We start from the raw sequence: 72,089 nt of genomic DNA on the forward strand, positions 1-72,089 counted from the left end.
CGTAGATGTTTATTTACCACCACAAACCGATGATGGCACTAATACACACTCAACGAGCTGTATAGGGCCATAAGCAAACAAGAAAATGCTCACCTGTGTAATTGCGTTCCTATTGGCCTGTGATTTTAATGCAGGAAAACTGAAATCCATCCTCCCTCGTGTGTACCAGCATGTCACCTGTGCAACTAGAGGTAAGACAAACTCTAGCTTCCCTTTACCCCACACACAGAGACGCAATGTTCTCCCTTGTCTTCCATTTGGCAAATCTGACCATAACGCTATCCTCCTGATGAAGCAAAAACTCAAACAGGAAGTACCAGTGATACTGAAGTGGTCCGATGAAGCGGATGCTAAGCTACAGGACTGTTTCGTTAGCACAGACTGGAATATGTTCTGAGATTCATCCGATGGCAATGGATTACAGGCAACATAAATACGAACGCGGAACACTAATCCGGACGCTTATAAGAAATCCCGTTACGCCCTCCGGCTCTGACACTCGTCGAATGTGGCAAGACTTGCAAACTGTCACCCAGCCGCGAGCTGCGAAGTGACACGAGCCTAAAAGATGGGCTAAATGCCTTGTATGCTTGCTTCGAGGCAAGCAACACCGAACCACGCATGCAAGCACCAGTTGTTCCGGATGACTGTGTCACTGGCCTACACACACTGCCCCATAATGTCAAAGTGAAGTAGTTTTTAGATTTTTTTTTTTACAGATGTATTAAAAATGAAAAGCTGAAATGTCTTGAGTCAAAAGGTATTCAACCCCTTTGTTATGGCAAGCCTAAATAAGTTCAGAAGTAAAAATCTGCTTAACCTCTTAAGTTTAAGCATTTGGCTCTATACTTACTCACACATACTACACTGACACTTATTCATTTGTCGTGTTACCATTTTCTTTTTTTATTTTAGTAATTTTTCTTACTATTTAAGTCTGCATTGTTAGGAAAGGGATTCTAAGTAAGCATTTAAAGGTTATGTTGTATTCAGCTGTCACGACTTCCGCCGAAGTCGGCCCTTCTCCTTGTTCGGGTGGTGTTCGGCGGTCGACGTCACAGGCTTTCTAGTCACCATCGATCCATTTTTCAGTTTCGTTTTGTTTTGTCTGTATTATACACACCTGGTTTCAATTCCCCCATCATGTTCCCTATTTAACCCTCTGGCTTTCATTTCTGTTTTGTCCGTGATTGTTTGTGCGTTAGGTGTTGTAGTTGATACGTGTATGTATCTGTTTATTTTCCATTTGTGGAATTGTGCATTTATTTGAGTAAAACACTGTGGTTTTCGCTCAAAACTGTGTCCTGCGTTTGACTCCAAATATTCTCCGCACACAACCCTGACAGGATAGAAATGAAAGCCAGGGGGTTAAATAGGGAACATGATGGGGGAATTGAAACCAGGTGTGTATAATACAGACAAAACAAAACGAAACTGAAAAATGGATCGATGGTGACTAGAAAGCCGGTGACGTCGACCGCCGAACACCACCCGAACAAGGAGAAGGGCCGACTTCGGCGGAAGTCGTGACATCAGCGCATGTGATAAATACAATTTGATTTAATTTCAGATTTGATTTGACAAGGCACCTACAACCTGTCACTCAGCCAACACACACACACACACACACACACACACACACACACACACACACACACACAAGTTCTAGTTTCTGTAACACTGTTATTAGAGTGTCATAAATTCAGTGTCCTGTCTAGTCTAGCTGATGACCATCTCTCTGTCATATCTCACTGATTACAGGTTAGTGTAAATGACTCCTAAATTACATGTATTTAGATTCATCAGGAAAGGTTAGACAAATCACAAGTTTAGTCAGAGCTCACACCATACTAATTCAAATGCATACCCAGCTTCATAGTTTCAGAATAATGTTGAAAGAAAACCAAAATGCAAAAAATTATGGAACATATCAGTATATTCTATTCACTGGCTGTAGTTCATTGTATTGTATATGACCACCTTAATCATAGACTCAGGTTATTATTCTCTTTAAGTGATCATGCCCGAGAAGCCTGTGTTTGGAGGATATATTGGCATGGGTGTTATCAGTCTTATCACTTTTATACAACGGGTTACCAACATATTCAAATAATGATTGACATATTTTCATTAAAAACATCATTTTGATGAATTTATTCATACTATTTCATCCTTCCACAAGATATAGTCCCGAGACAAATCCAGGGTTGCTACCCAAGCCGGTTGGTCATTCGTTCTATTGGTTCGGTTGCCAGTCATTCAATCTTTTTCTTCTGTATCTATGGATGCGACCCAGTCGTTCGTTCTAAATGTTATATTGTCATACTGGCTGGTAACGTTCTTATCCCTTGCTAGCTAGCTAGCTGACTACGGCTAACTTACATTCACGTCAAAAAGCCAGAATAACAGCAAGTAGCTTCATTTGCATTTGTTGAAGCTGTTTTCTAGTGACATTTATTTGGATACATCCATAACAATGAGCTAATGAGGCATGATTTCACCTGGCATAGAAAATGTGCTCACTCGTCAGGACACTATTGTTCAGAGGAGCTAGCCAACAACACCGCTAATCACTTCAAACTAGAGCGGTAAAGACTGCATACTAGCTGCACTTCAGTTCGTTTTACCTTTTTTCAATTGGCATTTCTTTGTATATATGCATAATGATGATGCCCGCTGTATCATGATTTCGAATGGTTGAGAACGCTGCCTTCCTCTCTGTCTCATCCCGACATGTTCATTACTATGGGACAGCTGTCAGAGAGACAGACAGCAAGGTTTATACAAATCTCCGCTGTTGAAAACTAAATGTTAGTCTAAAAGAAATGTGAGATAAGGTCTAGATGCTTTTTATAGTGGAGATCAAGTTTATATATTGCTTGGCTGGGCTGATGAGACAGTGGATTGCGCAATCATATTGAACAGAGTAAATAGGCATTTAACGTTATAGATTTAGCCGGTGGTAACTTGTGGAACAGACACTACCTGGAATGTGCTTTTAACCAATCAGCATTCAGGATTAGACCCACCCGTTGTATAAATTATGATATATAATCAATATCTGATTCACATCTCATGTGTTGGTTGATGTTAGTCCAACGTTCAAAGACCCAGCTATCGCGCTTTGGTTGAAGCCATTTGCTTGAAGCCATTGCATTATGACTGGCTTTATCCACTACTCTCATTCTGAACACACAAGCCCATCTCCATCAATAGCATCAAATATTTATCAAGCATGGTACCTGCCATTTCATCAAAGCTATTTGCTTCCTTTGTCTTTTCATGCCCCTGAGGTACTGTAAGCAAGATGTAGGAAGAACATCTCAGCACTTCTTTTCGAGTGCATCATTCTAGAAAAGTCTTTATATATTTCACTTTATAACCTTCCTCTATAACCTTCCTCATTGACTTAGAAGAACTGATTCTGACTGTCTGTAGTTTGGAATAGAACTGAACTCTGCTGTCCTTATTATAAAATGGAACAACTGTCCAGTACATTATTATAATCCACTGTTTTGAAGTGAGACTATAGGATGATAGTCCAATCTCCCTGTCTCGTTCTTATGTCCCCAGCTTCCATATTTTATTTCAAACAGCGGTACAGACAGCTTATCATCCATGCTGGTCGTCTGAGTGCTGTGTGCCATCTCTTAGCAGGCTGAAAAAGACAGTGATGACAAAAGTCAGGAGGAGGGTCTGAATCATGACTTGGAGCCTCAAAGAGGCTGAGGTGAGATGATGGTGGCGCCGAATCAGACCACCATTAGGTAGGGAAGAGGTGTGAAGGAAGGTGGGAGGAGAGGGGACACAGTCAGATACTGATCATGAGTCAAGCACTTTGAGATGTCTGAGAGAGAGAGAGAGAGAGAGAGAGAGAGAGAGAGAGAGAGAGAGAGAGAGAGAGAGAGAGAGAGTGGGAGAAAACAAAAAACGAGAACATAAATCAAACGCGCTGAAAAAAGGAGAGCACTACATAAATCAAACACGCTTAAAAAAGGAGAGCACTACATAAATCAAACACGCTTAAAAAACGAGAGCACTACAAAAATCAAAAACGCTCAAAAAACGAGAGCACTACATAAATCAAACGCGCTTAAAAAACGAGAGCACTACATAAATCAAACGCGCTTAAAAAACGAGCGCACTACATAAATCAAACGCGCTTAAAAAACGAGAGCAGTACATAAATCAAAAACGCTTAAAAAACGAGAGCACTACATAAATCAAACGCGCTTAAAAAACGAGAGGACTACATAAATCAAACGCACTTAAAAAACGAGAGCACTACATAAATCAAACGCGCTTAAAAAACGAGAGCACTACATAAATCAAATACGCTTAAAAAAGGAGAGCACTACATAAATCAAACGCGCTTAAAAAACGAGAGCACCACATAAATCAAACGCGCTTAAAAAACGAGAGCACTACATAAATCAAACGCGCTTAAAAAAACGAGAGCACTACATAAATCAAACCCGCTTAAAAAACGAGAGCACTACATAAATCAAACGCGTTAAAAAAACGAGAGCACTACATAAATCAAACGCGCTCAAAAAACGAGAGCACTACATAAATTAAACGCGCTTAAAAAACGAGAGCACTACATAAATCAAACGCACTTAAAAAACGAGAGCACTACATAAATCAAACGCGCTTAAAAAAACGAGAACACTACATAAATCAAACCCGCTTAAAAAACGAGAGCACTACATAAATCAAACGCGCTTAAAAAACGAGAGCACTACATAAATCAAACGCGCTCAAAAAACGAGAGCACTACATAAATCAAACGCACTTAAAAAACGAGAGCGCTACATAAATCAAACGCGCTCAAAAAACGAGGGCACTACATAAATCAAACGCGCTTAAAAAACGAGAGCACTACATAAATCAAACACGCTCAAAAAACGAGAGCACTACATAAATCAAACGCGCTCAAAAAACGAGAGCACTACATAAATTAAACGCGCTTAAAAAACGAGAGCACTACATAAATCAAACGCACTTAAAAAACGAGAGCACTACATAAATCAAACGCGCTTAAAAAAACGAGAACACTACATAAATCAAACCCGCTTAAAAAACGAGAGCACTACATAAATCAAACGCGCTTAAAAAACGAGAGCACTACATAAATCAAACGCGCTCAAAAAACGAGAGCACTACATAAATCAAACGCACTTAAAAAACGAGAGCGCTACATAAATCAAACGCGCTCAAAAAACGAGGGCACTACATAAATCAAACGCGCTTAAAAAACGAGAGCACTACATAAATCAAACACGCTCAAAAAACGAGAGCACTACATAAATCAAACGCGCTCAAAAAACAAGAGCACTACATAAATCAAACTCGCTTAAAAAACAAGAGCACTACATAAATCAAACTCGCTTAAAAAACGAGAGCACTACATAAATCAAACGCGCTTAAAAAACGAGAGCACTACATAAATCAAACTCGCTTAAAAAACGAGAGCACTACATAAATCAAACGCGCTTAAAAAACGAGAGCACTACATAAATCAAACGCGCTTAAAAAACGAGAGCACTACATAAATCAAACTCGCTTAAAAAACGAGAGCACTACATAAATCAAACTCGCTTAAAAAACGAGAGCACTACATAAATCTAACTCGCTTAAAAAACGAGAGCACTACATAAATCAAACGCGCTTAAAAAAACGAGAGCACTACATAAATCAAACCCGCTTAAAAAACGAGAGCACTACATAAATCAAACGCGCTTAAAAAACGAGAGCACTACATAAATCAAACGCGCTCAAAAAACGAGAGCACTACATAAATCAAACGCACTTAAAAAACGAGAGCGCTACATAAATCAAACGCGCTCAAAAAACGAGGGCACTACATAAATCAAACGCGCTTAAAAAACGAGAGCACTACATAAATCAAACACGCTCAAAAAACGAGAGCACTACATAAATCAAACGCGCTCAAAAAACAAGAGCACTACATAAATCAAACTCGCTTAAAAAACGAGAGCACTACATAAATCAAACGCGCTTAAAAAACGAGAGCACTACATAAATCAAACGCACTTAAAAAAACGAGAGCACTACATAAATCAAACGCGCTTAAAAAACGAGAGCACTACATAAATCTAACTCGCTTAAAAAACGAGAGCACTACATAAATCAAACGCGCTTAAAAAACGAGAGCACTACATAAATCAAACTCGCTTAAAAAACGAGAGCACTACATAAATCAAACTCGCTTAAAAAACGAGAGCACTACATAAATCAAACGCGCTTAAAAAACGAGAGCACTACATAAATCAAACGCGCTAAAAAAAACGAGAGCACTACATAAATCAAACGCGCTTAAAAAACGAGAGCACTACATAAATCAAACGCGCTTAAAAAACGAGAGCACTACATAAATCAAACGCACTTAAAAAACGAGAGCACTACATAAATCAAACGCGCTAAAAAAAACGAGAGCACTACATAAATCAAACGCGCTTAAAAAACGAGAGCACTACATAAATCAAACTCGCTTAAAAAACGAGAGCACTACATAAATCAAACGCGCTTAAAAAACGAGAGCACTACAAAAATCAAACGCGCTCAAAAAATTGAACATTAAAGTAAAGGGCGTAAACTAACACCACATAACATGAAACAATTACACATGATGGGAAACAGAGGGTTAAATACAAGTAGATTCATTGGGGAAATGGAAACCAGGTGTGTATGGAAACAAGACAAGACAAATGGATATATGAAAAATGGAGTGGTGATGGCTAGAAAGCCGGATCGCCGAACGCCGCCCGAACAAGGAGAGGAGCCGACTTCGGCGGAAGTCGTGACACACGCCCTTACCATCAATCAATATTTAGGCTATAAATCATTTGCATTTCTTAACCATTTGATTGTATGAGAGACAGAATTTTTTCGATGCTGCGTTTTACATACAACAACCGCTTTAAAACAACAATATTCAGATTGAAGAACCATTGCAAGATTCCAGGCTGCATCACATCCGGCCGTGACTGGGAGTCCCATACGGCGGCACACAATTGGCCCAGCGTTGTCCGGGTTTCCCCGGGGTAGGCCGTCCTTGTAAAGAAGAATTTGTTCTTAACTGACTTGCCTAGTTTAAATAAAGGTTACATTTAACAAAAAAAAAAAGGGTTTTAGAGGAACCACTTTGGGTGTTTCAGAGTGCTTTTATTCTGTTTAAAAAACACTTTCTTCCTATCATAAAACGTACATTGGGTTTCATTCAAACACCCTCCAAACACAGGATCTCAATAGCTGCACTACTTTCCATGGTTTCATTACACATTCATGATGCTTTGAGACTTTCTATTTTTACAGTGTAGGATATCCACCCCTTTTCAATCCCGTTTTTTATACCATCGCTTTAAAGCCCTTTCGGAGCTGCCTTTACAAACACTGTTTTCAGCAGCCAACAATTTTCAGAATGACTCTATGAAGAGTATACTATCAACTCTCTGGGGTGTTCAGGCCCTGTATCTGTGAGTATAAGTGGTAAGCGGATTAGTCTTGCCACTGAGCATTAGCCACTGCATTGTGTGGTGGTTAAACCTTATTGAAATCCTAATGCTAAACGGAAGCTGTATCTAAGTATTGCTGTTCAGTTCTCTCATTGGGCTTAACGGTCGTTTTAATGGTTAAAGCGATAGCATTTATTATTGGAGGGAGTACTGCATCTATGTCTACTATGGTTTATGTACTCACACATATAGTAAAATGGCTTGGAAAATTAGCTCAATCATAGCATGGTTCTTTAAAGACGTGCTTAAAAAACGTCCTAATGCTTTTCTCCTCTCATAACGTATTCTCACTGACTGGTTGTTTTGGTTCAATTCTTTTTCATTCAGACACATTTCATTTTGACATGTTGTAACAGGGCTTTAAAGGGATCAGAGGCTTTGGCACCAGTCTGTGTCGTCCCCAGGCACCAGTCTGTGTCGTCCCCAGGCACCAGTCTGTGTCGTCCCCATGCACCAGTCTGTGTCGTCCCCAGGCACCAGTCTGTGTCGTCCCCAGGCACCAGTCTGTCGTCCCCAGGCACCAGTCTGTGTCGTCCCCAGGCACCAGTCTGTGTCGTCCCCATGCACCAGTCTGTGTCGTCCCCAGGCACCAGTCTGTGTCGTCCCCAGGCACCAGTCTGTGTCGTCCCCAGGCACCAGTCTGTGTCGTCCCCAGGCACCACTTTGTTGCTCTGAGGGACGGGGTTTTTTGGTAGGTGTTGGAAACTCATTTGAGAAATCAGAGGATTCATCCCCTGTCTCTTCTCTGCAATCCACAATGCTGCATGATATTTAATGAATCACTAACCATGTTTCCATCCAAACATGTCATGTGGATGAATTACCTGATGCATGAAAAAAGGCACGACCGGGCAGATGGAAACATTAAATGCCGCTACAATTTTATAAATGCTAACAGACAATTTGTTCGTTCGACATGATGGGATCTTTTTGTGTCTGTAAAATTAACTATGCGAGACATGTCGGTGGAAACGTCTTTATGCGCAAATATTGATTTAATAACCATCATATCGAAGTAGACTTGAAGTCACTACTCGGGAAAGCATGCAGTTCATTAGGCTACGGATGAAATAAATTGCGATGAATTTCACAGGGCGGTGAAAGTAAGTTTGATGCTCCTTTCAATAAATATCCAGGGTCTTATTCTGGTGACATGATGATCGATGCTATGCTGCCATTTGACAAATATAAATAATATCGCTCTTATCCGTAATAGTTATAATAACTATAATTATAATAAACTGCATGCTTTCCCGACGGGTCATAGTTGGAGGACCACACAACACTCTCCATAAAACACCAATATATAGATTGAAATACTTTTATTCTGTTTAAAAAACACTTTCTGTGTATCATAAAACGTACATTAGGTTTATATTCAAACACCCTCCAAACTTTGTAATATACATTTGAAAAAACATAATTATGAGTGAATAACAATGAATAATTATTGACATATACATATTTATTAATAATAATAACAATCAGGATGTTTTGACAAATGGGGTATATGCAGATGCACAAATCCCCTGGGCCCATTTCTGGAAGAGAAAATTATATTTTAGATCTCGTCAGCATCATTTTATTTTCATATATTTTGGAGCAGAATGTCCTTTTAAAAAGTCACCAGAACTGAGCTTCTCAGTCCTTCTACATAAACATTATCCCAGGGAGGACCCCAGACCCCATAAGAGGACTAGATTTGGTCAAACTCATAGTTTAACAAAATATACTCTTTCCCTAAAAGCACAATGGTCCTGATTTTCGTACATGACAGCGGAGGTTAACTTGGCCCCAGACAATCAATCTGAGATCCACTTAAGTTTCAGTCATGGGATTGTTTTTGTTGTTTTAACCCTTGAGCTTGTATCGCTCTCCATAAATGCATCTCAAATCTTGTCATTTAATCCGATGTGTTATGGTTTTAACATGATGCAGCTCTCACCACGGGATGCCAGAAACAAAAGGTTTTCCAGTCACGAGCTAAAACCTTTCCACCCACTGGTCACACACTGGTTGAATCAACATTGTTACCATGTCATTCCAATGTAATTACTTTGAACTAACGTGGAATTAACGTTGAATTGATGATGTTTCTGCCCAGTGGGAACGTTCATTTTGTCTACATGCATTTTCCTAATGATGGACTTGACGTGTTTTACATGAAAAACTATATGAATCCTAATACCATCATGCAATTATTGTAAGTCGCTTTGGATAAGAGCGTCTGATAAACGACGATTATGTAAATGTGGCATAAATGTAGGATTTAATATTCTAAACACACCAAAATGGATTCTTTTTCAACATCCCAGTCACCTTCATACATGCACCAGCAAACATTAGTGTACTGTGATGTTCATAATGATACAATATATGGAATTGTCTGGTAATCATAATGTTAGACATATAGGATCATCTGCTTTCTATTTGACATATTGATCTGTGTGTTTAGTAGACTGTTCTGTTTCCTCATTACTGTAATGCTGGCTATTATTCCATATTGTGACTGATGGTAATATGCTGGTAATACAGTATTAGGCCCCTGGACACACATACAGTAATCTCCTTTATGACTTGTTTACCTTGTCGGAATTATGACCTCTAACACAATATAGCCTTGTGATCATCTTTATCTGTTACAGGAGTACCAACACAGCTTCATTGGCTTTAGAGTCTCCCGTTTTCTGTAGAAAACATCACCAAACGAAAGCATGTTAGGTTTTCTGATTGAACAAATCAAGCGATGAAGATGATGATGAAGCTTGGTGGAAATAATAGTTTGACCTTTTTGAGGAACTTTTCAATTGACACTTTCACAGTGGATCCTTTTGAAAATGTTTAGGCGAAGACTCCCGTCTCTCCCATCTCTCTCTCAATTTATTTTATTCATTTCAATTTCAATTTAAGGGGCTTTATTGGCATGGGAAACATATGTTAACATTGCCAAAGCAAGTGAACTAGATAATTAAAAAATGTGAAATAAACAACAAAAAGTTAGCAGTAAACATTACACTTACAAAGGTTCCAAAGAATAAAGGCATTACAAATGTCATATTATGTGCAAATAATTAAAGTACAAAAGGGAAAACAAATAAACATAAATATGGGTTGTATTTACAATGGTGTTTGTTCTTCACTGTTTTCCCTTTTCTTGTGGCAACAGGTCACAAATCTTGCTGCTGTGATGGCACACTGTGGTGTTTCACCTAATAGATATGGGAGTTTATCAAAATTGGGTTTGTTTTCGAATTCTATGTGTATCTGTGTAATCTGAGGGAAATATGTGTCTCTAATATGGTCATACATTTGGCAGGAGGTTAGGAAGTGCCGCTCAGTTTCCACCTCATTTTGTGGGCAGTGTGCACATAGCCTGTCTTCTCTTGAGAGCCTTGTCTGTCTATGGCGGCCTGTCTCAATAGCAAGGCTATGCTCATTCTGTACATAGTCAAAGCTTTTGTTAAGTTTGTGTCAGTCACAGTGGTCAGGTATTCTGCCACTGTGTACTCTCTGTTTAGGGCCAAATAGCATTCTAGTTTGCTCAGATTTTTTTTAATTCTTTCCAATATGTCAAGTAATTATTTTAATTTTGTCTCATGATTTGTTTGGTTCTAATTGTGTTGCTATCTTGGGGGTCTGCGAGTTGTGTTTGGGTTTGTGAACAGAGCCCCAGGACCAGCTTGCTCAGGAGACTTCTCCAGGTTCATCTCTCTGTAGGTGATGGCTTCGTTATGGAAGGTTGGGTTTTGGTAAAAGCGGGTATCGGCCTAATTCTGCTCTGCATGCATTATTTGGTGTTTTACGTTGTACACAGAGGATATTTTTGCCGAATTCTGCATACAGAGTCTCAATTTGGTGTTTGTCCCATTTTGTGGTAAGCGGACCCCAGACCTCGCAACCATGAAGGGAAATGGGTTCTATAACTGATTCAAGTATTTTTATCCAGATCTTAATTTTGTCAAATTTTATGTTGCTTTTGATGGCATATAAGGCCTTGCCTTGTCTCTCAGCTCATTCACAGCTTTGTGGAAGTTACCTGTGGCGCTGATGTTTAGGCCGAGGTATGTATAGTTTTTTTGTGTGCTCTAGGGCAACGGTGTCTAGATGGAATTTGTATTTGTGGTCCTGTCAACTGGAACTTTTTTGCAACTCCTTTATTTTTGTCTTTCTGAGATTTACTGTCAGGGCCCAGGTCTGGCAGAATCTGTGCAGAAGATCTAGGTGTGAGAGAGAGAGAGAGAGAAAGAGAGAGAGAGAGAGTGATCTTCCTCCTCTCTACCCCCCCTGATTTTGTTTTCATATGGAGGACAGGTTGTGTTGGCTTCCTCTGCCCAGTCACTCTCTTTATTGAGAAGAACTTGGCTGAAGTGTTATTATTATTAAAATGAAATAGAAACTCTTCTCCTTCTTCAAACCTGAGCAGACATAAACAGGCTGGTTCCCGTGGCGATTAGATCCGTTGTCAGAGCAATGCGGGATGTCATACATAAAATTGTCAAGTTAAGAAATTAAAGTGCAGCAAAGCATGTACTCATATGATTTTTAATGAATGAATTCAAATGACGCCGCGGCTGCGTGAGATGTGCAATGGAATAGCTCAGTGGATTCTGTTGACGATGCCCGTGCCATGTTTTATACTGGCATAATTCACAAAACACATTGCTGTAGGGGATGTTGGAAAAGCTGTAGAAGTTAGCAACAATCCACAATGTTGCTGTCATATTCATGTGTTTTTCCTTTAATGGTAGAAGAGTTGGTTTGGCTATCTTCAGCTGAACTTCAATTCCATATCACCATAAGTACCCATTAGATACAGATCTAGGATCTGTTCTCTCCCCAAATCATAACCATTACCATAGAGGGATAAACGCAACACTGACCTTAAATCAGTGTGTAGAGAGTTTCTCATCCTCCTCCTATCAACGCATCCCTATCTGTCTCACTTCTCCCTCCTCGCCCAGCACAATACACACTAAACCAGCCTCGCCTTTTTACCCTGCTGCCTTTAGCCATTTACCCTACGACGGTCACTCAACCACAGGAACAGATAATGGATGGAAAAAATACGTGTTATTGTGTGTGTGTGCAGTGTACTGGACCGTGTGTGTATGCAGTGTACTGGACCGTGTGTGAGTGCAGTGTACTGGACCGTGTGTGTATGCAGTGTACTGGACCGTGTGTGAGTGCAGTGTACTGGACCGTGTGTGTATGCAGTGTACTGGACCGTGTGTGAATGCAGTGTACTGGACCGTGTGTGTGTATGCAGTGTACTGGACCGTGTGTGTATGCAGTGTACTGGACCGTGTGTGTGTGCAGTGTACTGGACCGTGTGTGTGTGCAGTGTACTGGACTGTGTGTGTATGCAGTGTACTGGACCGTGTGTGTATGCAGTGTACTGGACCGTGTGTGTGTGCAGTGTACTGGACCGTGTGTGTATGCAGTGTACTGGACCGTGTGTGTATGCAGTGTACTGGACCGTGTGTGTATGCAGTGTTCTGGACCGTGTGTGTATGCAGTGTTCTGGACCGTGTGTGTGTGCAGTGTACTGGACTGTGTGTGTATGCAGTGTACTGGACTGTGTGTGTATGCAGTGTACTGGACCGTGTGTGTGTATGCAGTGTACTGGACCGTGTGTGTGTGCAGTGTACTGGACCGTGTGTGTGTATGCAGTGTACTGGAACGTGTGTGTATGCAGTGTACTGGAACGTGTGTGTATGCAGTGTACTGGACCGTGTGTGTATGCAGTGTACTGGAACGTGTGTGTATGCAGTGTACTGGAACGTGTGTGTATGCAGTGTTCTGGACCGTGTGTGTGTATGCAGTGTACTGGACCGTGTGTGTGTATGCAGTGTACTGGACCGTGTGTGTGTGCAGTGTACTGGACCGTGTGTGTATGCAGTGTACTGGACCGTGTGTGTGTGCAGTGTACTGGACCGTGTGTGTGTATGCAGTGTACTGGACCGTGTGTGTATGCAGTGTACTGGACCGTGTGTGTGTGCAGTGTACTGGAACGTGTGTGTATGCAGTGTACTGGACCGTGTGTGTGTGTGCAGTGTACTGGACCGTGTGTGTATGCAGTGTACTGGACCGTGTGTGTGTATGCAGTGTACTGGAACGTGTGTGTATGCAGTGTACTGGAACGTGTGTGTATGCAGTGTACTGGACCGTGTGTGTATGCAGTGTACTGGACCGTGTGTGTGTATGCAGTGTACTGGACCGTGTGTGTATGCAGTGTACTGGAACGTGTGTGTATGCAGTGTACTGGACCGTGTGTGTATGCAGTGTACTGGACCGTGTGTGTGTATGCAGTGTACTGGAACGTGTGTGTGTGCAGTGTACTGGACCGTGTGTGTATGCAGTGTACTGGACCGTGTGTGTATGCAGTGTACTGGACCGTGTGTGTATGCAGTGTACTGGAACGTGTGTGTATGCAGTGTACTGGAACGTGTGTGTATGCAGTGTACTAGATAGAAGCGTGACATTGGATGCGGTGTGAGGAGGCAACCCTTCTGGCTATTGAGTATTCAATCCCCTCCCGCCGTACAATGTCGTAAACAACATAATTATCTTTCAGGTGTGTAATCCCATGTCTTTGCATTGCTACATCATTTCATCCTATTTGCCCTCCAGGTCGCTCATTACCAGAGTGGTTCTTTATGAACTGAAAAAGCCACACAATAACACATTCACCTCAGCCTTGGCCTCGTGCATAATGGTGAGCTGAGTAGGTGAGTTGTCTCAAGGGCTGCTGAGGTATCGCAGCCTTTTCAGGGGTACTGCCGACAGCCCTGAGGTATCGCAGCCTTTTCAGGGGTACTGCCGACAGCCCTGAGGTATCGCAGCCTTTTCAGGGGTACTGCCGACAGCCCTGAGGTGTCGCAGCCTTTTCAGGGGTACTGCCGACAGCCCTGAAGTGTCGCAGCCTTTTCAGGGGTACTGCCGACAGCCCTGAGGTGTCGCAGCCTTTTCAGGGGTACTGCCGACAGCCCTGAGGTAACGCAGCCTTTTCAGGGGTACTGCCGACAGCCCTGAGGTATCGCAGCCTTTTCAGGGGTACTGCCGACAGCCCTGAGGTAACGCAGCCTTTTCAGGGGTACTGCCGACAGCCCTGAGGTATCGCAGCCTTTTCAGGGGTACTGCCGACAGCCCTGAGGTGTCGCAGCCTTTTCAGGGGTACTGCCGACAGCCCTGAGGTATCGCAGCCTTTTCAGGGGTACTGCCGACAGCCCTGAGGTAACGCAGCCTTTTCAGGGGTACTGCCGACAGCCCTGAGGTATCGCAGCCTTTTCATGGGGTACTGCCGACAGCCCTGAGGTATCGCAGCCTTTTCAGGGGTACTGCCGACAGCCCTGAGGTATCGCAGCCTTTTCAGGGGTACTGCCGACAGCCCTGAGGTAACCGGCCAGATTAGCAGAGCTGAAAAGTGCTGCTTCACATTCGATAGCACTGCCTTGTTTTGCTGTTGGCTCTCGATCCAACGCCCTCTTCACCTTCGTTCTCTTTCGCTCTACCTCACACTCTTTCTATCCCCTTTCAAATAATAGATTTTCTCTCAAATATTTATGATGTCTAGGCAGACTTCTTTCTCATTGAATTTGGAGGGGGGACATCATTTTGAAGGCAAGTGGTAAAAGGGAAGGGATAGAGGGTGTACACACAGAAGAAAAATTAGTTTTGTCCAGGCACTATGTAAACCCATATTGAGTCAAAGAACCCTTTGAGCCCTTCAATGGATCTTTACAGTTCAGTAAAGGGTTCTTTCCTCTTTTAGTGTTAATAAAAATCTAGGGGCTGAGGCTCATTAGAATATAATGGGGCGTGGTTTGTTCACAGCTATTTTTGTGCAACCGTGAGTGAGAGTGTCATTTCAGTTTATCTAATATGTTGTGTTATTGAATGTTATATAGGACTATATCCAATGATGGTGTTTTGTGGAAGACTCATGTATGGCCTTGTGCCAATTGGGAACATAAAGTCAGTCAGTTGTTTTTCAGTTATTGCCTCAGGGACTCTCAGCTGTTCTAGAGGTAGCTGACTAGATTCAACGTCAATTAACACAACAATAACACCAATGGAATTTAAACACTATAATATGGCTGACCAGAACAATTAACCCTGTACGGTTTTTCAGAAGGATCTATAAAGAACCGTTCAGATTGACAAAGGACCTTTATAGGCCCAAAAAGGGTTGTAACCATAGCAGAACCCTTTGTTGGTGCTATATAGAACCTTTTTTAATAGTTATTTATATAACATTAGGAAAGGGTTCTTTATAGCATGGTTCTTTATAGAACCTTCCAAAAAAGGTTTTATGTAGCCCCAAAAAGGGTTCCGCTATGGTTACAAGCCAAATAACTTTCTGGTGCTATTTAGAACCATTGTTTTTTAGTGTGTAGGAGAAAGCAGAGGAGAGAGAAAGCAGAAGATAAGAACTGTGGAAGCTCTCGTGGAGCCGTGCCTGGAATACCAATGGTTCACTTTGAAACTACTCCTGCATATAAATAACTAAACACATCCACTGATAAAGATCGGTATTCACAGCATTTCCCCTTAAAGCCTCTGATCCAATGGATTCTGAGCTGATTCCGACTGCCGCGGTCTTTGAAGGTGTACTCTTCTTGTGTTCTGTGTTGTTATCGACCTCCTCCTCTCTCATTCCACGTTTCTTTTGTGTTTTGAAGTGTTGCTATTGCAGATAACTTTGTCTCTCATACTTAGCACTTAAAGGCATTGAGATTGTTCCTCAGCGAATGACAGAAGTGCCTGTGAATGCTGTAGATTAGATTGAGTTGCTGTGTTATTGTCACGCCCTGGCCTTATTATTCTTTGTTTTCTTGATTATTTTAGTTAGGTCAGGGTGTGACATGGGGAATGTTTATGTTTTGTTGGTGTTGGGTGTTTATATGGAAAAGGGGTTATGGGTTGTTGTATAGTATATGGGTTTGTGTGGAGTAGAGGTGTCTAGTGTTTTCTATGTATGTTTAGTTGTCTAGGAGAGTCTATGGTGGCCTGAATGAGTTCCCAATTAGAGACAGCTGATTTCGGTTGTCTCTGATTGGGAGCCTTATTTAGGGTAGCCATAGGCTCTCATTGGTTGTGGGTAATTGTCTATGTAGAACGTTTGTAGCCTGTATGTATGTGCACAACGTTTGTAGCTTCACGGTCGTTTTGTTATTTTGTTAAAGTGTTTCGTGTTTATTGTTTGTCATCTTTTAAAATAAAAGAAGATGGCTTATTTTCCAAAAGCTGCATTTTGGTCCGTTAATCCGCCACACGATCGTGACAGAATTACCCACCATAGGACCAAGCGGCATGACCAGCGGCAACAGGAGAAATACAAGGATTCATGGACATGGGAGGAAATTTTAGACCGGGAGTTACCAGGAGAATATAACCGCCCCAAAGCTGAGCTGGAGGCAGCGAAAGCAGAGAGGCGGCGATATGAGGAGCTAGCTCGGAGACAGGAAAAGGAACCTACAAAGGATCTGGGCTACACTACGTGGGAGGAGATCGACAGGTGGGCGATCAACCCAGGGAGAGTGCCGGAGCCCGCCTGGGATTCTCTGGCGCAGTGCGAGGAGGGATACCGGCGAATGGAGGCAGCACGACGAAGCGGTAGGAAGCCTGTGGGAAAACCCAAAAAATTTCTTTGGGGGGGGCTTAAAGGGAGAGTGGCGAAGTCAGGTAGGAAACCTGCGCCTACTCCCTGTAATTACCGTGGAGAGCGAGAGTACGGGCAGACACCGTGTTACGCAGTAGAGCGCACGGTGTCTCCTGTACGTGTGCATAGCCCGGTGCGGGTTATTCCACCTCCCCGCACTGGCAGGGCTAGATTGAGTATTGAGCCGGATGTCATGAAGCCGGCCCTACATATCTGGCCACCAGTGCATCTCCTCGGGCCGGTTTACATGGCACCAGCCTTACGCATGGTGTCCCCGGTTCGCCTACATAGCCCGGTGCGGGTTATTCCACCTCCCCGCACTGGTCGGGCAACGGGGAGCATTCAACCAGGTAAGGTTGGTCAGGCTCAATGCTCAAGGGAGCCAATACGCCTGCACGGTCCGGTATTTCCGGCGCCACCTCCCCGCCCCAGTTCAGTGCCACCAGTGCCTACACCACGTAACAGGCTTCCAGTGTGTCTCCAGAGCCCTGTTCCTCCTCCACGCACTCGTCCTATGGTGCGTGTCTCCAGCCCGGTATCACCAGTTCCGGCCCCACGCACTAGGCCTAATGTGCGTCCCCAGGGTCCAGTATGCCCTGTTCCTGCTCCCCGCATTAGCCCTGAGATGCGTGTCCCCAGTCCGGTACCACCAGTTCCGGCCCCACGCACAAGGCCTAATGTGCGTCCCCAGGGTCCAGTATGCCCTGTTCCTGCTCCCCGCACTAGCCCTGAGATGCGTGTCCCCAGCCCGGTGCCACCAGTCCCGGCACCACGCACCAGGCCTACAGTGCGCCTCAGCCGGCAGGAGTCTGCCGTCTGCACAGCGATGACTGAACTGCCCGTCTCCCCAGCGCCATCTGAGCCATCCGTCTCCCCAGCGCCATCTGAGCCATCCGTCTCCCCAGCGCCATCTGAGCCATCCGTCTGCCATGAGCCTGCAAAGCCGCCCGTCTGCAATGAGCCTGCAAAGCCGCCCGTCTGCCATGAGCCTACTGAGCCGTCCGCCAGACAGGAGCCGCTAGAGCCGCCAGCCAGACAGGAGCCGCTAGAGCCGTCCGTCAGACAGGATCTGCCAGAGCCGCCAACCAGACAGGATCTGCCAGAGCCGCCAACCAGACAGGATCTGCCAGAGCCGCCAACCAGACAGGATCTGCCAGAGCCGCCAACCAGACAGGAGCAGCCAGATCCGTCAGCTAGCCATGAGCAGCCAGATCCGTCAGCTAGCCATGAGCAGCCAGATCCGTCAGCTAGCCATGAGCAGCCAGATCCGTCAGCTAGCCATGAGCAGCCAGATCCGTCAGCTAGCCATGAGCAGCCAGATCCGTCAGCCAGCCATGAGCAGCCAGATCCGTCAGCCAGCCATGAGCAGCCAGATCAGTTAGCCAGCCATGAGCAGCCAGATCCGTTAGCCAGCCATGAGCAGCCAGATCTGTCAGCCAGCCATGGGCCGTCCCTCAGTCCGGAGCTGCAGTCCCTCAGTCCGGAGCTGCAGTCCCTCAGTCCGGAGCTGCCATTCCTCAGTCCGGAGCTGCCCCTTACCCTGGAGCTGCCCCTTCCCCTGGTGCTGCCCCTTACCCTGGTGCTGCCCCTTACCCTGGTACTGCCCCTGACCCTGGTACTGTCCCTGACCCTGGTACTGTCCCTGACCCTAGTACTGCCCCTGACCCTGGTACTGCCTCTTACCCTGGTACTGCCCCTTAGTCCGGAACTGCCCCTGAATGCAATGGGGTTAAGGTGGAGGGGGGTCGTTTGGAGGAAGCCTAGGAGGTGTTTAGGTACTGTGGTGACGTGGGGACTACGACCAGAGCCGGAGCCGCCACCGTGGAGGGGAGCCCACCCAGACCCTCCCCTAGACTGTGTATGGTGCGCCCGGAGTTCGCGCCTCAAGGGGGGGGTTATGTCACGCCCTGGCCTTATTATTCTTTGTTTTCTTGATTATTTTAGTTAGGTCAGGGTGTGACATGGGGAATGTTTATGTTTTGTTGGTGTTGGGTGTTTATATGGAAAAGGGGTTATGGGTTGTTGTATAGTATATGGGTTTGTGTGGAGTAGAGGTGTCTAGTGTTTTCTATGTATGTTTAGTTGTCTAGGAGAGTCTATGGTGGCCTGAATGAGTTCCCAATTAGAGACAGCTGATTTCGGTTGTCTCTGATTGGGAGCCTTATTTAGGGTAGCCATAGGCTCTCATTGGTTGTGGGTAATTGTCTATGTAGAACGTTTGTAGCCTGTATGTATGTGCACAACGTTTGTAGCTTCACGGTCGTTTTGTTATTTTGTTAAAGTGTTTCGTGTTTATTGTTTGTCATCTTTTAAAATAAAAGAAGATGGCTTATTTTCCAAAAGCTGCATTTTGGTCCGTTAATCCGCCACACGATCGTGACAGTTATGGGAACAATGAGAAGACATTGTTCCCATAACAGGCCTCTGAGACAGCAGTAAAGCACATACAGTACAAGACCAGGATCCACAAGGTTGTTGGTGCAAGTATTTGGGGGCAAACCACTGTTAGCCTTCTGGACTTCTCTGTTAGCAGCTTCCCCTACAGACTTGTCATGGGGGTCCTTTACAATGTGATGTTCAAACTTAGTTTATTAATCGAATACGGAATCTGATCATTCTTTCTTGTTTCTGTCCTCAGGTGGGCGGGACCATGTACAACACGGGTCGCCACGTCTCACTGCGAATGGACAAGGAGCACCTGGTGAACATCTCCGGTGGACCAATGACGTACAGCCACCGCCTGGAGGAGATCCGGCTGCACTTCGGGAGCGAGGACGGACAGGGCTCTGAACACCTGCTCAACGGACAAGCCTTTTCAGGAGAGGTACTAGGGCAAGAGAACTCACTATCAGAACCAGAACTAGGTGCCAGAGTCTGGTGTATCGATAACACTCCCGCCCCAGAATCACACATGCCCCCTTGGCGACAAGGTGTTAAGCCATGGCTCGGCCAACTGCCTACGCCTTTTCTGTCCCTCTCTATCTATCTCCTGATCTGTACCTTCATCTCCCCGATCATACAAACAATAGATACGTAAGGGGATCGGATCTCTGATCTCCCTTTAAAAAAGTAGGATTTGAACCAGAATTAGGTGAATTAGATAGGATAGGATTTAGATGTGATCCAGCAGACAAGATCTGAATAAGCGGTGTGTTTTAAAAAGGCTTCCAATCCTCTGAAGCCTTGATCATTTAACTAACGACTGAGTCACTCACCACACGTTCGGCGCGGCACTGCCATCCATCCCAGCCATAATAGCAATAACCAATTTGTGGGCTAACAGAATAATTGCGGGCATGACAGGAAAAGTCATTCTATTATTATAATTTATTCTCCCACTGAGGCTGGCGAAAATCCTAATAAAACAAGTGTTTATTGTCCACTGGGGCTCGGAGGGATGTGATCTGAGGGGGAAGTTGGCCTCTCTCTCCGCTCACTGTTTACCATGTTGTTGTTGCCTCGCTGTGGCGCCAGCGTCTCCACAGCTCAGAGGGATTTGTTTTGATTTCATGCGTTACTACAGAACAAAAGAGAACAGTAGATGCTGGCGGGACTTTGTATGGTCAGTGTTGTGTTTTAGGAGGTGTTTGGAGGAGAGAGAGAGAGAGAGGGGGCTCTGGAGAGATCTGAAGAGGAGCGTTGGATAGTTGGTCGTTGTGATCCGAAAAGGCAATGTTCTCTAACTGAAGTGTAGCAAAGGGAGGAAGAGACTGGAAGGCCTACTCAGTAGCAGTGTTGTAGAAAAATGGTAATGGTGTGTGGTTAAAATTGTCTCACTCATCCCCTCTCCTCGCCGCTGTAAGTCTTTTCCAGGTTGCTGCTGTAAACGAGAGTATATTCTTAGTCAATGTACCTGGTAAAAAACAGGATAAATAAATGAATAAATACGTTCATTTGAACAGGTGTTATCCTGACAGAAGACAGTATGCTGTACACACATGGGTTTGAGTTAGCGTGACGTGGTACCATAACACAGCAGTGGAATATGTAAGTTCTACAAATGAAAACGCAAAGCAAGAGAGAGAGAGAGCTAGAGGGATAGAAAGAGGGAGGCGAGGAGAGGAAGGTTGCACAGATTCCCACATCTTGTTCCTTCTGACGTGTTGCCTGCTTGCCATCCACAAAGACACCAATTACATACACCCCCACCAACCAGCTACCCCTAACTCCCCACTCCCCACCCCCCCATCCCTCCTGAAACCAAAAGCTATGACTTCAAGCTCCAGCAGCAGGCTTCAAAGTGGAAATGGTAAGAATGCTGTGCGTGCATCCTTGAAATGAGAACAAAGTGAGAAAATAATCAAACTTAAAAAGCAAAACATCCCTCTAAAATACCCTTCCGTGGGAGAGAGGAGGGGTAGAGCTGGATAGAGGGATGAGAGATGTATTGCATTTAAAGGCATTAACTCTCCAAATGTATGCTTTTAGAACTCTGTCTGTATCATATAACCCATCTCGCATTTGTTCCGGGAAAATGGCGTACGTTTGACTGCTGTTGGTTTTTGGGGGTCTACCATTCTCAGATCTGTAGAAAGCTTCCACACACCTCTGGGCTAATATGATGCATATGCTGTTCTACTCTGTTTCTGTAGAGCGCCCTCACAGTCACTCTGAAAATGAAACAGCTTGGACTTAATACGTGCTAAGATATCCCAGGTGTTAGGACAAATCTGGTGTCTCGCATTTCGTTATAAGCCCTTGCACTGATTTTCCACCTCGCATGCAAGGTGTCGGAGACCTAGAATCTGTAGGGTGATATGAAACAGCCTGACACAAAGTGTCGACAGTATAACATTAGCTTGTAGGCTAAAGGTGTATGTGAGTGGCTCTACACTGAGTGTACAAAACATTAAGAACACCTTCCTAATATTCAGTTGCACCCACCCAGTTGCCCCCCCCCCCCCCACACACACAACCAATGTTTCCCCTAAGATGCCCATGCGTGCAGCTCCTCCAGAAGAAATATCATCCTGTGCAGAGAAGCACGAGATTGATCTTCACTCAACTTTCAAGAATTTTCTCACTCAGTTACCACTATCAACGTTTCCGTTTATTGTGGGAATTGTGATCGAATGAACGCAATATTAGCTACTTTCAATGCAACTGAAACAAAACAAACTGTGCAAGACAGTTTGCTGGAGGTCATTTTGCAGGGCGCTGGCAGTGCACCTCCTTGCACAAAGGTGGAGGTAGCGGTCCTGCTGCTGGGTTGTTGCCCTCCTACGGCCTCCTCCACGTCTCCTGATGTACTGGCCTGTCTCCTGGTAGCGCCTCCATGCTCTGGACACTACGCTGACAGACACAGCAAACCTTTTTGCCACAGCTCGCATTGATGTGCCATCCTGGATGAACTGCACTACCTGAGCCACTTGTGTGGGTTGTAGACTCCGTCTCATGCTACCACTAGAGTGAGAGCACCGCCAGCATTCAAAAGTGACCAAAACATCAGCCAGGAAGCATAGGAACTGAGAAGTGGTCTGTGGTCACCACCTGCAGAATCACTCCTTTTTTGGGGGTGTCTTGCTAAATGCCTATAATTTCCACCTTTTGTCTATTCCATTTGCACAACAGCATGTGAAATTTATTGTCAATCAGTGTTGCTTCCTAAGTGGACAGTTTGATTTCACAGAAGTGTGATTGACTTGGAGTTACATTGTGTTGTTTAAGTGTTCCCTTTATTTTTTTGAGCAGTGTATTTCCCCAACCCAACCCAACCCGGGCAGAGCAGAGCATAAAGAGCCCCACTCCAGAGCAACCCAGCTCTCTCTCTCTCTCTCTCTCTCTCTCTCTCTCTCTCTCTCTCTCTCTCTCTCTCTGTCTCTCTCTCTCTGTCTCTCTCTCTCTCTCTCTCTCTCTCTCTCTCACCAGCCATTACCCTCTCTCTCTCTCTCACTCTCTCAGCCATTATTCTCTCACTCTCTTTCTCTCTCACCAGATATTACTCTCTCTCTCTCACTCTCAGCCATTACTATCTCTCTCTCTCTCAGCCATTACTCTCTCTCTCTCAGCCATTACTCTCTCTCTCTCTCACTCTCAGCCATTACTCTCTCTCTCTCTCTCTCTCTCAGCCATTCCTCTCTCACTCTCTCTTTCTCTCTCTCAGCAGCAATTACTCTCTCTTTCTCTCTCTCAGCAGCAATTACTCTCTCTCTCTCTCTCTCTCTCTCTCAGCCATTACTCTCTCACTCCCCCTCTCTCACCAGCCATTACTCTCACTCTCTCTCTCTCACCAGCCATTACTCTCTCTCTCTCTCTTTCTCTCTCTCACCAGCCATTACTCTTTTTCTCTCTTTCGGCAGCAATTACTCTCTCCCTCTCCCTCTCTCTCTCTCACTCTCTCAGCCATTACTCTCTCTCTCTCAGCCATTACTCTCTCTTTCTCTCTCTCAGCAGCAATTACTCTCTCTTTCTCTCTCTCAGCAGCAATTACTCTCTATTTCTCTCTCTCAGCAGCAATTACTCTCTCCCTCTCCCTCTCTCTCACTCTCTCAGCCATTACTCTCTCTCTCTCAGCCATTACTCTCTCTCTCACTCTCTCTCAGCCACTATTTCTCTCTCTCAGCCATTACTCTCTCACTCTCTCTCTCTCAGCCACTCCTCTCTCTCACAGCCACTCCTCTCTCTCATAGCCACTCCTCTCTCTCTTCCAGCCATTACTATCTCTCTCTCAGCTATTACTCTCTCTCCCTCTCAGCCATTACACTCGCTCTCTCTCAGCCATTACTCTCACACACCCTCTCACTCACACACCCCCTCACACACACATTCTATTTCTTTCCACCCACTCTCTCTCTCCTCTCAGCCCTCATGATAACAGCCAACAGGCAGAACACCAGTCCTGTGGGGTTAGAGGAGGAAAGTAATGGCTGGTGACCAGAACTTCACAATGTTCTGTTTCTGAGTGCGTGTGTGTGTAAAGTCATGGTTGTCATGTTGCTCTTTTACCTTTGTCTCTTTTACTCTTTATCTCTCATTCCCTGTCATTACTCCTGTCCGTGTGTTTCTCTTGGCAGTCTCTGTTATGTACAGTGGCAAGAAAAACTATGTGAACCCTTTGGAATTACCTGGATTTCTGCATAAATTGGTCATAACATTTGATCTGATCTTTATCTAAGTCACAAGAATAGACAAACATAGTCTGCTTAAACTAATAACACACAAAAAGTATACATTTTCATGTCTTTATTGAATACAGCATTTGTCATTCACAGTGTAGGTTGGAAAAAGTATGTGAACCCCTAGGCTAATCACTTCTCCAAAAGCTAATTGGAGTCAGGAGTCAGCTTATCATGACACAAGGCGAGACCCAGATGCAGACACGGGAGGCAGATGATTGGAGTTTAAGATGTTTAATCATCCAAAAAGGAGTAGGGAAGAGAATGGTCGTGGACAGGCAAAAGGTCAAAACCAGTTCAGAGTCCAGGAGGAACAGAGTGACAGACAGGCTCGAGGTCAAGGCAGGCAGAATAGTCAGGCAGGTGGGTACAGAGTCCAGAACAGACAAGGGTCAAAACCGGGAGGACTAGAAAAAGGAGAATAGCAAAGGCAGGAGTACGGCAAAAACTGCTGGTTGACTTGGAACATACAAGACGAACACAGAGAGACAGGATACACAGGGATAAATACACTGGGAAAACAACCGACACCTGGAGGGGGTGGAGACAATCACAAGAACAGGTGAAACAGATCAAGGTGTGACAAAGCTAACCTGGAGTCTAATCAATGAGACAAGATTGGAGATGTTGGTTAGAGCTGCCCTGCCCTATAAAAAAAATAAAAAAATGTGAGTTTCCTATTCACAAAAAGCATTGCCTGATTTGAACCATGCCGGGAACTAAAGAGATTTCAGAAGACTTAAGATTAAGAATTGGTGACTTGCATAAAGCTGGAAAGGGTTACAAAAGTATCTATAAAAGCCTTCATGTTCATCCGTCCCTGGTAAGACAAATAGTCTATAAATGGAGAAAGGTCAGCACTGTTGCTACTCTCCCTAGGAGTGGCCGTCCTGCAAAAATGACTGCAAGAGCACAGCGCAGAATGCTCAATGAGGTTAAGAAGAATCCTAGAGTGTCATCTAAAGACTTACAGAATTCTCTAGAACATTCTAACATCTCTGTTAACGAGTCTACGATGCGCAAAACACTAAACAAGAATGGTGTTTGAGGGAGGACACCACGGAAGAAGCCACTGCTGTCCAAAAAAAAACATTGCTGCACATCTGAAGTTCGCAAAAGAGCACCTGGATGTTCCACAGCGCTACTGGCAAAATATTCTGTGGACAGATGAAACTACAGTTGAGTTGTTTGGAAGGAACACACAACACTATGTGTGGAGAGAAAAAGGCACAGCACACCAACATCAAAACCTCATCCCAACTGTAAAGTATGGTTGAGGGAGCATCATGGTTTTGGCTGTTTTGCTACCTCAGGGCCTGGACAGCTTACTATCATCAACGGAAAAAATAAATTCCCAGTTTATCAAGACATTTTGCAGGAGAATGTAAGGCTCTGTCCTCCAATTGAAGCCCAACAGAAGTTGGGTGATGCAACAAGAGAACAACCCAAAACACAGAAGTAAATCAACAACAGAATGGCTTCAACAGATGAAAATACACCTTCTGGAGTGGCCCAGTCAGAGCCTGACCTCAATCCGATTGAGATGCTGTGGCAAGACCTCGTCAGCGGTTCACACCAGACATCCCAAGAATATTGCTGAACTGAAACAGTCTTGTAAAGAGGAATGGTCCAAAATTCCTCCTGACCGTTGTGCAGGTCTAATCTGCAACTACAGAAAACGTTTGGTTGAGGTTATTGCTGCCAAAGGAGGGTCAACCAGTTATTAAATCCAAGGGTTCACATACTTTTTCCACCCTGCACTGTGAATGTTTACACGGTGTGTTCAATAAAGACATGAAAACGTATAATTGTTTGTGTGTTATTAGTTTAAGCAGACTTATGTCTATTGTTGTGACCTAGATGAAGATCAGATCACATTTTATGAGCAATTTCTGTGAGAATCCAGGTAATTACCAAAGGGTTCACATATTTTTTCTTGCCACTGTAAGTCCTCTATAGTTCACCCAGGCCTTCGCCTCTCTCCATCTAAACTTTCCCCCAATCTCATGCTGGGGGGTTGGGGAGCCTCTCTCTCTCTGTCTCGCTCTCTCTCAACATGCCACCTAATCACTTCCCCTGGCCTTGATTACCTTTATAGACGAGCTGTCGCTCTGCGGCTCCCCGTTAGAGTTCTGTATAATTACTATCCTTCGACAATGTTCGACAATGTGTTTCTATTACTGCCTCCCAACATGTCAGAGAAGACAGATGGAGAAAGACGTGTAGAGATGTCAACTTTTCAATTTAATCAAGGTAGGATTGATGAATCAGTGGTTAAGATTATACTGAACAAAAATATAAACGCAACATGTAAAGTGTTGGTCCTATGTTTCATGAGCTGAAATAAAAGAGCTCAAATGTTCAATACACACAAACTGATTTCTCACAAATGTGTTTTACGTCCCTGTTAGTGAGTGTTTCCCATTTGCCAAGATAGTCCATCCACCTGACAGGTGTGGCATATCAAGGAGCTTCGTAAACTCAGAACATTGTCAGATTGTCCGTTCTTAAATTCAGAGCGTTTCACTCTCGGAACACTCTGGCTGAGGAGTAGGGTTGATCTGAGCATTTTGTCCTAACAACAACAGTCAAGCACCCAAGATAACTGGCTAACGTTGGCTAGCTAGCTAGCTACTCCCAGACACAATGAGAGAACACCTCACTCTGACCATTTTACTCGCCGTAGCAGAGCTGGTTAGGTTGTTTTTATGTTATCCAGAGTGTTGGTGACTGCAACTGTGCTGCTGGCAACAATTTAATCATGTTTTTTTTGCCAAGGTTTACTGACACCGGCCATATTCAATGAATTCATAAATTCGTCATTTATTCTACACTCTGGCACCCAGACGAGTGCTCTGAAATCGGAGTAGATAGCCAGAGCGAATTTACCAGCTATGTCTATCAACAGTTGTCGCAGTGACATCATGAACATTCTATTGAAATGGTTACTTGCATAGTGGAGTCTTTTGTTTAGACATGTAGCTAGCTAGCTAGCTAAACAATGAACCATAATTCAAACTCATAACGTTACTACCCTGCCTGAATTTGCAGGTAGCTAACCAACCAGGTTCATTGTTAACTACCTAACATTAGGCTATAACTAGCAATGCAAATGGCTCTGAGATATGAATAATATTACTACACAGATCATACACGTAACGTTAGCTAGCAAGCCAGCTAACGTTAGCTAGCTAGCTAGCAGTAGACTTTAACTTGAAATGAAAGCGACTTTCTGACAAAATTAGAAATGTGTAATATCTGAAGATGTAGCTAGCTAGACTCTCTTACATGTAAACATGGATGGACTCTTCTCCCTCTCTCTCAAGGATGCCACGGCTGCCCTTAGTTTGAAGACGTAATCCAGAGACAGGTGTTTTATACAACAACCTTCTATGTTCTCTTTTTGACTCTGTCTGTATATTTTCAATCAAATGCCCGAATGTTCTCCATCTCCTCAGCTATCATACTCTAATTCCACTGATTTCAAAGCTCGGTCCTCCAGAAAGTGAAGAGCAACACTTATGCAGTTCTACTACTTGATGTCTTTAAAAAAAAAAAACTGTGTTAGAAAGGAATACCTACACATACTGACCAGCTCATGTTATAGACAGAAGCAGCCTACATGGCAGACCAATCTGAACTCATCTTTTGGCATGTCCAGCCCACTCATTATCTCAGCCAATCATGGCTAGCGGGAAGGTGGCTGCCTTTTTCTGTGGGTTAACCAACTAGGCTCATAATTTAACAATTGTATTCTTATTTACAGATGGCATACAAGTTTGTTATTATGGCACATGAAAGTTCACATGTTCCAGAAGGCATTTCTGCCTTTTAGTTTACGTTCAAATGGCTTTCCTGTGAAGTAGTGACAGGTGACATACGTCTAGTTTCCTGAAATAAGTCACATATATACTAAAGTGTGTGGACAATATCCAGCAACTTCACACAGCCACTGAAGTGGAGTGAAACAACATTCCACAGGTCACAATCTACAACCTGATCAACTCTATGCAAAGGAGATATGTCGCGCTTCGTGAGAAAAATTGTGGTCACACCAGATACTGACTGGTTTTCCTGGGCCCATACCTTTTTTTAAAGGTACACTATATATAGAAAAGTAGGTCGACACCACTTCAAATTAGTGGATTTGTCTATTTCAGCCACACCCGTTGCTGACCGGTGTATAAAATCGAGCACACAACCGTGCAATCTCCATAGCAAAACATTGGCAGTAGAATGGCCTTACAGAATAGCTCAGTGACTTTCAACGTGGCACCGTCATAGGATGCCACCTTTCCAACAAGTCAGTTCATCAAATTTCTGTAATTGTGAAGTGGAAACGCCTAGGAGCAACATCGGCTCAGCCGCGAAGTGGTAGACCACATAAGCTCACAGAACGGGACCACGTAGCGTTTAGAAATCGTCTGTCCTCAGTTGCAAAACTCACTACCGAGTTCCAAACTGCCTCTGGAAGCCACCTCAGCACAAGAACAGTTTGTCAGGAGCTTCATGAAATGGGTTTCCTTGGCCAAAGATCACCATATACAATGCCAAGCATCAGCTGGAGTGGTGTAAAGCTCGCCGCCATTGGTGGAGGAGGAATAATAATGGTCTGGGGATGTTTTTCATGGTTCAGTCTAGGCCCCTTAGTTCCAGTGAAGAGAAATCTTAACGCTACAGCATAGAATGACATTCTAAACAATTCTGTGCTTCCAACTTTGTGGCAACAGTTTGGAGAAGGCCTTTTCCTGTTTCAGCATGACAATGTCCCTGTGCACAAAGTGAGGTCCATACAGAAATGGTTTGTCAAGATCGGTGTGGAAGAACTTGACCTGACCTCAGCCCCATCAAACACCTTTGGGATGAATTGAAACGCCGACTGCGAGCCAGGCCTAATCACCCAACATCAGTGCCTGACCTCACTAATGCTCTTGTGGCTGAATGGAAGCAAGTCCCCGCAGCAATGTTCCAACATCTTTTGGAAATCCTTCCCAGAAGATTGGAGGCTGTTTTAGCAGAAAAGGGGTACAAACTCCATATTAATATCCATGATTTTGGAATGAGATTTTCGACGATGAGGTGTCCACATACTTTTGTAGTGTATCTGTGGTAAAAGAAATTCTAAACCTTCTAAAGATTACAAACGACTTGAGACTCAGACAACAACACAGACTCAAGGTCCCGCAACAATACTGCTAACTCAAGAAAGACTGAGAGGTCAGGGAGAATGTTTGAGGCAGAATACATTTCTGAATACACTTTGTTTCTCTGCAAATGTACAGCATATTTTCAACATCTTTCTGCAAAGTTCAAGGGAAGTGGAAAATATGTGAAGTGACAGTAGGAGATAGTGGGCCAGGGTTAATTGAGCCACCCCTTGTTTCTAGGAAACAATACACATTGAATTTTGTGACCAAATATTTAGGAAGAGATCATGTGAAGGAACAAACCGCATGGAAAAAGTGGTGAGCAAGTTAGGTCCAAAGAACGAATTTCACAAAGTCAAATGAATGTATTGTGTTATAGGTGTCAAGGGAGATACTTTTAAGATTTGTTTTATTCATCAGTTGGGGTCTCTATAAGCTACAATGACATCCCAAACCTAGCATGAAAGTCCATCTTTGTAGCTGTGTCGGTTAATATAGTCAAAATGTTTGCCTTGAGGTAAGTTGAGCCAATGGCCACAATACCCCATACAAATTATGATTATATTGATTATATTTTGTTATGCATAATATTCATAGTATTTTTGCAATATGTCATGCATATGAACTTAAGATAGTGCATTTTATATTGATATGGAGCAGACATCATCATGCCCTGTGTATACAAATGTAAAACAAGCAGGGGTCTATCCCCCTTGAGGTTCTTGAAAGAGCAGCCAAGGAAGGGAAGAAGTCCATTGGAGCAGCAGCAAGGGATGAACAAATAGACTGAATGACACTGAAGAGGTAGAGAAAACAAACATGTACCTGTTTGAAAGAGAGGCGGTGACAGAGTAGCAGAGGAACACAAGGTCTTATCTGATGACATGGAGTCTGAGCTTGATAGAGGCGATGACAGAGTAGCAGAGGAACACAAGGTCTTATCTGATGACATGGAGTCTGAGCTTGATAGAGGTGATGACAGAGTAGCAGAGGAACACAAGGTCTTATCTGATGACATGGAGTCTGAGCTTGATAAAGAGAGGCGATGACAGAGTAGCAGAGGAACACAAGGTCTTATCTGATGACATGGAGTCTGAACTTGTTAGAGGCGGTGACAGAGTAGCAGAGGAACACAAGGTCTTATCTGATGGCATGAAGTCTGAGCTTGTTAGAGGCGGTGACAGAGTAGCAGAGGAACACAAGGTCTTATCTGATGACATGGAGTCTGAGCTTGATAAAGAGAGGCGATGACAGAGTAGCAGAGGAACACAAGGTCTTATCTGATGACATGGAGTCTGAGCTTGATAGAGGCGATGACAGAGTAGCAGAGGAACACAAGGTCTTATCTGATGACATGGAGTCTGAGCTTGATAGAGGCGATGACAGAGTAGCAGAGGAACACAAGGTCTTATCTGATGACATGAAGTCTGAGCTTGATAGAGGCAATGACAGAGTAGCAGAGGAACACAAGGTCTTATCTGATGACATGGAGTCTGAGCTTGATAGAGACGATGACAGAGTAGCAGAGGAACACAAGGTCTTATCTGATGACATGGAGTCTGAGCTTGATAGAGACGATGACAGAGTAGCAGAGGAACACAAGGTGTTATCTGATGACATGGAGTCTGAGCTTGATAAAGGAAGGTGATGACAGAGTAGCAGAGGAACACAAGGTCTTATCTGATGACATGGAGTCTGAGCTTGATAGAGGTGATGACAGAGTAGCAGAGGAACACAAGGTCTTATCTGATGACATGGAGTCTGAGCTTGATAAAGAGAGGCGATGACAGAGTAGCAGAGGAACACAAGGTCTTATCTGATGACATGGAGTCTGAGCTTGATAGAGGTGATGACAGAGTAGCAGAGGAACACAAGGTCTTATCTGATGACATGGAGTCTGAGCTTGATAGAGGTGATGACAGAGTAGCAGAGGAACACAAGGTCTTATCTGATGACATGGAGTCTGAGCTTGATAAAGAGAGGCGATGACAGAGTAGCAGAGGAACACAAGGTCTTATCTGATGACATGAAGTCTGAGCTTGATAGAGGTGATGACAGAGTAGCAGAGGAACACAAGGTCTTATCTGATGACATGGAGTCTGAGCTTGATAAAGAGAGGCGATGACAGAGTAGCAGAGGAACACAAGGTCTTATCTGATGACATGGAGTCTGAGCTTGATAGAGGCAATGACAGAGTAGCAGAGGAACACAAGGTCTTATCTGATGACATGAAGTCTGAGCTTGATAGAGGTGATGACAGAGTAGCAGAGGAACACAAGGTCTTATCTGATGACATGGAGTCTGAGCTTGATAAAGAGAGGCGATGACAGAGTAGGAGAGGAACATAAGGTCTTATCTGATGACATGGAGTCTGAGCTTGATAGAGGTGATGACAGAGTAGCAGAGGAACACAAGGTCTTATCTGATGACATGGAGTCTGAGCTTGATAAAGAGAGGTGATGACAGAGTAGCAGAGGAACACAAGGTCTTATCTGATGACATGGAGTCTGAGCTTGATAAAGAGAAGCGATGACAGAGTAGCAGAGGAACACAAGGTCTTATCTGATGACATGAAGTCTGAGCTTGTTAGAGGCAATGACAGAGTAGCAGAGGAACACAAGGTCTTATCTGATGACATGGAGTCTGAGCTTGATAGAGACGATGACAGAGTAGCAGAGGAACACAAGGTCTTATCTGATGACATGGAGTCTGAGCTTGATAGAGGTGATGACAGAGTAGCAGAGGAACACAAGGTCTTATCTGATGACATGGAGTCTGAGCTTGATAGAGACAATGACAGAGTAGCAGAGGAACACAAGGTCTTATCTGATGACATGGAGTCTGAGCTTGATAGAGGTGATGACAGAGTAGCAGAGGAACATAAGGTCTTATCTGATGACATGGAGTCTGAGCTTGATAGAGGTGATGACAGAGTAGCAGAGGAACACAAGGTCTTATCTGATGACATGGAGTCTGAGCTTGTTAGAGGCGATGACAGAGTAGCAGAGGAACACAAGGTCTTATCTGATGACATGAAGTCTGAGCTTGATAGAGGCGATGACAGAGTAGCAGAGGAACACAAGGTCTTATCTGATGACATGGAGTCTGAGCTTGATAGAGGCAATGACAGAGTAGCAGAGGAACACAAGGTCTTATCTGATGACATGAAGTCTGAGCTTGATAGAGACGATGACAGAGTAGCAGAGGAACACAAGGTCTTATCTGATGACATGGAGTCTGAGCTTGATAAAGAGAGGCAATGACAGAGTAACAGAGGAACACAAGGTCTTATCTGATGACATGAAGTCTGAGCTTGATAGAGGCGATGACAGAGTAGCAGAGGAACACAAGGTATTATCTGATGACATGAAGTCTGAGCTTGATAAAGAGAGGCGATGACAGAGTAGCAGAGGAACACAAGGTCTTATCTGATGACATGGAGTCTGAGCTTGATAGAGGCGATGACAGAGTAGCAGAGGAACACAAGGTCTTATCTGATGACATGGAGTCTGAGCTTGATAAAGAGAGGCGATGACAGAGTAACAGAGGAACACAAGGTCTTATCTGATGACATGGAGTCTGAGCTTGATAAAGAGAGGTGATGACAGAGTAACAGAGGAACACAAGGTCTTATCTGATGACATGAAGTCTGAGCTTGATAAAGAGAGGTGATAACAGAGGAACACAAGGTCTTATCTGATGACATGGAGTCTGAGCTTGATAAAGAGAGGTGATGACAGAGTAGCAGAGGAACACAAGGTCTTATCTGATGACATGGAGTCTGAGCTTGATAGAGACGATGACAGAGTAGCAGAGGAACACAAGGTCTTATCTGATGACATGGAGTCTGAGCTTGATAGAGGTGATGACAGAGTAGCAGAGGAACACAAGGTCTTATCTGATGACATGGAGTCTGAGCTTGATAGAGGCAATGACAGAGTAGCAGAGGAACACAAGGTCTTATCTGATGACATGGAGTCTGAGCTTGATAGAGGCAATGACAGAGTAGCAGAGGAACACAAGGTCTTATCTGATGACATGGAGTCTAAGCTTGATAGAGGCAATGACAGAGTAGCAGAGGAACACAAGGTCTTATCTGATGACATGGAGTCTGAGCTTGATAAAGAGAGGCAATGACAGAGTAGCAGAGGAACACAAGGTCTTATCTGATGACATGGAGTCTGAGCTTGATAGAGGCGATGACAGAGTAGCAGAGGAACACAAGGTCTTATCTGATGACATGAAGTCTGAGCTTGATAGAGACGATGACAGAGTAGCAGAGGAACACAAGGTCTTATCTGATGACATGGAGTCTGAGCTTGATAGAGGCAATGACAGAGTAGCAGAGGAACACAAGGTCTTATCTGATGACATGGAGTCTGAACTTGATAAACATATCAAGGATTTTGCGAACCAGTTTAGTAGCCTCAAATGCAGAAAACGTACCTAGACGGCGCACAGAAACAACATCCCTGTCCCAGACAGCTGCTCAATGAATGTAATGGCGAGTGATATTGAACAGAGGTTTACAGCGCCTTCAGAAAGTATTCATACCCCTTGACTTATTCCACTTTTTGTTGTAGATTGATTTCAAAATGGATTAAATTGATTGTTTTCTCTCACCCATCTACACACGATAACCCATAATAACAAAGTGAAAACATGTGTTTGGAAATGTTTGTAAATATCTCATTTACATAAGTATTGACACCCCTGAGTTACAATAACCTTTGGCAGCGGTTACAGTTGTGAGTCTTTGTGGGTAAGTCTCTAAGAGACTTGGATTGTACAATATTTGCACATTATTCTTTTAAAAATTCTTCAAGCTCTGTCTAATTGGTTGTGGGTCATGATTAGACAACCATCTTCAGGTCTTGCCATAGATTTTCATGCCGATTTAAGGCAAAAATGTAACTAGGCCACTCAGGCTCATTCAAAATCATCTTGGTAAGCAACTCCAGTATAGATTTGGTGTGGGGTTTTAGGTTTTTGTTCTGCTGAAAGGAAATTTGACTGAACCAGGAAAGTAGACTGAACCAGGTTTTCCTTTAGGATTTTGCCTGTACTTAGCTCTATTCTGTTTATTTTTTACCTTTAAAAAATCCTTAGTACTTGCCGATAACAAGCATACTCATAACATGATGCAGCCATCACCATGCTTGAAAATGTATAAAGTGTGTTGTGTTGGATTTGCTCCAAACATAATGCTTTGTATTCAGGACAGAAAGTACATTTCTTTGCCAACATTTTTTGCAGTTTTACTTTAGTGCCTTAATGCAAAAAGGATGCATGTTTTGGAATATCTTTATTATGTACAGGCTTCCTTCTTTTCACTCTGTCAATTAGGTTAGTATTGTGGAGTAACTACAATGTTGTTGATCCATCCTCAGTGTTCTCCTAACACAGCCATTAAACTCTGTAACCACTTAAGTCACCATTGGTCTCATGGTGAAATCCCTGAGTGGTCTCCTTCCTCTTCGGCAACTGAGTTAGGAAGGATGACTTTGTCTTTGTAGTGACTGGGTGTATTGACGCACCATCCAAAGTGCAATTAATAACTTCACCATGCTCAAAGGATATCCAATGTCTGATTTATTTGTATTTTTACCCATCTACCAATGGGTGCCCTTCTTTGCGAGGCATTGGAAAACCTCCCTGGTCTTTGTGGTTGAATCTGTGTTATAAATTCACTGCTCGACTGAGGTAGTCATTCAAAAATCATGTTAAGCACTTTTATTGCACAGAGAGTGAGTCTGTGCATCTTATTATGTGACTTGTTAAGCACATTTTTACTCTTGAACTTACAGTTGAAGTCAGAAGTTTACATACACCTTAACCAAATACATTTAAACTGAGTCTTTCACAATTCCTGACATTTAATCCTAGAAATAAATCCTGTCTTAGGTCAGTTAGGATCCTCACTTTATTTTAAGAATGTGAAATGTCAGAATAATAGTAGAGAGAATGATTTATTTCAGCTCTTATTTCTTACATCACATTCCCAGTGGGTCAGAAGTTTTTTAGTATTTGGCAGCATTGGCTTTAAATTGTTTAACTTGGGTCAAATGTTTTGGGTAGCCTTCCACAAGCTTCCCACAATAATTTGGGTGAATTTTGGCCCATTCCTCCTGACAGAGCTGCTGTAACTGAGTCAGGTTTGTAGGCCTCCTTGCTTGCACATGCCATTTCAGTTCTGCCCACAATTTTTCTATAGGATATAGATCAAGGCTTTGTGATGGTCACTCCAATACCTTGACTTTGTTGTCCTTGCCACAACTTTGGAAGTATGCTGGGGTCATTGTCCATTTGGAAGCCCCATTTGCAACCAAGCTTTAACTTCTTGACTGATGTTTTGAGATGTTACTTCAATATATCCACATAATTTTTCTCCCTCATGATGCCATCTATTTTGTAAAGTGCACCAGTCCCTCCTGCAGCAAAGCACCCCCACAACATGACGCTGCCACCCCCGTGCTTCACGGTTGGGATGGTGTTCTTCAGCTTGCAAGCGTCGCCCTTTTTCCTCCATATGTTTTCAAAACTGTTATATTTACATGAATTCTGGTTATTTCCAGGGATACACAAATCCTGAAATATATGTAGATATCTTTGTTAGAAATAATACTAAGTTTCCCTTGATGTAGTGATGATAAATGTGAAACTTGTGTGAGACCTTTTTCCACAGTTCCTGTTGATTTCTCAGGAATCCTAAGTGTGTCTGCTTGGTAAAAGAAAATGTGGGCTGCTCTTTGAATAGTTGTTATTGTCGCAAGGTCACAAGTTGAGCTAGCTGTGCATAGACACCGCCCACATAAACACATCATTAAGAACCTGTAGAAGCATAAAGGTGTGTGTAGAACTTTACTGACACCTTAGTCAACACAACTTCAAAAGGATTGAACAGTGGAAGCCAACCAACCCTAGTCTCTGGAGAGTTTGTAGGTGTGAAGGCATTTGTTTAAAGGTGCAGTGCTGTCAAAAACGTGATTTGTTTGATTTTTTAAATGATATTTCCACACCATGAGGTCGAAATAACTCTGTAAGAGTTTTTTTTTTAAATGCCTTGAATTGCAGCCTGTTCAGATGGGATGACATCACAATGTGATCTGATTATTCTGACCAATGACCAGTTATCTTTTATTTGTCTACATGTACGCCTACTTTAAAGAGGTAAGCAGGGTAGACTCCAGAGTCTATAGCTGATCCTATCTGCCAATCAGGGCTGTGTATGTAAATATATTAACGTATGTATCAACATGCCCACATGATTTGATGGAAAAAGGCTCAGGTAAAATAAATGATAAAAAATATATATTTGGAGATAGTTTCATGAATTAAACACACAGTCAGACACATCATTGGACGCCGTTCGTGTCGGCTAATGGGGATCCTAATAAATCAAATCAAACAGTGATTTAAACATTCTAAAGACTACATGGCTTTAAGACATACCTGACTCAGCACAATTTATTATGTGGAAAAAGATGCGTTAGTGCAGGGCTTGACCAGAAGCCAGCACACAGCAGCTCCGCAAGAGCAGACATTTCTACAGTCTATTTGTGCGAGGTCACTTGAGAGATTTTGTTGTATTCCTGACATTTGTTCTTTCATCTCCAGGTTCAACTTATACACTACAACCACGAGCTGTATACCAACTACACAGAGGCAGCCAAGAGCCCCAACGGACTGGTCATAGTGTCTATATTTATGAAGGTGCGTGTGACACTCTCACAACTCCTACCTTTGACCTCACTGTGTTAATCGTGCTCGAATTTTCGTATGAAAAAGTCTTCGTATGAACGTTTGACATTTTTTTGGGGGGGGGGGGGGAACTATCATGCAGCAGAGTGTGATATAATCCAAGTTGCAGGCTAATTAACTTGGCATCGAGTCCCAGTATATCATTCCACCATGTACCAGATTGACAGTGTGATTATCCCTGTATGTATTAGCTAGCTAGCTAGCGCTACGTTACTACGCTGTATGTATTAGCTAGCTAGCGCTACGTTACTACGTTGTATGTATTAGCTAGCGCTACGTTACTACTTGCCAATCCTTTTTTGACGGCATCCAAATGTTCCTTTAAGAAGGTCGCCCTGCTCTCAACCCCGAAATAGATCCACTAGAGAACTAGTTATCCTGGGAGCTTAACATTGTGTTCCCTGTATATGTCAGCGGGTGTGTGAGGTGGTGAAATAGCTTTGTCTCTCTCTCGCTAGCTTTGTTATGTGCGCTTCTTGGGCTCGGCTCAAGGCTGTGGAATGTCTTGTATTCTTCGTGCTACAGAAGTACTGCGTAGTTCAGATGCAATCCTTTCAGCTAGCTACAGTAATTAGCTCCCTTGTGTCAATGGCTCTGTCTGTCAGTCACACAGGAGGACATGGTGACCCGGGTCAAGCCTATTCCTCTCTGCTAACCACTTACAGAGATGGGATAGAAGAGATACAATTTTCTGAATAAAATATGTGTTTGCTTTTGCTGTCTGAAAGTTATTTTAGTGGTCAATGTAGTGGTAGAAGTTCTAAAGTTATCATTTTGAGGACTCACCAAATGTAATTACATGTTCAATTGTATACCCACACACACTCCCACCACTATAACAGACAGAGAGGTAGGCCATTGGAAGGGATATGATTAAGCACATCTCACACCCCCGTCCTCCTACTCATCATGAAATCAATCAACACTTCACTCTCATCCTCTCTAGTCCCTCAGCCTGGCCCTCAGTGGTAATGACTCCAAACTCCAGCCATCTTGAAGTAGCTTGTTTAACTAAGGCTCTCAGATCAGTCCCGTCTCATTGTTAAAGCCGCTGAAGAGATGGGAAGTGAGGTAATTAGTGGTGTCCTTCACTATCTCAGGAACCCATTTCTCGGTATTGTGACTCATGCTTCCAGGGGACCATTAACACCTGCACACCCACCATGTTACCCTTTCAGTGACTCAGACTGCCAGTAAGTAAGGGCTTCCTTTGGGCATCAGTGTCCTAAGCCGCTATTAGAAGTGACAATGTGTAACTGTGTGGGGTCACCTGTGGAAACAGACACACAATGGAGGAGGACATAGTGAGACTTTTGGACACTAAATAGAGTTTGAGTCACCTTCAGTCACATCTACTAGACTAGACAGTGTTTGTCTAGGATGTGACAGTGTTTGTCTAGGATGTGACAGTGTTTGTCTAGGATGTGACAGTGTTTGTCTAGGATGTGACAGTGTTTGTCTAGGATGTGACAGTGTTTGTCTAGGATGTGACAGTGTTTGTTTAGGATGTGACAGTGTTTGTCTAGGATGTGACAGTGCTTGTCTAGGATGTGACAGTGTCACCTATGTTTCTCCTCTAGATGTCAAATTGACATATGTTGTTGAACAGTTCTTCTCTGTAGCTACTTTTAAGTTTACTTCACAATTTGGAGAGAACTCCCTAATTACATTTTGCAGAATAACATGTCTGCATCCCCCTAGGTGATTTCTCCAGTAAAAGTGTTCAAAACATCTGAGAGAGAGAGAGAGAGTAGTGACAAGGGACATCCATTGCTTTTTAATCACTTAGCCCCCAAGACATCTTGACAATCAGAGTTGTGAGGATGAGAAGGGGACAGGAGGCTGAGGCTAGGGACTAAGGGGGATTTAAGGGAGCGTGTGGAGCATCTTTAACTGATTAGTGTGTTCCAAGCCGACTCTGGACGCCTGAGTCTTAAGACAAAAGCTAGGGCGCTACAGGGCAGCTAAAAGTAGATCCGGCTCTTTAAAGTGGCTCTCTCTGGTGTTCAGGCTTCCTTAAGGTCGTATCCTTCCTTGAGATGGACTTGTGCAACTTGCATTATGCGCATAAATCATGCATTGAAGTCAAGGGGAGAGTTGTTGCATGCTTGCCTCAAGTTAAGATTTGGCCTTAAAGCAAATGCACTTGAATTGCTGGTGTCATATTGTTAGTGTGCTTTGGTTCATTTTGTAATGCACTGTCGAGATTGTGGAATATGGAAGTGATCTGCCATGTGTGTGACTGGCTTTGATGTGACTGTCTATGGGTGATTCTTTCTCTCCTCTTGTATTCCAGATTGCGGAGACTTCAAATGCATTCCTGAATCGAATGTTGAATAGAGACACCATCACAAGAATAACATATAAAAGTAAGTAGAGATGCAAATGTAGACTGTAGGGAGAAACACAGTGGAACAAGTCAAAGAGTAGCTGGACAGACTGCAGTAGAGACAGCTAGGGCTGTTAGACGGCCACATTAGAAAGGCACATGGCTGCTCAGAGAAGAGAACAATTGGATTAATGGGGTTGAGGAGAGGCTGAGTAAACACAGTGACCCCCAGTGCATTGGAGGTCTCAGAGGCATCAATGAGCTGTCAAAACCTCGCATGCACATACACACACACAGCATCCAAATGGAATGATTAATTCCAACGCGGATTCCAGAGATGTGTGGTGGCAGAGTGGGAGTAACAAGACTGCAGGGGTGAGGTGGTAATATAATAGAAACCTGATTGATGTTCACAGATTAAGGATTGTCTTTTTTGTTTTTTACTTTACCTTTCAGGGTGTATATGTCTTACCTGTAGGCTATGGGCTGGTAAGCATGCTGATGTTGTTCTAGTCTAGATAGATACACTCTGTGAAAGTGAATAGCAGCTAAACTCTCAGTCTAAATAGAAGGAGCAGCTACTGTGACCTCTTCACAGCAAACATAGTACCTTTTATTATAAACTGAAGCCACAACAGATGACTACATATTGAGTGTGTTAGCGTAGTAGAGAGAGAGAGAGAGAGAATGATGGAGAGAGGGATAGATAGGGACAGAGAGAAAGAGAGATGCAGAAATTCTACACGCTAAGAAATGCTGGGTTAAAAACAACCCAATGTTGGTAAATATTGGACAGAACAAACGTTGAACACACGTTATTTTGACACACAAAAAAACATTGTTTTCTTTAAGGTGAGTTGTTGATGTTCGGTTAGTGAGCTATGATCTACCGGGTCAGATCAGAAGACTGGTGTCACGATCATCGTTGGAAGCATACTCAGACCAAAGCGCAGCGTGATCTGGGTTCCACATGTTTAATCAATGAAACGCACAAAAACAATAAAGAACAAACAAATGTGACATTCTGGAGTGCTCACATGCAACAACACAAAAAAACAAGATCCCACAAAAAAACAGTGGGGAAATGGCTGCCTAAATATGATCCTCAATCAGAGACAGCGCTAAACAGCTGCCTCTGATTGGGTACCATACCAGGCCAACATAGAAACAAACATATAGTCACACCCCGACCTAACCAAAATAGAGAATAAAAAGGCTTTCTATGGTCAGGGCGTGACAACTGGAGGTGTGGTTTAGCAGGGGTATGGCTTTTAGATAGTTATTTTTGGCCACCCGTGATAGTAAATGTAATTCCAGTTAATCTATTTTGTTGTATTGTCAACATATGTTAACCTGTCTAGGATCAGCGTGGCGCTAGCGGCACACCCCCCCCCCCCCCCACTGAAAAACCAGTGCCGCGAAATTCAAAAAAAATTTTTTTTTTAATATTTAACTTTCACACATTAAGGTTGGGAACTGACACTTTTGTAGCTTTAATAGGGTTTACACAAGTGTATGAGTATCTTTTAAGTGCCTATGCATATCCCACTGTTGGGATAGTTAACACTTTCTTAGGATAACATGATGAACATGAATGACATATATGCTCAAGTGTTGCCAAAAATGACTCTCTGGAAGCCACACCCCCATGTGCAAAGCGGTCATCAAGGCAAAGGGTGGCTACTTTGAAGAATATCAAATATTAAATATATTTTTTGGTTAATAAATGAAGAGTGCACGACAAAACCGATTCCCTCTAAGGAGACTGATAAGATTTGGCATGGGTCCTCAGATCCTCAAAAGCTTCTACAGCTGCAACATCGAGAGCATCCTGACTGGTTGCATCTCTTCCTGGTACGACAACTGCTCGGCCTCCGACCGCAAGGCACTACAGAGGATAGTGCGTACGGCCCAGTACATCACTGGGGCTAAGCTGCCTGCCATCCAGGACCTCTACACCAGGCAGTGTCAGAGGAAGACCCTAAAAATTGTCAAAGACCCCAGCCACCCCAGTCATAGACTGTTCTCTCTGCTATCGCATGGCAATCGGTACTGGAGTGCCAAGTCTAGGATCAAAAGGCTTCTCAACAGCTTTTACCCCCAAGGCATAAGACTCCTGAACAGGTAATCAAATGGCTACCTGGACTATTTGCATTGTGTCCCGCCACTCCCTCCACCAGCCCAACTAACCGGTGCTCCCGCACATTGACTCTGTACCGGTACCACCTGTATATAGCCTCGCTACTGTTATTTTCACTGTCATTTTACAGTTTTTTTTATTTCTTTTTTTATCTATTGTTTACCTAATACCAATTGTTTACTTACAATTTGCACTGTTGGTTAGGGCTTGTAAGTAAGCATATCACTGTAAGATCTTGTCATGACATGGCCCTTTCTAGGTATAGATCGTGGCATCCCCCTCTCTCTCTCTCTCTCCTACACCCTGGTTCTATTATCTCAGGTCATAAATTCCTAGAGGAGACTCTCTCACCCTGGCCATGCAGAAAGAGAGACACAGAGAAAACAAAGGATTTCACATGGCGAACTCCTAAATCCCCAAAATGGGGATTTGATACAAAAGGTCCACTTGTGAGTAGGTGGGAATGGTCCGTGGACACTTAAGGGATGGGTATGACGAGTGTGTTTCATTTGGTGACCTCAGAGAGGGCAGGAAAGACATCTAGTTTTTGTATAAAATGAATGAGTAAAGATGAAACTATTTGTGAAATGATGTAAGGTGATGTTTAACCTTTAATGAAAGAGAATTGTATTCCCTTTAAAGTTTAACCAAGTCATTGGCCCGCCCCCGTGAGCACAGACATGAGCTTGCATCATGGAACAGCCCTTTTCTACTGTTACGATTAAAAACCCCTCCTGAGGAAATCCTCTTCAGACCACGCATACCTCGATGGACACCGAGGGGGAGTTTAGACCACAAAAAGCTCAGTATAAGCTAAGGTTGCAATGGTTGTTGAATTCCTAACCATACCACGTGGAGCTTTGGCTACACGGGTGGAAATGGTTCAACTCTGAGACTATCGATCCCGACAGAGTAAGGGCAAATCTTAGATACTAATTACTAGTCTGCAGTTAGAAATGATGTCAACCTGGGATGCGAAGACTGACAACCGCTGAAACATCTATTCTATGAGAACATTTCTGAATGGTACTCTGAAGTATCCATTCTAACCACGAAAGACTTTGATCTTCAGGGAGGCAGAGAGAGAGACGCTCGGACTAACTCTCCAACAGACATACGGACGATTCCAACAGAGATCACGATGACACACTGAGAGTAAATATATATATTGATTGCAATTATTGCTGAATGAGTGAGCGTTCATGTGCAAAGGATTAACATTTCAATTAATATAATTATCAACTGTGTAGTGACTCCTTTTGTCTTTCCTGCCCTTTTCAGTCCACACCCACTTCCCTTTGTCCACCAAGCCGTCATATCGGCTTAACCCACTAGGGAACCTCCCCTATCATTTCCTTGTAACCATATCTACTGTGTTGTTTGTTTATGCATTTCTGTCATTCTTTAGTTAGTTAGTAAATAAATGACTAAGACAATTGGTGTATGGATGACTCATAGTGAAGGCTGGGTTCGTGCAGATAACAAACAATTTACGGCGTTTGGAATGAGACTAACGTGAGGTAAATAATAATTCATTGATTAGAAGACTAATTGATCAGATATTAAAATATCTGAAGAGTTATATTAAGAAAAATATAACTTTGTAATCTGAAGATTTTCCTTGGTGCCCCGACTTCCTAGTTAATTACATTTACATGATTTGTTTAATCACGTAATAATAATTACAGAAAATTGATTTGATAAAATAACAGTCTTCACTTTAATAATGCCAAAGACACGACAGTCTACACCTGTTGTATTCGGCGCACGTGACAAATACACTTTGATTTGATTTGATTCCATATGTGTTATTTCGTCGTTTTGATGTCTCTATGATTATTCTACAATGTAAAACATTAAAAAAAATTAAGAAAAACCCTGGTGTCACGATCGTGTGGTGGATTGACGGACCAAAACGCAGCTTTAGGAAAATAAGCCATCTCCTTTTTATTTGAAGAAGAAGGCAAACGAAACAAAAACACTTAAACACTAAACAAAACAAGAAAACGATCGTGAAGCTAAATAACGATGTGCACACACTGGCTACAAACGTATCACATAGACAACTACTCACCACAAATGAAAGCCTATGGCTACCCTAAATAAGGCTCCCAATCAGAGACAACCGAAATCAGCTGTCTCTAATTGGGAACTCATTCAGGCAACCATAGACTCTCCTAGACAACTAAACATACATAGACAACGCTAGACACATGTACTCAACACAAACCCATATACTACACCAACAACCCCTTTACCATAGAAACACCCAAAACCAACAAAACACAAACATTCCCCATGTCACACCCTGACCTAACTAAAATAATAAAGAAAACAAAGAATACTAAGGCCAGGGCGTGACATAACCCCCCCCTTAAGGTGCGAACTCCGGGCGCACCATTACACAGTCTAGGGGAGGGTCTGGGTGGGCTTCCATCCACGGTGGCGGCTCCGGCTCTGGTTGTGGTCCCCACGTCACCACAGTCCCTAACCGCCTCCTTAACTTCCTCCAAATGACCCCCCTCCACATTAACCCCATTAGATTAAGGGGCAGTTCCGGACTAAGGGGCAGCTCCGGACTAAGGGGCAGTACCAGGGTAAGGGGCAGTACCAGGGTAAGGGGCAGCACCAGGGTAAGGGGCAGCACCAGGGTAAGGGGCAGCACCAGGGTAAGGGGCAGCACCAGGGTAAGGGGCAGCACCAGGATAAGGGGCATCACCAGGATAAGGGGCAGCACCAGGATAAGGGGCAGCACCAGGATAAGGGGCAGCTCCGGACTGAGGAATGGCAGCTCCGGACTGAGGAATGGCAGCTCCGGACTGAGGAATGGCAGCTCCGGACTGAGGGACTGCAGCTCCGGACTGAGGGACTGCAGCTCCGGACTGAGGGACGGCCCATGGCTGGCTGACGGATCTGGCTGCTCATGGCTGGCTGACGGATCTGGCTGCTCATGGCCGGCTGACGGATCTGGCTGCTCATGGCCGGCTGACGGATCTGGCTGCTCATGGCCGGCTGACGGATCTGGCTGCTCATGGCTGGCTGACGGATCTGGCTGCTCATGGCTGGCTGACGGATCTGGCTGCTCATGGCTGGCTGACGGATCTGGCTGCTCATGGCTAGCTGACGGATCTGGCTGCTCATGGCTAGCTGACGGATCTGGCTGCTCATGGCTAGCTGACGGATCTGGCTGCTCATGGCTAACTGACGGATCTGGCTGCTCATGGCTAGCTGACGGATCTGGCTGCTCATGGCTAGCTGACGGATCTGGCTGCTCATGGCTGGCTGACGGATCTGGCTGCTCATGGCTGGCTGACGGCTCTGGCAGATCCTGTCTGGCTGGCGGCTCTGGCAGATCCTGTCTGGTTGGCGGCTCTGGCAGATCCTGTCTGGTTGGCGGCTCTGGCAGATCCTGTCTGGTTGGCGGCTCTGGCAGATCCTGTCTGGTTGGCGGCTCTGGCAGATCCTGTCTGGTTGGCGGCTCTGGCAGATCCTGTCTGGTTGGCGGCTCTGGCAGATCCTGTCTGGTTGGCGGCTCTGGCAGATCCTGTCTGGTTGGCGGCTCTGGCAGATCCTGTCTGGTTGGCGGCTCTGGCAGATCCTGTCTGGTTGGCGGCTCTGGCAGATCCTGTCTGGTTGGCGGCTCTGGCAGATCCTGTCTGGTTGGCGGCTCTGGCAGATCCTGTCTGGTTGGCGGCTCTGGCAGATCCTGTCTGGTTGGCGGCTCTGGCAGATCCTGTCTGGTTGGCGGCTCTGGCGGATCCTGTCTGACGGACGGCTCTAGCGGCTCCTGTCTGGCTGGCGGCTCTAGCGGCTCCTGTCTGGCTGGCGGCTCTAGCGGCTCCTGTCTGGCTGGCGGCTCTAGCGGCTCCTGTCTGGCTGGCGGCTCTAGCGGCTCCTGTCTGGCTGGCGGCTCAGTAGGCTCATGGCAGGCGGACGGCTTTGCAGGCTCATGGCAGACGGGCGGCTTTGCAGGCTCATGGCAGACGGATGGCTCAGATGGCGCTGGGGAGACGGATGGCTCAGATGGTGCTGGGGAGACGGATGGCTCAGATGGCGCTGGGGAGACGGATGGCTCAGATGGCGCTGGGGAGACGGATGGCTCAGATGGCGCTTGGCAGACGGGCAGTTCAGTCATCGCTGTGCAGACGGCAGACTCCTGCCGGCTGAGGCGCACTGTAGGCCTGGTGCGTGGTGCCGGGACTGGTGGCACCGGGCTGGGGACACGCATCTCAGGGCTAGTGCGGGGAGCAACAACAGGACGCACAGGACTCTGGGGACACACAGGAGGCTTGGTGCGTGGTTTAGGCACTGGTGGTAAAGGGCTGGAGACACGCACCATATGGCTAGTGCGTGGAGGAGGCACTGGTGGTACTGGGTTGGGGCGGGGAGGTGGCGCCGGAAATACCGGACCGTGCAGGCGTACTGGCTCCCTTGAGCGCCGAGCCTGCCCAACCTTACCTGGTTGTATGCTCCCCGTCGCCTGACCAGTGCGGGGAGGTGGAATAACCCGCACTGGCCTATGTAGGCGAACCGGGGACACCATGCGTAAGGCTGGTGCCATGTACGCCGGCCCGAGGAGACGCACTGGTGACCAGATGCGTTGGGCTGGCTTCATGACATACGGCTCAACGCTCAGTCTAGCCCGGCCGATACGTGGAGCTGAAATGTACCGAACCGGGCTATGCACGCGTACAGGAGACACCGTGCGCTCTACTGCGTAACACGGTGTCTGCCCGTACTCTCGCTCTCCACGGTAAGTACAGGGAGTAGGCGCAGGTTTCCTACCTGACTTCGCCACACTCCCTTTAAGGCCCCCCCCAAGAAATTTTTGGGTTGTACTCACGGGCTTCCAGCCTTGTCTCCGTGCTGCCTCCTCATATCGCCTCCTCTCGGCTTTAGCTGCCTCTAGCTCTTCACGAGGAAGGCGATATTCTCCCGGTTGTGCCCACGGCCCCTTACCATCCAGTATCTCCTCCCATGTCCACGAATCCTGTGTAGGTGGGTCCTGTTGCCGCTTTCCATGCCGCTTGGTCCTGTATTGGTGAGTAGTTCTGTCACGATCGTGTGGTGGATTGACGGACCAAAACGCAGCTTTAGGAAAATAAGCCATCTCCTTTTTATTTGAAGAAGAAGGCAAACGAAACAAAAACACTTAAACACTAAACAAAACAAGAAAACGATCGTGAAGCTAAATAACGATGTGCACACACTGGCTACAAACGTATCACATAGACAACTACTCACCACAAATGAAAGCCTATGGCTACCCTAAATAAGGCTCCCAATCAGAGACAACCGAAATCAGCTGTCTCTAATTGGGAACTCATTCAGGCAACCATAGACTCTCCTAGACAACTAAACATACATAGACAACGCTAGACACATGTACTCAACACAAACCCATATACTACACCAACAACCCCTTTACCATAGAAACACCCAAAACCAACAAAACACAAACATTCCCCATGTCACACCCTGACCTAACTAAAATAATAAAGAAAACAAAGAATACTAAGGCCAGGGCGTGACACCTGGAATGAGTAGGTGTTCCAACTTTTGACTGGTACTGTATATGGGAGGGTTTGAGAGTAGCTGAAGGATGGGACTAAAAACAAACAAAAGATAACTATTGTAAAATATACTTTGTCCTTAAAATGTAAATAGTATGTATAAACTGGAAGTAGAAGCCTAAGTGTTTTTGTCCATTACTTTACTCCAATTAGGGGATGGATGAAAAATAAGGGGGTTTGTCAAGCAGTCTGCTATACCAACAGCCTGTCGTGTAGTCTGCTATACCAACAGCCTGTCGTGAAGTCTGCTATACCAACAGCCTGTCGTGTAGTCTGCTATACCAACAGCCTGTCTTGTAGTCTGCTATACCAACAGCCTGTTGTGTAGTCTGCTATACCCACAGCCTGTCGTGTAGTCTGCTATACCAACAGCCTGTTGTGTAGTCTACTATACCAGCAGCCTGCCGTGTAGTCTGCCATACTAACAGCCTGTCGTGTAGTCTGCTATACCAACAGCCTGTCGTGTAGTCTGCTATACTAATAGCCTGTCGTGTAGTCTGCTATACCAACTGCCTGTCGTGTAGTCTGCTATAACAACAGCCTGTCGTGTAGTCTGCTATACCAACAGCCTGTCGTGTAGTCTGCTATACTAATAGCCTGTCGTGTAGTCTGCTATACCAACAGCCTGTCGTGCAGTCTGCTATACCAGCAGCCTGTGTGTAGTCTGCTATACCAACAGCCTGTCGTGCAGTCTGCTATACCAACAGCCTGCCATGCAGTCTGCTATACCAACAGCCTGTCGTGCAGTCTGCTATACCAACAGCCTGTCGTGTAGTCTGCTATATCAACAGCCTGTCGTGTAGTCTGCTATACCAACAGCCTGCCGTGCAAGTCTGCTATACCAACAGCCTGTCATGCAGTCTGCTATACCAACAGCCTGTCGTGAAAGTCTGCTATATCAACAGCCTGTCGTGTAGTCTGCTATACCAACAGCCTGTCGTGTAGTCTGCTATACCAACAGCCTGTTGTGCAAGTCTGCTATACCAACAGCCTGTCGTGTAGTCTGCTATACCAACAGCCTGTTGTGCAAGTCTACTATACCAACAGCCTGTCGTGTAGTCTGCTATACCAACAGCCTGTCGTGTAGTCTGCTATACCAACAGCCTGTCGTGCAAGTCTGCTATACCAACAGCCTGTCGTGCAAGTCTGCTATACCAACAGCCTGTCGTGTAGTCTGCTATACCAACAGCCTGTCGTGTAGTCTGCTATACCAACAGCCTGTCGTGCAAGTCTGCTATACGAACAGCCTGTCGTGCAAGTCTGCTATACCAACAGCCTGTCGTGTAGTCTGCTATACCAACAGCCTGTCTTGTAGTCTGCTATACCAACAGCCTGTCGTGCAAGTCTACTATACCAACAGCCTGTCGTGAAAGTCTGCTATATCAACAGCCTGTCGTGTAGTCTGCTATACCAACAGCCTGTCGTGTAGTCTGCTATACCAACAGCCTGTCTTGTAGTCTGCTATACCAACAGCCTGTCGTGTAGTCTGCTATACCAACAGCCTGTCGTGTAGTCTGCTATACCAACAGCCTGTCTTGTAGTCTGCTATACCAACAGCCTGTCGTGTAGTCTGCTATACCAACAGCCTGTCGTGTAGTCTGCTATACCAACAGCCTGTCAAGCAGTCTGAGAAATACCAGCTCAATGTGAAATTAGCAATTAGCAAAACGTTTACATGCAAATGAGGAACACACCGGTTAGAGTGGACATAACACATTTTGAGACTGTAAGACAAATATATAATGTATATTCTAAACTAAATATTAGCTTGAGAGGACATGAAATGTGATTAAGACAAGCTTGCAATGCAGTGTTCTCCAATACTGGAACTAGGGACCCACAGGGGATGCAGGGTTTTGTTCCAGCCTAGCACAAACGCATCTATTTCAACTAGTGCTTGTGAAGTGCTTGTGTTGGACCTGAGCTAGGACACAAGCATGCACACTCTGTAGCTCTCCAGGACCAGGACTGAAGAACTCTGTAGCTCTCCAGGACCAGGACTGAAGAACTAGCTCTCCAGGACCAGGACTGAAGAACTCTGTAGCTCTCCAGGACCAGGACTGAAGAACTCTGTAGCTCTCCAGGACCAGGACTGAAGAACTCTGTAGCTCTCCAGGACCAGGACTGAAGAACTAGCTCTCCAGGACCAGGACTGAAGAACTCTGTAGCTCTCCAGGACCAGGACTGAAGAACTCTGTAGCTCTCCAGGACCAGGACTGAAGAACTCTGTAGCTCTCCAGGACCAGGACTGAAGAACTCTGTAGCTCTCCAGGACCAGGACTGAAGAACTCTGTAGCTCTCCAGGACCAGGACTGAAGAACTCTGTAGCTCTCCAGGACCAGGACTGAAGAACTCTGTAGCTCTCCAGGACCAGGACTGAAGAACTCTGTAGCTCTCCAGGACCAGGACTGAAGAACTCTGTAGCTCTCCAGGACCAGGACTGAAGAACTCTGTAGCTCTCCAGGACCAGGACTGAAGAACTCTGTAGCTCTCCAGGACCAGGACTGAAGAACTCTGTAGCTCTCCAGGACCAGGACTGAAGAACTCTGTAGCTCTACAGGACCAGGACTGAATGAACTCTGTAGCTCTCCAGGACCAGGACTGAAGAACTCTGTAACTCTCCAGGACCAGGACTGAAGAACTCTGTAGCTCTCCAGGACCAGGACTGAAGAACTCTGTAGCTCTCCATGACCAGGACTGAAGAACTCTGTAGCTCTCCAGGACCAGGACTGAAGAACTCTGTAGCTCTCCAGGACCAGGACTGAAGAACTCTGTAGCTCTCCAGGACCAGGACTGAAGAACTCTGTAGCTCTCCAGGACCAGGACTCAAGAACTCTGTAGCTCTCCAGGACCAGGACTCAAGAACTCTGCTATAATAGAATATTGAGATGTAATATTGAAACCTGTCTATCTTGTCCATCTTCTCCAGATGATGCATATTTGCTGATGGGCCTGAACATCGAGGAGATTTACCCAGAAACCTCTAGTTTTATCACATATGACGGGTCGATGACCATCCCGCCTTGCTTTGAGACGGCCACGTGGATCCTGATGAATAAGCCAGTGTACATCACACAAATGCAGGTCTGTCTCTACAATAGCTTCTTACTGCTTAGTTACATAAGACTGTCAAACAGCAATTATGTTCCTCCACATGGATTGTTCTCCCATTCATACTGAAATAATGGCTTTTCTTCACTTCCGATCCCCTCTCATCTCTGCTTTCCTAACCTCTCTCGTTCCTTCCCTTCATTTACATACTCTACCTTTCCATCTTCTTTGTTCATGGACCCCCCTTCCCTCACCTCTCGTCCTCTCTCCTCTCCAGATGCACTCCTTACGACTGTTGAGTCAGAACCAGCCGTCTCAGATCTTCCTGAGTATGAGCGACAACATTCGCCCGGTCCAACCGCTGAACAACCGCTGCATCCGGACCAACATCAACTTCAGCATGCAGGGCAAAGACTGTCCCAACAACAGGGCCCAGAAGCTCCAGTACCGAGGTAAACACAGCTCCAATCCACCCACCACCGCCATTTTGTTAGCGATTTATTTAAACAAAGTCTGACTAGCAGACATATACAAAATGGCGGTGAAGGAGACATGGACACATACGTTGGTTGTTTTCTATATGGCTGCTTGTGCCCCTCATAAAGCAAAATACTACCTTATCAGCTTTGTAAATATAGCCTTAACGTTTATAGATTTAAAAAAAGAGTGATTGTATATTACTTATCGTGAAATTATAGCAATATTTCCAAACGGCGTCTGAGAGTGTGGGCCAAGCGACTTCATAACTACAAAGCCAGCTCAGCATCTCAGTGTAATTCAGGGACTCTGCATGCAGTCTGTTTATCATCTCCTCTCCTCTGTTTCAGCCAATATATCTGGGCAACTGCTGCACAAAATGTGAATTTTACCCCTGAAGCGTATATACAGTGAGGGCAAGAGGTAAACCCCCATTATTCATTGTATTCTTCTTCCAGGATCTACTGTACTGTAGCCAGACTGTTCTGTTCTTTTATCCTCTCGCTCTCTGATGAAATTCTTATTCTGTGCAGCAGTTGTTGAGAGATTGAAACACACACACACACAGACACACACACACACACACAGAGAGACAGACACACACACACACACACACACAGACACACACACAGAGAGAGACAGACACACACACACATGGACACACACAAGAATGTGAAGAATGTGTGCACCCACACATAATCAGGCTTACAGCCACACACACACACACATACATACACATTTGACACATTTCACATTTACCCCCCCCCCCCCCCCCACACACACACAGTATGTGGTACTCTACCTCTCCAACCAGCCCCCAGAGAGTAAACAGAAGCAGCACAATAGCAGCAGGGTTGTTTCTTGTCTTTAATTACACTAGTTGTACTTGTTAATCTAAGGTTAAACCTTGAAGGCAGAGGAATGTCAGCCCCCTCAGCTATGTGTCAGTGGGCTAATTGAATGGGAAATGTATATTGGGATGCTAACAGAATGCTAACTAACAGATACTGTAGAAATGTTGTTATTTAGCGTACATTGCTAATATTAACATGGACACCACAGCACTATATCGCTATGTTCAATGCATTCTGTCTCAATCCTAACAATGTATTGCCATGTTAAGATGAATGTTATAGATGCTGCAGGATAGAGAGGGACTCCATGCTAGATGTGCATGTGCATAGAACGTAGTGTTCTTCTCACCATGTTCCTCTCCTCTCTTCCAGTGAATGAGTGGCTGCTAAAGTAGTCTCTCTTGGGTGAGCACAGAAACAAGACACAATGACAGAGACAGGAGGGGGATATGAGAGAGAGAGGGAGAGAGAGAGAGAGAGAGAAAGAGAGAGAAAGAAAGAGAGAGAAGGAAGGAAGGAAAGAAGGAAGGAAGGAAGGAAAGAAGGAAAGAAGGAAGGAAGAAAACAACTGGAAACCGCACCAAGGCTGCATCTCATCTAAGATTATTTCATGTAAAAAGAGGAAAAAAAGAAACTGAACATTATCAAGTAAAAGACTTTGTGTTGCTTTACAAAGAGACTACTACTTTTCATATGTACATCGAGAACTATTTGAATTCCAACACATACTAACTGACACGTCCAGTACAAATATATCTATTATGAAACCTGTTTTGATACTGATACTTTTTTGGGAGATAACAAAATGTTTAAAACGTACAAAAACACTGAAGCATTTATTTCATACAGCCGCTTCTTCACACAGACTGAGTAGGACTGAGTGGGACTTTTAGCCTTTGTACATAGACACCTTGCTACCAATGAGATCTTAAGGACTTATCAAGACAATGCCCCTAGTGGTTTAGACAGAGAAGGTCTTCAAGGCTCATAGCTGCATCGTCATCACCATCACTTACAAGGCATGCCGACTGCAACAACCCAAGAGAGCGAGACCTTACATCCTTGCCTTGTAATAGAAGGTCATTATGAAAGGAACAACGGAAAAGGATCTTCTGTCTAACTGATGAACCGATGAGTGTCTTGGCCTTTGTTGTATATAGTATAATTATCAGTACTGCTGAAAAACTGAATATGTAAAGAAAAATACAAATAAACATTTTAAAAGATATATTAAGAGGATAAAAAAAAGATGAGTATTTTAAAGGCCCAGTGCAGTCAAAAATGTGATTTCTTGTGTTTTATATTTCCACACTATGATGTTGGAATAATACTGTGAAATTGTGAAAATTATGATAATGCCCTTTTAGTGTAAGAGCTGTTTGAACAGACCGCCAGAAATTTCACCCTGTTTTGGTGGGATGTTGTTTTGGCCTTCACGGTGACATCACCATGCAGGAAATTAGTTAATACACAAAAAGACTTCCAAAACTCTCAGACAATAACAGCTAATTGTCCGTTTTTCCGCTCCCCAATCAGACCAATCCCAGACAGGTCTAGCAAAAATTTTGCTTGAGAAATTGCCCTTTGCTAAGAAGCAATTTTTTGTTTATTTTGGGCCATTTTAATTGAAAATAATCACAGTAAAGTACTTAATTGTTATCCAGAAATGATTTGATATTGAGATTAACACCGGCTGCAATGGACCTTCAAACGCTTGGTGCACTTTGAATTGTGGAAGCAGTTCTGAGCTGAAGCCTGTTTTATTGCTTACAATGGTCTTACACTGTGTTTGAGTAATGTTATCAGCCTAATAAATGTGTCTGGAAAGTTGACTGGAAAATATGCTTCACTTTGCACTGTTGTTTCTATGTATCTGGTTTTGTGCTAAGTTATTGAATGAAGTTAGCGTGGTGAGCTGCGCACGTTGGTGAGTGAGCAGACCGCTCTCAACTACAGCAAGGCGCTATATGTCATCCAGTGGAGAATCCTCAGAGGATTTCATCAAAATAAAAAACGTTATCCTTTTTAGATAAAACTGTACTAAAATATATTCACGTCACCAAATAAATGATTCAAACACACTGTTTTGCAATAAAGGTCTACAGTAGCCTCAACAGCACTCTGTAGGGAAGCACCAAGGTGTAGCCGGATGACAGCTAGCTTCCATCCTCCTCTGGGTACATTGATTCAATACAAAATCTATGAGGCTCATGGTTCTCACCCCTTCCATAGACTTCCACAGTAATTATAAAAACTTCCATAGGACATGCTCCAACCTACCAGAGCTCTTACAGCATGAACTGACATGTTGTCCAACCAATGAAAGGATCAGAGAATTAATCTAGTACTGAAAGCATAAGCTACCGCTAGCTAGCACTGCAGTGTATAAAATGTGGTGAGTGGTTGACTCAAAGAGAGAGAAAGAATAGCTGAACAGTTTTTAACAATTTATTTAAAAAATTAAGGAGTAACAAGAGATAGAGCTAACTATATATATTTTTTAATTACTTTAAATGTTATTTACATAGGTAGCAAATGCAGTTAGCTAGTTTAGCCTACTCAAACAGAGAGGGATACCATGTTAGCTAGCTGGCTGTGACTATCCAACACTGGAACTCTTCCAAGTCATGGTAAGCTAGTTAGTTAAGTTTAGTTTTTCTAATTTATTGCCTACCGGGGCCCGCCGGTGTAACTGCTAATTGCTTACTGACTGTACTGCATGATTGTAGTGGGTTTACTAGCTAATACGTTAGTTCCATTAGCTACAGTATGTTGACTATGACGTTACTGTAGCTAATATGGTGATAACGATGTAGGCTGTGTGTAGCTGTTATGATAGGAAGGTTTGGCTTGGAACGTTTTTTTCTCTCGCCTGGTCACAGACAGCTGATGTGTTGTGCATTGAAGTCCACAAGTGAAGGGAAGAGGGGAGAGAAGGAAAAGGCATATGCGAGACGGAATACAACGAGCTGTTTGTATCTTGTTATGAACGTGAACTGTTTGCTTGTGATCAGGGATGTATCCATTCTGCCGATTCTGCTGAAAAACGTTTTTTAAATGGAAGAAAGCGGAATGAAACGGGTATAAACATACTCAAATTTGTCCAATAGAACTAATGATTACACCCTAGATCAGGTAGATACAGGCAAGAGTGCGCAAGACGGTATTGAATATGTCATGGTCTGTCCATGTCTGTCTGTCACCTCAAATCTTTCTCTGGACCTGTGTGCACCTACGTTTTAAACGTTCATTCATAGACTACGTCGTTGTAGCAACCTCATGATGGTTATAGGGGAAATTCGAGTATCATGTGGCTAGTAGGCTAAATCTATCGATGTTACATTGAATTGGGTGAATGGAATATGAATGACAGTCATCCAATATGCTGTAATAGAAATAAGGCCATGCTCATAAAAAATGTTTCTTCCTCTCTCCTCTTAAATGGCACCGACTGCCATGTGATGTTAGTATCACCTCCTTGATGTCTCTCACATGGTACAAGGTACCAGACACCTATCAATCAAGCTATCACATAGAAAATGATATGTAAAATAGATTGACCATGCCTGCGAATGGGTGATGCTGAAAGGTTTTATTCAAAGAGGCATTGAAGCATTGAGGGATAGTCAGGATGACACAATTCCACCAATTCTTTCAATATTCCATATCAGAGTCAAACCATTACAAATGTGCTAAGACTCATTTCCCCTGTACATTCAACATTATCATGTTTGTGTTCTTAGATAATGGTCGGTTTTGAGTTAGTCAGGGGATTGAACCGTTTGTTTGTGGATAAACCTTGGGTGCCTCGATGGTTGGTAGCTTAAGGCTAGTAACATACAGAAAACATGAGAGAAAATGCAATTGTAGAATCAACCTGACAATAACTTTAACAATTGACAATGGCAACCAAAGATTGTGTAATTGCCATTAGATCACTTTTTATCATATTGTCTTCAAGTATTCAACCGGTCCTCAATCAACGCAAAGGAGTTTACGTGCGATAGCAGAAAATAAAATCAGAGTATGTTGGCGAAATCCCTTTACGCTCGCACTCTGTGTGGATGGTGTTGGACTCCTCTGCCATCTTAGGCTACTCCACTCGTAGCCATTCTCATGCAGACAAAGGTACAGCTGCTGTCACATTTGATATCATCGAAGCCCTCGACCCCTGTAGAGGACAATGTCCATGTTAGTCTCGGTGGAAGTCAACAGAGTAACAACGACAGCACTTCGCTCAATGAGACAAATATGGAAAATGACAAATATCATATGATATGTTACTGTGAAGTTTGACAGTGTTTATGCACTGCTTACTATGTATTTGATTGTTCAGTCCTTCTTACAGGGTTCCTATGCTTCAGGCCAGGCTCCAAACGGAACTGTTCAGTCCTTCATACAGGGTCCCTATGCTTCAGGCCAGACTCCAAACGGAACTGTTCAGTCCTTCATACAGGGTCCCTATGCTTCAGGCCAGGCTCCAAACGGAACTGTTCAGTCCTTCATACAGGGTCCCTATGCTTCAGGCCAGGCTCCAAACGGAACTGTTCAGTCCTTCATAGAGGGTCCCTATGCTTCAGGCCAGGCTCCAAACGGAACTGTTCAGTCCTTCATAGAGGGTCCCTATGCTTCAGGCCAGGCTCCAAACGGAACTGTTCAGTCCTTCATAGAGGGTCCCTATGCTTCAGGCCAGGCTCCAAACGGAACTGTTCAGTCCTTCATAGAGGGTCCCTATGCTTCAGGCCAGACTCCAAACGGAACTGTTCAGTCCTTCATAGAGGGTCCCTATGCTTCAGGCCAGGCTCCAAACGGAACTGTTCAGTCCTTCATAGAGGGTCCCTATGCTTCAGGCCAGGCTCCAAACGGAACTGTTCAGTCCTTCTTACAGGGTCCCTATGCTTCAGGCCAGGCTTCAAACGGAACTGTTCAGTCCTTCTTACAGGGTCCCTATGCTTCAGGCCAGACTCCAAACGGAACTGTTCAGTCCTTCTTACAGGGTCCCTATGCTTCAGGCCAGACTCCAAACGGAACTGTTCAGTCCTTCTTACAGGGTCCCTATGCTTCAGGCCAGACTCCAAACGGAACTGTTCAGTCCTTCATACAGGGTCCCTATGCTTCAGGCCAGACTCCAAACGGAACTGCATTGTAACATGCTTGACATTTAAAGGTAATTTCCAATTGAGCAGATATCTGCAGTGTTTACCTTGAATGCGATCTCCGTGAATGCGGGAACGTTGCCTTTTAAAGGCGCATTGTCAATACGGATTGGATCCCGGCATAAGTGTCACACATCCAATTTAAAGTTCACTGACCTGCATAAGAGTTCAGTGCCACACAGTCTTCTTCTCCCCACTGCTGAGCCTTGGCACTTTCAGACCAGAACCAATTCACGGATGACCCATCAGTCCACACATAATTCCCTTCCTGTCAGGGAGAACATTTCAAGGTTATCAACATCTTAGTGAAGGGCAGTAGTAACTTATCAAATGTCCAAATTAAAGAGATCAAATCAAGTTTATTTTATATAGCCCTTCGTACATCAGCTAATATCTCGAAGTGCTGTACAGAAACTCAGCCTAAAACCCCAAACAGCAAGCAATGCAGGTGTAGAAGCACCTGCAGATGTGAAATAAGACCTTGGTAAGTGCTACATGAGTGTTAAGGGTTGTGTTACCTGATCCAGATCATTCAGTCCTACCCAGGCATAAGCAGAGATACTCTGGGTCTGCTTCACCATGGACAGGAGAAGCTGGTATTCTTCAACGCTGTGGACAGCAGCTAGGGTACCCATATCTCTCTTGCAGTAATCCTTTATGAAGAAACATCCATATTTTAATTGATTTATTTTACAAGCCTTGACTATGTAGACATTTGATCAGTAGTGGTACACTAACGGAAAACTGTAATTTATATGGTAATTTGGGGTATTATCAACAGTGACATCTCAGGCTCTATCTTTTTTCCACTAATTGATATTTTGACCAATCACATCAGATTTTTTCACATCAGATCTTTTTCAGCAGGGATCTGATTGGTCAAAAGACAAATTTGTGAAAAAGTATCAGAATTGTGCTGCCTGTGTAGTCGCAGCCTGAGTATTGCAGAAACACAACATGAATAACAGAAAAAGTGGCTATGGATGAAATAGATCAAATTAACTTTTCAAAACATTTGAAATACAGAATGTTACTTGCCACTGAGCTGCCTGTAAGTTAGTGTCAGTGTAATAAAAATAAGGTCATTTTAATTGGAAGTTTAAGTTATTTTATATTCTCTTTTACACCATCACTGTAAATGGAAGTGTTGATTAGATGCACTGCAGGTGGGACACTTACCAGTGCTTGCTGCCATCCCATTTGTTTATTAACCATTCTGTAGCAATGGGGTATTGCACTGTCTGGTCCAGTATATCCACTTGGACAATTATCTGGAGAGAATTAATTTTTTATTTTAAATCCCTGCAAGCTTGAAACCTAACTACTACTAATCTCTTAGAACAGCAAATAGAAGAGAGAAAAAAGATATTCAAAATAAACTGGATTCAAATGGGATTGGTTGTCACTTACAATGAGGACTGTGGGGGAGAGCTCCAGTTCCCAGAAGGGTGAGGAGGAGACAGGCAAGAACAGACACAGTTACAACTCCCATGATGATGGATAGAAGATCCTGGTGGTCTTTTGGCCTTCTACTGCAGTTCTTCCTATAAACAGAATTATATCAAAAAGTGTATTACTCAGGAAAACCCACAGCGTTACAGATTAATGTAGGATATAAATACAATTGTTATTTAAATACTACAATGTTTTTTGCCAACAACAAATTAGAACATTTTAGGCCAGGATTTAATCTGATCGTGCTTTGTCTGCAATGCACGTTTTAAAGGCAATGTTTCTGTGTTGGCAGAGACCACATTCCTATGTCGGCTCAATCAGAAATGACTTTTAAATGATACATTGTCCAAATCCGCGATTGGATTGAATCCCGGCCCTTAATTCATACTTTTTTAGGCATAACCATGTTGATATTATGTCTCTCTTTTTTTTAAGACAACAGTTAAAAGTTCTTATAAAATCATAAAGAGCCTCACCAAATTCAGAAGAGAGAAACCGATGCGTGTCTTCCTTGAAGTGTTTCTTCAACCAGAAAGTGCAGGTGTCTTTTCATTCGAAATGTTAGCCCTTTTAAAGAGACATTTGGAGAAGTACAAGTAGAGATATCATCTGCAAGTCATATTACCATTGCAGCAAGTAGTGATTATGATCCATAATATCCTTGGCCCTGTCCATGTTTTAAATATTTTTTTATTTAAATCATTTGTAGCCTTACATTGAGGCCTATGCATATCAAATCAAATCAAGTTTATTTTATATAGCCCTTCGTACATCAGCTAATATCTCGAAGTGCTGTACAGAAACCCAGCCTAAAACCCCAAACAGCAAGCAATGCAGGTGTAGAAGCACGGTGGCTAGGAAAAACTCCCTAGAAAGGCCAAAACCTAGGAAGAAACCTAGAGAGGAACCAGGCTATGAGGGGTGGCCAGTCCTCTTCTGGCTGTGCCGGGTGGAGATTATGAGAGAACATGGCCAAGATGTTCAAAATGTTCATAAGTGACAAGCATGGTCAAATAATAATCAGGAATAAATGTCAGTTGGCTTTTCATAGCCGATCATTAAGAGTTGAAAATAGCAGGTCTGGGACAGGTAGGGGTTCCATAACCGCAGGCAGAACAGTTGAAACTGGAACAGCAGCAAGGCCAGGTGGACTGGGGACAGCAAGGAGTCATCAAGCCCGGTAGTCCTGACGTATGGTCCTAGGGCTCAGGTCCTCCGAGAGAGAGAAAGAAAGAGAGAAGGAGAGAATTAGAGAGAGCCAAGATTTTCAAAATGTTCATAAATGACAAGCATGGTCAAATAATAAATCAGGAATAAATGTCAGTTGGCTTTTCATAGCCGACCATTAAGAGTTGAAAGCAGCAGGTCTGGGACAGGTAGGGGTTCCATAACCGCAGGCAGAACAGTTGAAACTGGAACAGCAGCAAGGCCAGGTGGACTGGGGACGGCAAGGAGTCATCATGCCCGGTAGTCCTGACGTATGGTCCTAGTGCTCAGATTCTCCGAGAGAGAGAAAGAAAGAGAGAAGGAGAGAATTAGAGAGAGCATACTTAAAGTCACACAGGACACTGGATAAGACAGGAGAAGTACTCCAGATATAACCAACTGACCCTAGCCCCCCGACACATAAACTACTGCAGCATAAATACTGGAGGCTGAGACAGGAGGGGTCAGGAGACACTGTGGCCCCATCCGATGATACCCCCGGACAGGGCCAAACAGGAAGGATATAACCCCACCCACTTTGCCAAAGCACAGCCCCCGCACCACTAGAGGGATATCTTCAACCACCAACTTACAATCCTGAGACAAGGCCGAGTATAGCCCACAAAGATCTCCACCACAGCACAAACCAAGGGGGGGGCGCCAACCCAGACAGGAAGATCACGTCAGTAACTCAACCCACTCAAGTGACGCACCCCTCCTAGGGACGGTATGAAAGAGCACCAGTAAGCCAGTGACTCAGCCCCTGTAATAGGGTTAGAGGCAGAGAATCCCAGTGGAGAGAGGGGAACCGGCCAGGCAGAGACAGTAAGGGCGGTTCGTTGCTCCAGAGCCTTTCCGTTCACCTTCACACTCCTGGGCCAGACTACACTCAATCATATGACCTACTGAAGAGATAAGTCTTCAGTAAAGACTTAAAGGTTGAGACCGAGTCTGCGTGTCTCACATGGGTAGGCAGACCGTTCCATAAAAATGGAGATCTATAGGAGAAAGCCCTGCCTCCAGCTGTTTGCTTAGAAATTCTAGGGACAATTAGGAGGCCTGCGTCTTGTGACCGTAGCGTACGTGTAGGTATGTACGGCGGGACCAACTCGGAAAGATAGGTAGGAGCAAGCCCATGTAACGCTTTATAGGTTAACAGTAAAACCTTGAAATCAGCCCTTGCCTTAACAGGAAGCCAGTGTAGGGAAGCTAGCACTGGAGTAATATGATCAAATTTCTTGGTTCTAGTCAGGATTCTAGCAGCCGTATTTAGCACTAACTGAAGTGTATTTAGTGCTTTATCCGGGTAGCCGGAAAGTAGAGCATTGCAGTAGTCTAACCTAGAAGTAACAAATGCATGGATTAATTTTTCTGCATCATTTTTGGACAGAAAATTTCTTATTTTTGCAATGTTACATAGATGGAAAAAAAGCTGTCCTTGAAACAGTCTTGATATGTTCGCCAAAAGAGAGATCAGGGTCAAGAGTAACGCCGAGGTCCTTCACAGTTTTATTTGAGACGACTTTACAACCATCAAGATTAATTGTCAGATTTAACAGAAGATCTCTTTGTTTCTTGGGACCTAGAACAAGCATCTCTGTTTTGTCCGAGTTTAAAAGTAGAAAGTTTTCAGCCATCCACTTCCTTATGTCTGAAAGACAGGCTTCTAGCGAGGGCAATTTTGGGGCTTCACCATGTTTCATTGAAATGTACAGCTGTGTGTCATCCGCATAGCAGTGAAAGTTAACATTATGTTTTCGACATCCCCAAGAGGTAAAATATATAGTGAAAACAATAGTGGTCCTAAAACGGAACCTTGAGGAACACCGAAATGTACAGTTGATTTGTCAGAGGACAAACCATTCACAGAGACAAACTGATATCTTACCGACAGATAAGATCTAAACCAGGCCAGAACTTGTCCGTGTAGGCCAATTTGGGTTTCCAGTCTCTCCAAAAGAATGTGGTGATCGATGGTGTCAAAGGCAGCACTAAGGTCTAGTAGCACGAGGACAGATGCAGAGCCTCGGTCTGACGCCATTAAAAGGTCATTTACCACCTTCACAAGTGCAGTCTCAGTGCTATGATGGGGTCTAAAACCAGACTGAAGCATTTCATATACATTGTTTGTCTTCAGGAAGGCAATGATTTGCTGCGCAACAGCTTTTTCTAAAACTTTTGAAAGGAATGGAAGATTCGATATAGGCCGATAGTTTTTTATATTTTCCGGGTCAAGGTTTGGCTTTTTCAAGAGAGGCTTTATTACTGCCACTTTTAGTGAATTTGGTACACATCCGGTGGATAGAGAGCCGTTTATCCTCTTTATGATGGTTGTGAGAAGTGCATACACACTAAGAAGTGCATACACACTAAGAAGTGCATACACACTAAGAAGTGCATACACACTATGAAGTGCATACACACTATGAAGTGCATACACACTATGAAGTGCATACACACTATGAAGTGCATACACACTATGAAGTGCATACACACTAAGAAGTGCATACACACTAAAAAGTACATACACACTAAAAAGTACATACACACTAAGAAGTGCATACACACTATGAAGTGCATACACACTATGAAGTGCATACACACTATGAAGTGCATACACACTAAGAAGTACATACACACAAAGAAGTGCATACACACTAAAAAGTGCATACACACTAAGAAGTGCATACACACTATGAAGTGCATACACACTATGAAGTGCATACACACTATGAAGGGCATACACACTAATAAGTGCATACACACTAAAAAGTACATACACACTAAGAAGTGCATACACACTATGAAGTACATACACACTATGAAGTGCATACACACTATGAAGTGCATACACACTATGAAGTGCATACACACTAAGAAGTGCATACACACTAAAAAGTACATACACACTAAGAAGTGCATACACACTATGAAGTGCATACACACTATGAAGTGCATACACACTAAGAAGTGCATACACACTAAGAAGTACATACACACAAAGAAGTGCATACACACAACAAAGTGCATACACACTAAAAAGTGCATACACACTATGAAGTGCATACACACTATGAATTGCATACACACTATGAAGTGCATACACACTAATAAGTGCATACACACTAAAAAGTACATACACACTAAGAAGTGCATACACACTATGAAGTACATACACACTATGAAGTGCATACACACTATGAAGTGCATACACACTATGAAGTGCATACACACTAAGAAGCGCATACACACTAAGAAGTGCATACACACTATCCCCACATGAAAGTTCATGTTTAATATTAGAGATGTATTTATTTTTTGACCTGAATGTCCACAAGCTGATTGGCCGGTTTATCCTTTCAAGAATGCTCTTCAGAAGGTACAGTAGACCACAGTAGCAGTTAATAACCGCTTGAATGATCATGGCAAAATGTAGATTTCCTCCTAAATAAACATACTCCAAAAGTAATTATATTTCATGAGAGGGCCATAAGCAATAACTAGCCATGCTTATACTGCCAGAAAGATTACAATCTCACCTTTCTGGCAAAAAAAAATTGTTATAAATTGCTGAGGTGTACTCAATTTTGAGGATGTATTTCCTATTCTACAAAAGTCTATGAATAAGGCTTGAAATTACTTATATGCTTTCTAGATATAGAAACAGTCAATTTATAAAAACAACTAATTAGATGTAACCTTCCTTATGTAAAAAACATATTCCTATGGTTAGTGTTGAGAAAATGATCATTTTTTCCAATGGTCTCGTTTCAAAACCTCTTCCCCCACCCCTGTGAACCTCTGACAGAACTCAACTTTCATCTCATGTTGTCCGTCTGTGACAAACAGTCAGTGTTTTCTGTTTCAAAATGGTGTGGACGGGGCGAACTAGGGCCATCGATCAGTGTATGTTGTCCACAGATCGATTTATAAGCAAACATGTTGGTTGGAGCAGGTACCGGAACCACGTGCCTCCCCAATTTCAGAGAGTTTACAATCAAGAGATTACATGGAGGCACTGCATACATGGAGTCACTGTTTACAGCCCATGGGACATGGATCGGTCTATAGCTCTCCTGCCACAAGTTATTGATGCGCCCTCCATAAATTCTGTGATACACCAGACCAGTCCATTTTTTTTTTAAAGTTTACAGCTATTCTGTTGTGTGGGGATTACATGTGATATTGAATGTTCAGAAAGTAGATAACTAAACATGTGCACAGAGGTTGGCAGGTGCGTAATATTTTGTAGTCATTGTCAAGTGTATTGGCTACAAATGCAGTTGTGATAGCAGAACCGCATATGTAGCTAACAAACTATTTATATTTGGTTCAAATAAGGTATTATTCTGAAGTGTTGAAACACTGTGATGTTGACATAGAATGATACAGAATTATTTAGAAACCACATCCTGTTGGTATTTAGCAAGTTGTAGTGACTATGGCCCTCATCAACAAATTGCAACATATTTCTTTGTAATGGTGAGTTAGGAGACTTCCTCTTCACATGGTGAAGTCTCATGCTAACAAGTAAACCAGGTGGCTGTGTACATTTGAGTAATTTAGCAGATAACTTACAGGAGCTATTAGGGTTAAGTGCCTTGCTCAAGGGCACAACGCATTTTTCATCTAGTCTGCACTGGGACTTGAACCGGTGACCTTTCAGTTACTGGCCCAACATGCTTAACCGCTAGTGTACTGCAAAATGATAGTATGAATTTAATTTATTTTGGGAAATTTAAATACCCTGCCAACAAAAAAAGCTGTTTGAATGATAAATATGTGTATGCCCCTTAAGGTCCTTGTGTAATGTGATATTGTACCCCCTAGCCCCGCACCTAGCCCCGCACCTAGCCCCGCACCTAGCCCCGCACCTAGCCCCGCACCTAGCCCCGCACCTAGCCCCGCACCTAGCCCCGCCCCTAGCCCAATTGTCCTTTGAATTGAATTTATTTTGGGTAACAGACATATAAACTCAGCAAAAAAATAAATGTCCCTTATTCAGGACCCTGTCTTCCAAAGATAATTCGTAAAAATCCAAATAACTTCACAGATCTTCATGGTAAAGGGTTTAAACACTGTTTCCCATGCTTGTTCAATGAACCATAAACAATTAATGGACATACACCTGAGAAACGGTCGTTAAGACACTAACAGCTTACAGACGGTAGGCAATTAAGGTCATAGTTATGAAAACTTAGGACACTAAAGAGGCCTTTCTACTGACTCTGAAAAACACCTAAAGAAAGATGCCCAGGGTCACTGCTCATCTGCATGAAAGTGCCTTAGGCATGCTGCAAGGAGGAATGAGGACTGTAGACGTGGCAAGAGCAATAAATTGCAATGTCCGTACTGTGAGACACCTAAGACAGCGCTACAGGGAGACAGGACGGACAGCTGATCATCCTCACAGTGGCAGACCACGTGTAACAACACCTGCACAGGATCGGTACATCGGAACATCACACCTGCAGGACAGGTACAGGATGGCAACAACAACTGCCCGAGTTACACCAGGAACGCACAATCCCTCCATCAGTGCTCAGACTGTCCGCAATAGGCTGAGAGAGGCTGGACTGAGGGCTTGTAGGCCTGTTGTAAGGCTGGTCCTCACCAGACATCACTGGCAACAACGTCGCCTATGGGCACAAACCCACCGTCGCTGGACTAGAAAGGACTGGCAAAAAAGTGCTCTTCACTGATGAGTCACGGTTTTGTCTCATGGTCGGATTCTCTGATGGTCGGATTCGCATTTATAGTCGAAGGACTGTGCGTTACACCGAGGTCTGTAATCTGGAGTGGGATTGATTTGGAGGTGGAGGGTCCGTCATGGTCTGGGGCGGTGTGTCACAGCATCATCGGAATGAGCTTGTTGTCATTGCAGGCAATCTCAACGCTATGCGCTACAGGGAAGACATCCTCCTCCCTCATGTGGTACCCTTCCTGCAGGCTCATCCTGACATGACCCTCCAGCATGACAATGCCACCAGCCATAGTGCTCTTTCTGTGCGTTATTTCCTGCAAGACATGAATGTCAGTGTTCTGCCTTGGCCAGCGAAGAGCCCTGATCTCAATTCCATTGAGAACGTCTGGGACCTGTTGGATCAGAGGGTGAGGGCTAGGGTCAGTACCCTAGAAATGTCCGGGAACTTGCAGGTGCCTTGGTGGAAGATTTGGATAATATCTCACAGCAAGACCTGGCAAATCTGGTGCAGTCCATGAGGAGAAAATGCGCTGCAGTACTTAATGCAGCTGGTGGCCACACCAGATACTGACTGTTACTTTTGATTTTGAACCCCCTTTGTTCAGGGTCACATTGTTCAATTTCTGTTAGTTACATGTCTGTAGAACTTGTTCAGCTTGTCTCAGTTGTTGAATCTTGTTATGTTCATACAAATATTTACACGTTAAGTTTGCTGAAAATCAGCGCAGTTGACAGTGAGAAGACAATTCTTTTTTTTCTTTTTTTGAGTTTACAACAAACTTTACAAGGTGGACCCACTTGAGAGTATTATTAAAATGCTTATTTCCAAAGTGGTCCTTGATGGTAAAAACAATAACTCACAATGATTAAAAGGCAAGACAAAATTACAAACAACCATAAATACATTAATTTATTTTGACATCCTAAAAAGTGGCACTATTTGCCGCATTTCTCCCTAACCTTAAAAATCAACCATATTCATTTCACATTAAAACAATCTAGTCATTGCACATTATACCTACAGTACAGTATCATTCAAATAAATACACCTCACCAGCAGTAGGGGGCACAAGGGCAGTCGAATGGTTTCTCTTACTTAGACAACATTGTCCAAATGAAAACCTTTGCCTACTGTTTAAAACAATCTACTTTTTACTTTTTTCTACTTTTGTTTTGCTTAGTCTCCAGGGGGAGGCTATTCCATAGACAAATCCATGTATAGAAAAACGTGCTCCCCGCAGTACAGTTTACTCTTGGGATTTTACAAGACATAGCACTAGCTCTGGTATTGTAACTGTGTTAGATATAGAGCATATCAATGTGGTTTTTCAAATAACCTGGGGCACGATCATTTAAGATGTCAAACATATGATTAAGTTTCAGTTGGTCCACTCTGGACTCCAAAGACAACAAGCCCATCTCCCAGAACCCCTGTGTGGGTCCTAGGGGAAACATTCAGCATATACTTGATAGCATTATTTTGCATGACCTGCATTCTTTTTTTGATAGCCCACTATACCAAGCAGAGCAGGCATAATCAAAATGGCACTGAATCGATGTTGAGACAAGACGTTTCTTGACTTTGATCTGGTGTTACGATATAAACATGTCAATTTGGTCGCCATTTTAGAAAGAATTTCAGCAGCAATCAGGTCTCCAGAAAGGGATTGATCTAGGGACACACCAAGATAAATTACACTTGTTTGAGATACAATCTCCTTGCCTGCACAGTTTACCGTTATCTTGTCAGCCCTAAGCAATCTACGTTTTGTTCCAAACAAAATCAACTCAGTTTTTGCCAAATGTAGCGACAATTTGTTGTCAGTTAACCAATCTCTAACAAAATGCAATTCCTTACTCAGGGTCTCCTCTATGTAAACGATAACCTTCCCTGATATCAGTATGGCTGAATCCTCAGCATAAAGCAGGAGTTTGCACTTTTATGTATCTGGCATAACATTAACATATATAAGAAATAAGAGTGGCCCTAAAATTGATCCCTGCGGTGCTCCACGGGATATTTATTTGGCCTCTGACAGAACATCCCCAACATTACACACATATGTTCTGTTGGTCAGATAGGACCTAAACCAATTCACTGCTATATCATTTAGACCCAAGCATTTACATTTACATTTACATTTAAGTCATTTAGCTGACGCTCTTATCCAGAGCGACTTACAAATTGGTGCATTCACCAGTTTCATCAGGAGAATATCATGGACCACAGTGTCAAAAGCTTTCTGCAAGTCTATCATGACCATACCGGTATAGTTCCCCTTCTCACTTTCCTGCTTGATGTGGTCAAAAAGGTGGATAAGGCAAGTAACAGTAGAATGAGCTGTTCTAAAGCCAGATTGGAGTTCATAAAGAAGTTTGTGCTCAAGAGGGTATCCCTCAAGTTCATTAAAAACGAATCTCTCAACAACTTTGGATAAGGTGCTGAGGATTGACACAGGCCTTTAGTTTCCTACATTTGTTTTACTGCTCTTCTTGTGGAGTGGAACCACCCGGGCTATTTTAAGATCATTGGGAAATGTACCACTACTAATAGAAAGGTTTACAATATGTGTTATGATTTTAGCAGTGACACAAGCACTATGCTTTATGAATCTTGCAGGAAGGTTATTGAGCCCAGTTGCTTTTGTTTGTGCTCATTAAGCATAGTAGATTGGATACTTTGTTCTCTGTTACCATGCACAACTCAAACAAATAATTTATGATACCTTTTCAATGGTAAAAGTGGTTCATGAAAGACTGGCCATAATGTCCAGACATGGTGGGTAATTTCTTAACCAGAGATGAGGCTATAGCGGTAAAGAATGTGGTAAAATAATTTGCAACCTTTGCCTGGTCTAACATAAAACAGCATCAATATCCAGGCCTACAGGATTTTACCTTATGGGGAGTTGTTGAGCCAATGTCCTTCGAAATGTTCCACAGTTAACGAGGCTGATGTAAGGTGTCATTAACAGCGTCTATATAATGTTGGGATTTGGCCTTATCCATTTCGTATCTTGCCTGGTTTCTACAGTTAATATAACCGTCATCATCTTGTTGTAGATTTGTCCTTCTGAATCTGGCCAGGTAGCAATCCCTTTTCCTTATGAGGTCTAAGATCTCGGAAGTGATCCATTTTCCTGACCTTGATCAACACCATCACAGTTTAGTACATGAGACCAAACCAAAATTCCAACTACTTCTACAAAACGTTCCTTTGAGTATTGTTTCATAGACCGTACTTTCATGTAGTTATTACCTGGCTCAAGTAGCCTTTTGCATTTCTTACGGGTACAGTAGGTTACGATATGATCACTAAAACCAATATTTTAGACTCCCGACTGACAGACGTTCCCTTGATCTGATACAATAATCAAATCAAAAGTTGATTTACTGTTAGTACACACTCGGGTTGGCGCAACAATCAGTTGTTTTTGTCCAAATAATTGATTAAAGTTATACAAGGCATTTACTAGTGTAAGCCTCCATGTCAGAATAGACAAGCATGTCATTGATGTGCAAGGATATAGTTACTGGTAGCATGCATTCATTGAGTTCTCAGCCATTAGGTCTAATCAACGTTACAAACGTAAAAACGTCCAGAACAGTCATTTTGATTCTGATTGTAAAATAGCATTTTGACTATCTCTGATAAAAAAAAATGCTCAATTTTAGAAAGATAACTTTTGCTCATGCCAAACTACCAGGAAGTCTGAAAAGCTATAACCAATTGGAATTGTCTGCAGTGTTTATCAAGCTAGATCATCTTGGACAATTTCAGCTGAAACAAGGTAAGGTCTGGCTATATACAGTACCAGTCAAATGATTGGACACACCTATTCATTGAAGGGTTTTCTTATTTTTTTTATAACAATTTTCTACATTGTAGAATAATACTGACGACATCAAAACGACAAAATAATACATATGGAATCATGCAGCAACCAAAAAAGTGTAAAACAATTCTAAATATATTTTAGATTTTAGATTCTTCAAAGTAGCCACCCTTTACCTTGATGAAAGCTTTGCACACTCTTGGCATTCTCTCAACCAGCTTCACCTGGAATGCTTTCCAACAGTCTTGAAGGAGTTCCCACATATGCTGAGCACTTGTTGGCTGCTTTTCCTTCACTCTGCGGTCCAACTCATCCCAAACCATCTCAAATAGGTTAAGGTCAAGGGATTGTGGAGGCCAGGTCATCTGATGCAGCAGTCCTTCAGTCTCCTTCTTGGTCAAATAGCCCTTACACAGACTGGAGGTGATGGCAAACCTGATGGGATAGCGTGTCACTGCAGAGTACTGTGGTAGCCATTCTGGTTAAGTATGCCTTGAATTCTTAATAAATCACTGACAGTGTCATCAGCAAAGCACCCCCATACCTCCTCCTCCGTGCTTCACAGTGGGAAACACACATGCAGAGATCACCCGTTCGCCTACTCTGCATCTCACAAAGAAAGACACAGTGGTTGGATCCAACAATCTCAAATTTGGACTCATCAGACCAAAGGACAGATTTCCACCGGTCTAATGTCCATTGCTCATGTTTCTTGGCCGAAGCAAGTCTCTTTTTATTATTGGTGTACTTTAGCCTGTCTAGGACAGGGGTTCCGCTAGCGAAACTCCTCCCACATTCCACTGAAAAGGCAGAGCGCGAAATTCAAAAAATATTTTTTTGAAATATTTAACTTTCACACATTAACAAGTCCAATACAGCTAATGAAAGATACACATCTTGTGAATCCAGCCAACATGTCCGATTTTTTAAATGTTTTACAGGGAAAACAAAATATATATTTATGTTAGCTCACCAACAAATAGAAAAAAGCACAGACATTTTTCACAGCACAGGTAGCATGCACAAAATCAACCAAACCAAGAAACAACTTCATCAGATGTCTTATAACATGTTATACAATAAATCTATGTTTTGTTCGAAAAATGTGCATATTTCAGGTATAAATCATAGTTTACATTGCGGCTACAATCAGAAATTGCACCGAAAGCAGCCAGAATAATTACAGACACCAACGTGACATACCGAAATACTCATCATAAAACATTTCTGAAAAATACATGGTGTATAGCAAATGAAAGACAAAGATCTTGTGAATACAAACAATATTTCTGATTTTGTAAGTGTTTTACAGCGAAAACATAATATAGCCTTATATTAGCTTACTACAATAGCCTACCACACGACCGCATTCATTCATCAAGGCACGTTAGCGATAGCAATAGGCACGTTAGCGTTAGCGAATAAACCAGCAAAAGATATTAAATTTCACTAACCTTCATAAACCTTCCTCAGATGACAGTCCTATAACATCAGGTTATACATACACTTATGTTTTGTTCGAACATGTGCATATTTAGAGCTGAAATCCGTGGTTATACAGCGTAGCATAATGTAGCATAACGTGCTAACGTAGCATCTTTTCCCCAGAATGTGCGGATATTTCTATTAGACTCTCACCTATTCTGACCAAATAGCTATTCATAAACATTACAAAAAAATACCTGTTGTATAGGAAACGATAGATCCATTAGTTCTTAATGCAATCGCAGTGTTAGAATTCTAAAAATATCTTCATTACCACATAAGACTTAGTTATGGTAAGGGAATAACCAAAACCTGAGCGCAAAGCTACTATTACACAGTTCGACAGATATATGAAATAGCATCACAAAATGGTTCCTACTTTTGCTGATCTTCTATCAGAATGTTGTACCTTTGGTCCTTTGTCCAGAAGCGTCTTTGTTTGGATTCAGAATGTTCTTTATCCCTCTTGAATTAGCAAGCACACTGGCCATGCGGCGCTAAGCTCTCCAACCTCAACAAAGTCAAACAACGCAACACAACTAACGTCCCGAATAAATTTCAATAATCTAATGAAACTATATTGAAAAAACATACTTTAGGATGATATTGTAACATGTATCAAATAAAATCAAAGCCGGAGATCATATTCGCCCATAACGACTGGTTTCCAGTAGGCAATAACAGGTCCCGACACGCGCCTTGCAGAAAACAGAAAATTGGGGACACGTTGTTCCAAGAGGGCTTATTCAACGTCAGACAGAGATAATCAACTCCTTTTTCCTCTCACTTCCTCTTGACATCCGGGTGAAGGTGTATGACGTGTACGTATAGCCATACCTATCATGGCCATTTATAGGCAGTCACTTGAACAGAACATAGATTTCAGACTTTCCACTTCCAGGTCACAAAGTGTGCTGCCAAATGAGTTCTGTTTTACCCACAGACAAAATTCCAACCGTTTTAGAAACTAGAGAGTGTTTTCTATCCAATATAATTAATAATATGCATATTGTATATTGCAAGAATTGAGTACGAGGCCGTTTAAATTGGAGACGTTTTCCCCCAAAAGTGAAAACAGCACCCCCTGTCCTCATAAACGGTGACTTCTTTGAAGAATCTCAAATATAAAATATATTTTGATTTGTTTAACACTTTTTTGGTTACTACATGATTCCATATGTGCTATTTCATAGTTTTGATGTCGTCACTATTATTCTACAATGTAGAAAATAGTATGAATAAAGAAATATCCTGGAATGAGTAGGTGTGTCAAAACTTTTGATTGGCACTGTATATATATATTTACACACCACCGTTCAACAGTTTGGGGTCACTTAGAAATGTCCTTGTTTTTGAAAGAAAAGCTCATTTTTGTCCATTAAATTGATCAGATATACAGTGTAGACATTGTTAATGTTGTAAATGACTATTGTAGCTGGAACCACAGATTTTTTATGGAATATCTACATAGGCGTAGAGGCCCATTATCAGCCACCATCACTCCTGTGTTCCAATGTAACACTGTTAGCTAATCCAAGTTTCTCATTTTGACATCAGCACAACAGTTTTCAGCTGTGCTAACATAAATGCGAAAGGGTTTT

At 43.5% G+C, this 72,089-nt stretch overlaps 2 protein-coding genes across 2 annotated transcripts; one reads left to right on the plus strand and one right to left on the minus strand.

Moving 5' to 3' along the window:
* The first annotated feature begins 8,497 nt into the window (after positions 1–8,497).
* On the plus strand, positions 8,498–53,488 carry LOC129853562 (carbonic anhydrase-related protein 10-like). Its single transcript, XM_055920152.1, has 7 exons — positions 8,498–8,503; positions 19,787–20,023; positions 37,079–37,174; positions 39,519–39,591; positions 50,194–50,348; positions 50,593–50,767; positions 52,019–53,488. The coding sequence occupies exons 1-7, from the start codon at positions 8,498–8,500 to the stop codon at positions 52,039–52,041; spliced, it is 765 nt and encodes a 254-aa protein (XP_055776127.1). The 3' UTR covers positions 52,042–53,488.
* Positions 53,489–55,223: 1,735 nt separating this feature from the next.
* On the minus strand, positions 55,224–58,816 carry LOC129819610 (alpha-N-acetylgalactosamine-specific lectin-like). Its single transcript, XM_055876043.1, has 6 exons — positions 58,734–58,816; positions 58,213–58,346; positions 57,982–58,073; positions 57,321–57,455; positions 56,959–57,070; positions 55,224–55,817 (listed from the first exon to the last, which is right to left on the minus strand). Exons 2-6 carry the CDS (start codon positions 58,292–58,294, stop codon positions 55,735–55,737), a joined length of 504 nt encoding a protein of 167 aa, XP_055732018.1. The 5' UTR covers positions 58,295–58,346; positions 58,734–58,816; the 3' UTR covers positions 55,224–55,734.
* Between the last annotated feature and the right edge of the window lie 13,273 nt (positions 58,817–72,089).

The sequence above is a fragment of the Salvelinus fontinalis genome, chromosome 1, assembly GCF_029448725.1.
Source record: "Salvelinus fontinalis isolate EN_2023a chromosome 1, ASM2944872v1, whole genome shotgun sequence".
Classification (NCBI taxonomy): Eukaryota; Metazoa; Chordata; class Actinopteri; order Salmoniformes; family Salmonidae; genus Salvelinus; species Salvelinus fontinalis.

Coding starts and splice junctions, on each gene's coding strand:
- LOC129853562 (XM_055920152.1), top strand. Junction 39,592..50,193: donor CACAAGAATAACATATAAAA/GTAAGTAGAGAT, acceptor CATCTTCTCCAG/ATGATGCATATTTGCTGATG. Junction 50,349..50,592: donor TGTACATCACACAAATGCAG/GTCTGTCTCTAC, acceptor TCTCCTCTCCAG/ATGCACTCCTTACGACTGTT.
- LOC129819610 (XM_055876043.1), bottom strand. CDS start 58,294: ATGGGAGTTGTAACTGTGTCTGTTCTTGCCTGTCTCCTCCTCACCCTT. Junction 57,456..57,981: donor TGGGATGGCAGCAAGCACTG/GTAAGTGTCCCA, acceptor TTCTTCATAAAG/GATTACTGCAAGAGAGATAT. Junction 57,071..57,320: donor GACTGAATGATCTGGATCAG/GTAACACAACCC, acceptor TCTCCCTGACAG/GAAGGGAATTATGTGTGGAC.